Source organism: Ictidomys tridecemlineatus, chromosome 8, assembly GCF_052094955.1.
Source record: "Ictidomys tridecemlineatus isolate mIctTri1 chromosome 8, mIctTri1.hap1, whole genome shotgun sequence".
NCBI lineage: Eukaryota > Metazoa > Chordata > Mammalia > Rodentia > Sciuridae > Ictidomys > Ictidomys tridecemlineatus.
The window spans coordinates 17,684,889-17,756,977 of NC_135484.1; the positions used below are offsets into that span (position 1 = coordinate 17,684,889).

General features: G+C 39.2%; 1 pseudogene; it reads right to left on the reverse strand.

Moving 5' to 3' along the window:
- Positions 1-15,941: 15,941 nt before the first annotated feature.
- LOC110597765 (elongation factor 1-gamma pseudogene) lies at positions 15,942-31,641 on the reverse strand (annotated as a pseudogene).
- Between the last annotated feature and the right edge of the window lie 40,448 nt (positions 31,642-72,089).

The following is a 72,089-nucleotide window of genomic DNA, read 5'->3' on the forward strand; positions in this document are numbered from 1 at the left end:
GAGTCTACACCAGTGGCCTCACCTCAGCTCACCTTGCAGTCACCTGTGGAGCTTAACTGGGCCAGGATATGGGCTGAGCATTGGTAGCATTTCAACATCTCTAGGTGATTTTAATAGGCAGCCAACCACAGGACGACTCTTTACCCTTGTTTCTATTCATCCCCCGAATCCCTTTTCTGTTTTGTGATCACTTGGTGTCTCTAAGGCTTCTCGTGGTAAGTTAGTCTATAAGTCTAAAGAGTCTATAGGTCTAAAGAGACCTCTATTTCCTTTTTGAAACTTTCCTACCATAGACTTCTGGACACATGATTCCCCTTATCCCGACCTCCACTCTTTTTTTCTCAGAAGTTATGTTTCCTCACTTATTAAAATGGCACTATTGGGGTTCATGAAGACACCCTGCCCTAAAATATGGCCCCTTGGCATTTGAGCAACCAGCAAAGACAGGAGGCCCACTCTCACCTTCCTCCCCACTAAGTAGGATAAAACCTAGGAAGGTCACTCTCTGACCTCCTTCCTTCCTTCTGTCATGAAGACCCTGAAGTGACAGACATTCTGCCCTATGCCCAAGGACCACTGGAAGGTCACACATAGATGCCAAGAAAAATCTGAACAAAACAGGCCTTGCCAAGATGCTCCTGGTGTGTCACGATTAGATTACACCTGCTGTTCTCCAGTGGTATTGCAGCACAACTCCTCATAAATATGCAGATTTCTCCATTTCGCTGGGTCTTCACCTGGTGAAGGCACCCAGGTCAAGTGAAACTTCCATCTGATAGATCTCTTTCTGTTCTCCTCTTCTTAGCCTGCCTGTTGTTATGGGATCCCAGCCATGAACCTTACAATGGCTGAGAAGAAAACATTCCTCTCCCCTACAGCACCACCCTTGCCATAGTTGCCCAAGCCTGAAACCAGGGCATCATTGTCAACATTCTGTCCACAGGTTCCATACTCATCCTGGAACTGGGTCTAGCTGTGTCTGCCTTTTAAAGAGCTGAGTGTCTGTCGCCTCTGCTCCATTCCCACTGCCTGGCTCAAGGTTTGATCCTGAAGCTAAGATTAATGGAAGGCTTTCATCATGAGTCTTCTTGATTCCAGTCTTGACCTCTTTCCATTTACCTTGTATAGTGCTCCCCATGAAATGAAATAAAACTTAGCCGTGTCACTTGGCTGCTTTAGGCCCATCATCAACTTCATTCTCCAGGAGAATAAAAGTCAAGCTCCAACATGGAGACAAGTTCAGCACTGCTGGCTACTTTTCCAGGACCACGGCCCTTCACGTCCACCTGGTGTGCCTTATATCTGGCACTAGGCTCCTGGCAACCCAGCACACCATGCCTCTGGCATTTATCAGGCAGCTCTGTGATTGTTTACTATTTCACTCCTCGGACTGAAATGACAGAGGGGAGAAATTCTGCTCTGGTAGGTCCCATTGGTCTTCCATAGAACCTGGAGCCTAGTCACTGGTCACTGAATAACTGAGTTAATATTCAATTCTCTCTGACCGAGGGGCATGGCCTTAACTGACAGCTAATTTCCAAACAACTTTTCTAGAGTCATTAACAAAGCCAGGCAGGGATGAAAGAGAGACATGCAAAGCAGCGACTCTGATGTCCAGAGAGCTGGGGGGTGGGGGCAGGGCCCAGGAAGGGAGCATGCTGCCCACACAGGCAGGCTTTGCTCTAAGCAGCCTGGCTCTCTTTCAGATCTCATTTTACGCACATAAGAAATCATTTCTCGAGACAAGTTCAATGCCACATATGAATTCCCTTACAGGCAATAAAGCACCTTGGAGACAAAAATAATAGCATGAAGATATTTGTAGATATGGTCCAGCTCAGTATTTGAATAAGGACTGTATTTAATATAGAAGGAAAATAATCAAGCACCTATGCTATTTGAAATAGGAAGTCATTGATTTACCAGGAAAAGCTAAAAGAATGAAAGGTTTATAGGGAAATATTTCCCATGGAAAAGGAAATGATTTTGTTCAATGTTTTACTGTGTTTTCTATATTTCATGCCTAGTTCTTGGGAATTAATTTGAGTTCCAGTATGTGAGTGGTACCATCATACAGTCTTCTGATAGTCCATTCTGTGAGATACTGATTTATATTAATGTGGCAGGGAAACTTGTACTTGAACTTCAACATCTACTCATTTGGGAGCAGGTCAGCAAGGAGCCAACGGAACGGTCCACAGAAAACTGTGTTCTCATGGGTGCAAACTGTTCATTGTTAATCTGTTAATTAAACAAGTCTTACATTTTTTTTTTTGCCTCAAGAATCAAGGCCAATAAAAATGTATCCAATCACTTTTCCCTGACATTGCTGCCCCCATCTTAGACATTAGGAAGGAGAAAATTGAGATTACTGGTGACAACCACTTTAGGATTCCGTAATGATAAAGAACAATTAACAAAGGACTTTCTGGCTTTGACTAATCACTTTCTGGGCAAATGGTTTAATTAATGAAGAGGCTGCTTCCGTGGGTTTAACCATACAACATTTGCCTTGAGGCTGTTTATGAGCACAACTGCTCAACCACATTTAGGGGTTTTGCTATCATCTGTCCACAAGATGGCAGTAAATGTTTGATGAGTTTCTAGGATCATTTCAGTCTTTTGTGTGTGAATTGGGGGGCGGAGGGTGGATTTTGCTCTAGAAGAAATTTTTTTTTAAATTTATTTGCTATTTTATATTGCTTTACATTTTTATGTCAAATAAACCCAGTAGTATATAATTAATTTAAAATGCTTTCAAGTGGTTGACAGATACATTGTTTATCATAACAGTTAAGCCATGTTTCATAACAAAAATAATATAATTGATCTGCACCTCAACTGTATGTGACAAAAAGGATGAACAAAAAGTTGGACTCTTAGCTTAGAGAAATTATGTAGTTCTGAGTTTACTGGCTAATAACCTGAAAAAATACAGATGTACGATATACAAAGTCAAACACTCCAGAATCTTCTCCTCAAGCAGAAAATATCAATAATATTCATGCAATTGTTATTCAAGGTGATGGGTGATGCAGGGAGCTATGGATGAAGAGCTGTCAATCTACAGTGCAGATGACTTTTAACTAAAGGGATCCTGGGAAGTTTCTGGAAAGCAGGTATTTTGATGCTTACTCTGACAAATGAGTCAGATCCAGAATTGCAGACCATGCACATAGGTGTAGGGATAAAAGCACAGCCAGGACAGGGGAGGAATATGTGGAATGGACAGAGAGGTTTGCTTGTTTGCAAAGTACAGGCACCTGCAAAAATACGAGTGAGGAAAAAGTGAGCTTCACTATTTGGATTTTGTTCTGGAAGCAATGCAGGACCACTGAAGGTTTTGAACTAAGAAGTAACCTTGAAGCAGTGATTCAGGAAGAATAGCCTGGAATTTGTGCTTGATGGATTGAAATAGAGAAAGACAGGCTGTGCAACCATGTATAGGTCTGGAAGGAGGCAGTGGTATGGTCATATCCAAGGTCTGGTCTTAAAGCCAGAACCATTAGCTTCATTTCTTTAGGTCATTTTTCCCATTAAGAAACAAAGGGTTGGATCAGATGGTTCTTTTCAGCTCCCAAAACCCCAGGCCTGGCTAGGATTATGGCAGGGTGTAGAGACAGGGCAATGGATACAGCAGACATTAGCAAGGTAGGCAGGCAGCACCTGGTCTCTGACAAGTGAATGGAGGGACTTCAGATTGGGTATTGGCAGAGAGGGGAGAAGAGAAATGGAGGGAGAAGGAATTCTAGTTGCCAAGAAAGACAGTGGGGTCATAAGTAGAGAAGAGCAATTCCAGCACTGTGAAGCATGTATTTTTGGCTTTGAGTATATTGCACTAATACAATGGTGTTATTTGTAGTATTTAAACCATGAACAAGAGGACCGTTTAAATTCATCTGAAAGATTGAAGAAATTACTTGGATAGCCAAATGACTATTATGGATGTATGCACCCTTTCCCTCTCACTTAAAATAGTATTCAGCACATTTAAATTGTCAAAGAAGGCAGAAAGGTTCTTAAATTCAATATAAAAATGGAAGCAAAATAGGAGTTTGTGCACCAAGATGGCGCCATGGATGGATGGCATGGGGGGGCTGAGCCTAAGCTATTTCCTTCTGGTGATGAAGCAAGAGGTCCAAGCCACCTCAGTTCAACCACACAAAGGAAGTGTATCGGGACAACAGGCTTCATGAGTCAGCATTGAGGCCCCAGACCCTGTCCCAAAGTTACAACAGTGGGGACTATCCCATAGTGAGGATTTCTCTCCATCCAGTTATGACTAGATTTTTTTGAGCAGAAAGGACAAATGTGAAGTCAACAAACTGTTATCAGGGAGTGATTCAAAAGTGCAATTTTCAGAGCTGTCAGAGGGTAAGATCAGACAGTTTCAGGCTAATCTCCAGGACCACAGCACTGTGCAGTGATAACTGATGCCTAGGGTAGAGACTGGCAGGAGGAACGAACCCTGATGTGCTTCCAAATCAACAGAGATGAAAGTCTGCTTGGTGCCACTCAGAGTTGTGCACTGAATATGATGTGGTCATTTTCATCTAGTGTATGGAATACAGTAAATTCACCTCCTGAATGTTCAATTCACCAGTATATCATATCCTTGACCTTTCTTCATAAAAAAGAACTCGCCACATAATAAACACTTGTCAAGGCGGGAATTTTTGCTTTTTAGTAAATAAAACCAAAACACTCCCAACCAAGTTATAGATAAAACAGACTAGTCAACCTAGTTAGGAAAATACCTAGTTAGAAGAATTTTGGCTTTGTTACTAGCACTCTGACCATCTTCAGCTCCAGGCTTGTTTTTTGGAACTAGGTATGAATCTGCATCTGATTTCTAAACTTTCTAAAAATCTAGAGTGCTTTTCCCTGAGAGCCTGGAGTGGCTCAAACATCAAGAATTAGGGAAACTAAGGGTGAAGACAAATGCTAAAGATAGGACCACAGCTTAGGGAGACCCAGACAAAGCAGTGAGGATGAGACCTGCCCCAGAGGAGGAGCAAGGGTTCAGAGTGAACAGTAAGCTCTGGGCTGAGACCAGGGTGAGGAAGTGAGGGACCTGACACAGATGAAAACTGAAAAGAGACCCTCATCTCAGGACCATGTAGGTGCAGGATCATGCACTTGACCGCCAGCCGCAACAGCAAGTTGCTGGCGGGAACTGTTTCATGATGCAGTGTGGCTTCCATGGTAGGTAGGATATTGACCTGAAATGAACATGTAAGGAGGTTCCTAGTTCATTCACCATCCTGGTGACTGTGGAGAGTCCTCGCTACTGGTATCAATGCAGTAAGTGGTCACAGGAAGGCACCTCTTCCAAATATGATATATATACACAATGGAATACTATTTAGCCATAAAAATATGAAATCCCATCATCTGTGAAAAATGAATGGATGGATGGGGCTGGGGGGGATATTGTGTTCAGTGAAATAAGTCAAACACAGCAAGACAAACACTGTACAATCTCATTCATAAGTGGAGTCTAAAAATGTTGATCTCCTAGAAGTTGAGCAGAGAATAGAGGTTACCAGAGACGAGGGAGAACAGGGGGAGTGGATGGGGAGAAGCTGGTGCATGGGTGCCATGCTAGACTTCCGTAGGAGGAATGAGTTTTGGTGTTCTGTGGCTCAACAGGGTGAATATAATTAGTAATAGTGTGTTAGATATGTCAAAATAGTTAGAAGAGAGGATTTGAATATACTTACATAAAGAAATTTTAAAAAGTTTAATGTGGTAGATAGGCTGAGTTGATCACTATCCAATGTATGTAAGAATGGATAAATGTGTATAATTACTATGTGATAAAAATGTAAGGGCTGACATTTATGGTGTTCATGGATTTGTTATCTCAAAATATCAGAGGATGCTCTTAGCCTAGTGTCTTTACAGTGGCTGTATGTATTACAGAAACAGGTGAAAAACACAGATGCCAATGAAGATTTAGAAGAAGAAGTAAAAAGTTCTCTTTTTCCCATAATAGATGCTGCAAACCACCTGCAAAACATTCCTATGAGATTTTGGGGAGTTCCCTAGCAGGATTACATTCTTACAAATATTTGAAATCTAAATATACAGGGGTAGATTTTTTGATTTCCATCTGAATTCTTAAAATAGTAAAATTAAAATTCTTTTTCAAGAAGAAATGAATTCCTGCAAAGGATAGCAGGTGGTAATAAATAAAGGTTGTGATCCATGAACTATTATCATATCATTTCTATCCTCAAAGGCCTTCCTGTCTCCTAGGAGACAAGCATGTAAATAAGCGATGCTACACTACACTTAGGCTGCACTGCAGGATGAAATAAGCAGAGGTCCAGAGGCAGGGCTACCAGCTGACAGCCCTGGTGATAAGGAAAGACCGGTATATGTTATTGTTTTTGTGCTTCAAGTAAATTCATTTAAGAATGATCACCCCACCTCGGAGAAATCAGAAAGTGGCAGTTGAAAGTTCCAAATAAGGAGAGGTGACAGGCAGCGGTTGGCAATGTTGCTCCTGAGCTCATTGCCCTGGACTTGCATCCTTCTCCTTCACTGATCCTGGCCTCAGAAGGCCTCTGCTCTCCTAACACACATACACTTTCTCTCTTTTCTCTCTTTCTCCTCTCTCTCCCCGACCCCTCATTATCATGAAAGAAAATTCAACCACAAGTTTGGCAGAAACTTAGGGGTAGCATCTCTTCCATTCTCTGGCTCCAGGTAGAACTTTAATAACCAAGAAAAGTAAGTATTAGAACACTATATTTGAAGTCTCCAGGGAGGGACTGTGACCTGTGAGTTGCTTATCACACGCAGTTTTTTTGCTTCAACTAATCCTGTCCTTTGCAATTCCTTTCTGCTTGCTTATTTCAAACCAACTTACAGCTCTTGTTAAGAGAGAAATGACAGCCAGCCAGTTTCACAGGAGTTTAAAATGTTCCCTTCAAGGTATGCTAGGTGTTGGGGATAAGCTCAGATTCTAGGTGAGGACAGAGCCCAAAGTCCCTCTTTACAGGAAGAATCTCATGCCTTTTCATTACTGAGAACACATCCTGTTCCAGAAGAGAAGAGGGAGAGATTAAGTAGATCCCCAATCTGCCCTGTTAAGTATAGACCTCCTGAGGCAAGATGGTCTTGCTCACTGGGCCAGTGGATGAGAAACTTATTTGCAAGACAACATTAGAAATAGACACATTGTGCTTCAAATGATGTACTTCCTACTTGAGTAACCGGGATCAATTCCCTAAATTAGGAAAAAGAATTGGCTTTGAGTCCTGTGTGACTTTACATACACATGGTACCGTGGTTAGCAAGTATGTCAGTTTATCATGACTCAAAGGAGCAACTTAGAAAAGATATGCATAGGATCCCATCCAGTTCATAAATTGTCTACATTTCTTGGTTTTAAAGTGCGACATGTAAAAGCTATCCTCACTGTGTTTCATGTAGCAGTTAAGAAGGTGCTCAGATTTCCTTTGGTCTCTGTGCAGGACAAATGGACATGTGACATTTACTGGCTACAGCCCTGCTGCTCAAGGGTGTGCTGGCCACCAGATTGTGAATTCCTGGCTCGTCACACAAACCTGAGTCTGTCAACACGCGTTGCAGGCTGATTTGTCCTAATCCCATCAGGTTCATAGCCCTGTGGAGCGTCCTTTTGGCAAGCTCAGAGCTGATTAATGGGCAATTACAACAGAGAACACGGAGGCAGAGAGGGTCGGCAGCCGGGGACGGGTGGATATTACCTAGGGTCATTCACTAAATTCAAATCAGAAAATATTAACCTCTTTTCAAGAAAACACACGGCAATGCTGAACTTACAGAGTTCAAATATCAAAGGGACTGAGGGATGGAGCTGCCCAATGGCAGAGGGCACTTGTCATGAAGACCTCTCTGAGCAGTGCTCGGTGGGTACTGCCTTCTGGTCACATGAGTGGGCTGGCTGGTTCTTCCTCCACCAAATCATTATTTTAAACCACAAACTACGTGGCATCATTTTTGGCCTGCTGAGTGAAATTAAAAATGGAGCACGGTTATTTTCCTTGCAGGAAAAGGGTACGTAGGAATGCACTAGAGATGATCAGGAAAGAGTCTTTGCTCCCGGAGCCTTTTGCCTGATTTATATTTTCAGTTTTCAGGCCGTCTCCTTCCAAGACCACGTGCCATGACTAGGCTGATTAGGGTGGATTTCAAAAGCGTGGCCCATATTCCAGAGAGGTAAAGAATGGCTGTCTTGAAGTCAAGGAGAGCCTGATGTGCAGTCTTGGGTTCTTGACTTTATCTCTGAGTCACCTTTCCTCGAGCAGAGTCTGATTCATTTTTGATTTGTCTCTCGGAACAGAGGCTTTTGACTGAGGATTCATCTGTTTTAACTGTAACCAGGGCTCACTCAAACCTGTGTCTGACATTACTGCTATGGTTTACCCATTAGTTCATCATTTGCGGATACTCTGTGCCTAAGGAAGGAGAAAAAGAAAGAAAGAAATGTTTGGCACAACCTCAGTGATTCTTAGGGACTTCCCCAGGGTCAATAATATTTAGACTCTATAAATGGATATCCTAGACCAGATTTACTGAAGTGTTGAAGTGCAGGGCTATTGCCCATGGGGAATAATAAGGATAAATACAAATTTGAGCTGCCATCTACAGAATGTTTCTAATTGAGCATCTTACCAGGCAACGCACTGCTTACTTCAATATCATCTCACTTAACCCACAGATCAGTTCTCTGACGGAGGCATCATCATCCCCATCATCTCCATTTTTAAGGTAATCAAACAGAGTTTCTGAGGATTAAATGACTCATGTAAGGTCACATGGTTAAGAGGTCAAAGAAGTGGGAACAGAACCAGCTCTAGTGGATTTCAAAAGTTTTGCTCTTCCAATCTCCTTTCATGAGCCTCTAGAATAAAGAATATTTATTTGTCAATTCACCTTCTAGTGTTTTACTGATATTCTATTTCATATTTTGAATTGAATGTAGATATACAGGAACACACTTGATGGATTCCCCCTTTTTGTGAATTGAAAACCAGTCTGTGACTGTTTTTGAACATTTGTCATTAGTGCCTTTTCAACATACGTATAGGTTTATTATCAAAGCAGATGCTTTATGTATTGGGCCCTTGGTGCCAGTGTATTTAGATTATACATAGCTCCGAGCCTGCCTGTTTTATTATTACGGGGCTCCTTCTCCCATACGTATCCACCAACCAGCCATCAGTGTAATCTTCATCACTCATTTAAAGAACACATTTCCATCAGACCTCGTCTGGCTCGGCTTTCTATTACCACATATGGCAATCACGGTTTTAAGAACCACGAGGCTTTCAAAGGAATGATCTAAAAAATGTTTCACTTTGTTCTGTTAGAAACTTGTCACTTCTTCTCTTAAGGAGGGATGATAATTACCTTGCCATTCCCCTAATTCTCTTCTGGGATACTGGCTAAGTCGTAGTTTTCTAGGGCTGTCCTGTCAAAGTACTTCAACTGGGTGATTATGGTCTCACAGTCCTGCAGGCTGGAAGTTCACATGGGTGGTTTTGCAGGGCTGGTTCCTTCTGAGTGCTGTGAAGGGGAATCTGCTCCACGTCTCTCTCCTGGCTTCCGGTGGCTGCTAGCAATGTTTGATGTTCCTGGCTTGAAGAGGCATCAGCTCAAATCTCCACATTTGTGGTCACAGCATATCTTTCCTGTGTGCTTTCCTGTGTCCAAATTTCCACTTTTTATTCATAAGGACACATGTTAAGTTGTTTTAGAGGCCTGTCCCACCCTAGTAGGAACTCATCCTAATTAATTATATCAGAAACTTATACTACTTCTTAATAAGGTGACATGCTGAGGTCCTGGGAATTAGGACTTCCACCTAGGCCTTGAGGGGACACATTTCAATCCCATGAAGGCTTGGTGGACATAAGTGAGTCATTGTGTAGTGACACTATAACTGGGAACACTCCCTAAGGTCCTTATGAGGACCAGCCTGTTTGCAGAGAGGGCACTGATAGGCACGTGCCATCTGCCATGTTGGAGCTCACAGGCCGTGCAGGGTGAAAGATATGTGTGAACACATAAATCCTGTCATGCAAGGTATCAAGTGCTGTTCCAGAGAAGAGCACAGTCAGCTGCAGGAGCACTCAGGACTAAGCACTTGAATTTGCTTGGAGCTGCTAGGAAAGATTCACAAAACACTTAGTGCTCCTGACTGTCTGCTTATACAACTCAAAAAGGCACAAGTTTCCAGGTTTAAATAGGATTAGATGTTTGAAATCAGGGCTTCCTCGTACTTCTTAACAGTTAAACTGAGAGAAAAAGGATCGTTTTAGGGGAGAACATCAATCAAGAGTTTTACCAAGTAGATTTACTGCCCCCTGTGCATAACAATCTGTCCTTTTGGTGACTCTTATTTAGGGATAAGCATGAAGTAAAATGTGATGGATGTAAATGTGTTCAATCTGCAGATGCATCTTCATATTTGTTGGTTTCATCTCTCCGCAATATAAGTCAAGGCTCATTCCAATCAACATATTTCAATGTAAATAATAGCATAGTGAAAGGATTTATAATACTCAGCCAATGGGTTGCTCATGCCAAATAATACAGGTAGTTTTAAATTCCTGTACCAGAAGTCAACAGGCAGGCCCTTGGGGTTTGCTGCAGTGAGATTTGGCCTGGATTTGTAATCACCACCCACATGTTACAGCTTACCATTTGTTTTATTCATGGGGCAGCATTGATTAATTCCTAGCCTAAAGTGGGGGATGACAGGACATACATATTATATCTGAAGTTTGTATCTAAAGCAAAGGCAATAACTTTTAAATTAATTACTATAGGATGTCGGAGCACTTTTAAAATTTAATGCATAATAGCAATCATTAGCAAAGTACCACAGATATTTCATGAAATAAAGAAAACATGTGTTCAAGTACGCCATAAGTAGCTAGAAGTCAATCTCTTTCAATTATTTTACTTATTCTGGAAACATAATCATCACATCCTAACCCGGGGATAAGAGAGACAGGTAACTTTAATAATATAATTTATATTATACAAATTTAATTAAGCAAAATTTAACTAAGAGAAACCCTTTGACTTCCTGCACTCCTAGTGTTCCTTCTTGTCCCAATGCCATTCTCTCCAGGATGTGTTCTGCAAAGCATGCTGGTAGAATTTTGTAGGAGCCAAGGTGCTAGGTGCACATTTAAAAAATTTTATTTTTATTAATTCATTTTAATTATACTGGGTAACGGGTTTCATTGTGGCATATTTATACATGCAAATAACATTCTCTGATCACAGCACTCCCCATTACCTGTTTTTACCCCTCTCTCTGTCCCTGATCTACTGTCCCTTCTCTAATAGGTCTCCCTGTTACTTTCATGTAATATTTTTCTGTCCCTTCTCTAGTAGGTCTCCATGTTACTTTCATATAATCTTTTTACTCCTAAATTCCACATTTGTGGGAAAATATCCAATCCTTGATTTTCTGAGTCTAGTTTGATTAATACTATGATCTCCAGTCCATCCATTTTCCTGAAAATGACACAATTTTGTTCTTCTTTGTGGCTGAGTAGTATTCCATTGTGTGTATTAATATATATTTTAAAATCCATTCATCTGTTGATGTCACCTAGGCTGGTTCCATACTTGGCTATTATGAATTGTGTTGTAATGAACATGGGCATGCAGATAATTCTGTAGTATGCTGACTTTAATTGTGTCTTGGGTATCTACCCAGAAGTAGTACAGGCGGATCATATGGTAGGTCTATTTTTATGTTTTTGAGGAACCTCCATAGAAATTTCTATAGTGGCTATACTAGTTGACATTGTGACCAGTTGTGTCTGAGTTCCTATCCTCACCAGCATTTACTGTTTCTTGTACCCCTGCTGACAGCCATTCTAACTAGGGTAAGATGGAATCTCAATGTAGTTTTTTAGCTTTCCCTGGTGGCTGAAGATGTTGAATACTTTTTCATATAATTATGGGACTGTACTTCTTCTTTTGAGACGTGTCTGTTTGGTTCATTTGCCCATTTATTGATTCTTTTTTGGTGTTGGGTTTTTTGAGTTCTTTGTATACTCTGATAGAAATGCTTTGTCAAATGAAGAGAAGGCAAAGATGTCCGTCCGTTCTGTAGGCATGGCCCTACCTTCACTCCTGCCTGGGTTGAGGCCTCAGGAATTCTACCCTGGGCAACGCAACAGCCTCCTCCTTGGACTCCCCACCCACCATCTCCCTCCATGCCCCACTGAAGTCTGCGTCTACACTGCCACATTCGTGATGAAGGTGACATTAACTTTCTAATTGAAATCCCCCGAGTCCACCTGGGTCTGCAGGGTAGGGTGCCAGCCCAGGGGAGAAGACAAGGCTCTTCCCTGCGTGGCACTGGCCTCCTTTCTAAGGGGACCTGCTCCTTTGCTTGATCCTTTATTATGAAACACATTATGCACTTTCATAACAGCCCCCAGAGTCCCCTCCCTGTAAATCCCCCCCTTTCTCTCTCCTAGAATGCCAATCACGTCTTCAGACCAAACCGAAACTGCCGTTTATTGGCCAAATCTGTCAGGGTTTTCCTAACTTATCCCTTGGGCATAATTATTTTCTTCCTCTCAGTGCATGGAGCTTCTTATGCCTCCATTGTTCCTGCTCAGCATAGAATAAAAGTATAATTCTTCATCAGTCTCCTCCCCCAAGTTGATGCCTTTCCAGCAGGAATTGTGTCTTACTCAGTTTTCAGTTCTTAGGGCTCATCTGAAACATGTCAGGTGCTTAATGCATTTTTTATGAATGAATGAAGTTCAGCCTACTATTTCTTTCCTATTAGAAGGTGTTTTTTTTTTATTCCCCTTCTATTTTTGGATTGTTATTCTAGGTAGGGAATAAAGTGAGAAAACCCATCTTATCAAATATGAATCTTATAAGACTACAGATTGTCAACACAGAAAGGGACAACGGGAACACTGGGATAGAATAGAGCCCAGAAAGAGAGTCAGCTGCAAACCCACATTGGGACATTTCTGCCTCTGTAATCTGTGGGAAAATAACGGGCTTTTCTATAAATGGTACAGAGATTGTGGTCTATCTGTTCAGGGAACAAAATGAAATTGGACGTACATATCTCACCATAAACACTATTTAATTCCAGTCAAATTATGTATTTAAACATGAAAAGCACTAATTATTAGTATAAGATTTTTAAAGGAAAATATCTTAATGACCACAAGATCAAGAGGGATTTATTCAATAAGAAATAAAAGGCAAACAACCTAAAGGAAAAAAAAAACAATCACAAAAGGCTACCTTAAAATTCAGAAAGTTTTTTCATGAACTGTTAGCATAAAGAAAGTGAAAAGACAAAGGATGAACTTGAGAAAGAAATTTTCTAACACATGCAACTAGGATTCCAATATGCTACTTGAAACACTGTTTTCAAACATAAGCAGGCAACAAAAGATCTTCAGTCTTTGGTGAAAGCATTAATTGTGAAAGGCAAAGATCAATACAACAAAAAAAGAATGAAACTTAGAGTGAGCAGAGAATAGGCCAGAAAAAGAAAATTATGAAAATAATTACATCTTTAGATATGTGAAGAACTGCATCTATTAAATAAGAACAAAATGATATAAAAATATTCAATGAACAAAGAAGTTCTTAGGAAAAATAAAAGCTTTAGGGCAGAAATGAAAAGCTTGATCAAAATATAAGAAGACAGAGTTGAAGAAATTTCCCAGAAAACAGATTATAATGAAACAGTTGAAGGAAAATTCTTTATAACTGAACAACATGATTTTCCAGATTGAAAATCTCACTCAATACTCAGAGAAATATAAAAACAGCCCTTTTTTGGAAGGGCATATTGTCATGAAATTTCAGATCATTTGTAAAAGATTTTACAAGCTTGCCGAGAGAAAGTTTTAATACAAAGAATTAAGACACACACAGGCATTGGGCTTTTAAATACTAAGATTAGGCATTGGGCTTTTAAATACCAAGATTGGAAATAGAAGATATTTCCAAAACTCCCAGGGAAATTGATTTCCAAAATAGAACTCTATAATAAGCCAATAAACACACTGTTAGACGTTCATGCATCAAAATTTTTATCATTTATACCCTTTCTTACAAAGCTTCTTGTGCATGTGCTCCACAAAAACAAGGGTGTAAAGCAAGAGAAGGAAAGATCTGGGACTAAGGAATTGGGAGACTTGAGCAACAGAGACCCAAAGGGCTTCCCTAGAACAACATGAAGAGAGATTCCTAATGCACCTGTTGGAACAGGCTACAGAACTTCAAGGAGAGATGGAAATAATAGATAATCTGATACATTAGAACATTTTGAAAGGAGATTTATATGACTGGGGGAAATTTGGGACTGATATTTGGAACTGGAATAATAAAAAAGTTTACTATTAATTTTAGGAAAAATCCAACATTGCACAGGGGAAAAAAAAAAAGGAATCATAGTACACCACCTAGCTAGGCTGTGAATGGTGTTTGCATAGTCAAATTACGTAAGCTCCAACTAATGGTCTAACCACAATATGATCTGACTACTGGGGGGATTGGGGAGATAGAAAGCATGTGTATGTGGAGAGAAGGGGTGCATATCATAGAGTTAAATTTTCATATTTTAAAGTTGGAAGAAAATAGGTATTTTCCAAATCTGAAAAAGCCAATTAGTAACAAAATAAGCATGCTATGCAATGATATATAGGGGAGTTTTTAAAAATTTCATTAAGAGAGTTTAATTGTCTCCAGGGAACATAAAATTAGGCATGGGTGTTGGGGTGGGAATGGATATTTTTATATAAAGATTTAGAGTGTCATTTGCCTCTTTATATGTTTGTGTAACCTAGATAAAAATAACAACTAAATTTAACTAAACAAAAACATAAAATTATGGCATTTGCCAGTAAATAGTTGGAGTTGGAGAATATCATGCTAAGTGAAATAAGGCAATCCCACAAAACCAAAGGCCAAATGTTTTCTCTAATATGTGGATACTAATTCACAATAAGGCTGGGGGCACTAGGGAAGAATAGCTGACCTTAGATTAGGTAGAGGGAAGTGATGGAAGGGGAGGGGAGGGGATGTGGGGATAGGAAAGATAGTAGAATGAAACAGACATTATTATTGTATATTTATATGTGACTGCATGACCAAAATAATTCTGCAACATGTATACTTAGAAAAATGAGAAGTTATATCCCATCTATGTATGATATATATCAAAGTACATAAATGCATTCTACTGTCAGGTATAACTAATTAAAACAAATAAAAAATTTAAAAAACATATACAGGATACTGTAAAAAAAGTATTAAAAAGTATTAAAAAGTATTAAACCAAACAGTATATTGTTTAGGGATGAGTGTGTGTGTGTGTGTGTGTGTGTGTGTGTGTGTATGGGTGTCCATGAAAAACCATTAAGGAAATGATAAAATGATTGATAAAGTGGATGGAGTCTTTAAAAGCATGCATGCGGGCTTGTACACACAAACACACACTCACCAAAAGCAATCAGAATCACAATTAGCTGAGTGGAGTGAGAAGAAAGGAGAAGAGCTGGTGGGGTGGGGCCTGCCTATAATCCCAGATGCTTGGGAGAATGAGACTGAGGACTGTACATTCAAGGTCAGCCTAGGTGACCTTAGTGAGATACTGCCTCAAAATAAAATGTAAACAGCTGGAGGCTGGAAATGAGCTTCATGGTAGAGAACTTCATGTGCAAGGCCCTGGGCTCAATCCCCAGTGCTGGGGGGAGAGAGAGAGAGGGGGGGGGGAGGGAGGGAGGGAGGGGGAGGGAGAGAGAGAGAGAGAGAGAGAGAGAGAAGATACTTTCGGGTGACCTCAGTAGTACTAGTAGTGTTCTATCTATGTTTCCTTTCCTTTAAAGACTTCATCTCTGGAGGTTTGGTAGGTGCAGGCAGCTAGGCAATGGGGAGATGCTCACTTGAAGGTCTTGCCCTGGGTGAAGCTGTGCCCGTGTGCTGGAAGCAACCCCCACCCGGCCCCAACCAGAGGACTCTCAAACCTGCGCCCGAGCCTCCTGGCGGCCAGGGTCCAGTTTCCGCCTTGTATATGTCTCATGTTCACCTGTCAATCTGGACTCAGCAGAAAGGCAAGCTGATGGCCTCGGAAGATTTGCACTCCAGAAATGAAGCTGCTGTGGCTTGTTCCCTAGAGGCTGGTGGCAGAGGTGTTGTGCCTCAGTCTGTCCCGTCACTGAAACATCTCAGCCACGAGGTTGCCGCTCAGGAAGGTCTGGGTGAGCTCTCAGGAAGCAGCCAGCTGTCCTTAACACAGTGCTCCCCAAACTATGGCAGAGCCCTTGTCGGAGTACCTGAGCTTAGGTTCATCCAACACACAGGTGCCTTTGGGCAGGTAAGGGAAGGGCACCCTGGCCTTGGGCTCAGAACCAGTGGCCACTCAGATTTTACCATCTCCTCTTCAGGAACTGACCCATCTGCCTTATCCTGCTCTTTCTGCCTGGCCTGAGGCTTCTGCTTCTCTTCCCAGGAAGCCTTCCCCCGCTTCCATAGATGGTCCTTTTAAGGTCAACTGTCTGCAAACTCCTTCGTCATCTTCTCACACATTTCATCTCCCCTAAGACAGCCCTGAACTGGGGCTAGATGATGCAGGTGAGGAACAGATGGCTGGTATTGGGAAAGGCCTGGCAGAAAGAAGGCTTGAAGACCCATTTAGAGTGTCACAACAGGGTGCAAACAACTGCGATGTCAACCAGGGTCACCAGAGTCTCAAGTGAGCACCTGGAAGCCCCAGAATGTGCCTCCCCCTTTGCATTCTCGGTGCATTGCGTGTGGCAATGCCTGAAGCTCCAGGCAGGGAGCACTCAGCATGGCCTCACCCCCCACACCACCGGGCTGTTGCCCCTGAGCCCTGCTCTGCAGCTCCTCCTGGCTCTCTTGCTAGGCCTGGCATGGCTCTCCATCACCACCTCAAATGCCAGAAACTTGCCGGCAGGAAATTTGTGGAGAAATTCAAGGGTGCGATTGGATTAGCCAAAGTGGAAGTGGGTGGTGTGGAGAGCACATGGACTTGAGCCACATATTCTGATATGTGTCCAGGGTCCCAGCCACCATGGTGATTCCGCAGAGAACGAGGGTGGGGCTCTCAATGCTATGATGTTGTTTTTCTTAGGATGAATAACAAATTTCTGGGTTTCTTTTTGTGTTCATATATACATATATCTTTAATACACACAGACTAGTTAAATGTATTTCTGGGGTATACGGTGACATTTCAATACATGTATACAATGTGTAATGATCAGATTAGGGTATTTGATATATCCATCCCCTCAAACATTTATCATTTATTTTTGTAATCCCCTCTACTACCTACTTTGAGATATATGATTAATTCTGGTGCACAATAGTTAACCTACTACGGTATAAAACATTACAAGTTTTTCCTCCTCTAAAGCTGCATGCCCACACCCAAGAACCATCTTCCCTCTATCTCTCCTCTTCCACTGCTCTATTTTTTAAATTCTGAGATCAACTTTTTAGTTTCCACACATAATAAGGGAGAACATATTATATGTTTTCTTCTGTGTTGACTTAACTTACTTAATGGTTTCTGGTAATGTTGCTGTATATGGCAGAACTTCATTCTTTTAAATGGCTGAATAACATTCCATTGTCTATATATGCCATACTTTTTTTTTATCCATTCGTCTGTCAAATGATACCTGGGTTGATTCCATATCTTGACTATGTGAATAGTGGTACAATAAACATTTAAGTGCAGATATCTTTTCATCATACTGATTTATTTCCTTTGAATATACCCAGTAGTGGGATTGCTGGTTTATATAGTTCTTTTTTTTTTTTTTTTTTTTTTTAGGAACCTCCATACTGTCTTCTACAACAGCTATGTTGATTTACATTCTCCCCAACAGTTCATGACAGTCCCTTTCACATCTTTTTCAGAATTTATTTTTTGTCTTTTTGAGGATAGCCATTCTAACTGGGGTGAGGTGATATTTCCTCATGATTTTGATTTGCACCTCCCTGATGCTTAGTGATACTGAGTATTTTTTCATATATCTGTGGGCCATTTGTACATTTGCTTTTGAAATGAGTTCATTCAGGTCATTTGCCTATTTTAAAATCTAAGTATTTGGTTTTTGTGTTGTTGATTTGTCTGAGTACCTTACGTATTCTGGATATTAATCCTTTGTTGGGTGATTCATTTACCAAGATTCTCTTTCATTCTGTAGGCTGTCTATTCAACTTGTGATTATTTCCTTTGCTGTGCAAAAGTTATTCTGCTTTATAACTTGACCATACACATAAATTTCATATCTCAAGCATATGTATGTACATTTATATGTAACAAACATTGTATATAGACAAAAATGGTGCCTTTAATGAAAATGTATTGAATATTGGTTGCTTTTATCTATAGCTTGAGTTCAACCATTAGCAATAAATTTAGAAAGTTCATTGAGATAATCATCATATGAAAAGTGCATCACAAGGTAGACTTATTCTAAGTTGACTGACATCAAGCACTTTACTACATGGGGATTCCCCCTACTGTGGTTAAAAATATTGTAATTAATAAAACAAGATTCTCAATTTGTCTTCCTTTGAATAAACTGGAGAATGCCATTGTTGATGTTTATGGCTTCTGTCTTTTTGAGATTCTACTTGAGATTAATTGCAGCCAGTCCCACGCCTTCACCTAGCTGCTTTTATGTTAACTTGAGCAACTCTAGTACCATTAGCACCCAGTGCTATTAGCAGTTATAGAACCTCCACGACTACTCATGCTGAACTCCCGTGTAATAACAATGAGGTAGGCTATTAAGAGAAATTCATCTTCTGGAGCACCACCGAAAAACACTTCTAAGGTTTCCCCAAGTGACATAAAATGCTCCAAAAGTTATAACAAGGGAACATCCAATCTTCCCGAATGGCTCTAGTTGTCAGCTGCTTTATTTTCAACACCAGTCATTGGAAAGTAATGTACTTTTATTGAAGTTTGAAACTGTACTTACTGGTACTCATTTGCACAACCAGAGAGGTATTTATTTGGAATGACATTGAATTGAGTTTTTCGATATTTCTGATTTACATCTTCTCTTTGGAGAGCACATCTTTGACACAGCAAGAGTCAAAAACATGTATTTGAAATCTGCTGATGGCCATTTGGTTTCAGGGCTTTATTTGGCAAAGGTCCTGCCAGGATCTATGTTAGGATGCCATATCTAACTAGACTGCATCTTTGCACTTAACATTTGGGGATTTTTAAACATTAAAAAATAAAAACTTAATCTGTTGCAAGTCACATGCAATATATTTATAGTCCTAAAAATATTTGTTGATTTTATCTCTGACACGAATATCTCAAACAAGTTATTTTCCTACTCACGAACACAAAGGGGTGGGACAACCAAAGCAGCTGTCAGATTTAGAATGCTATTGTTGCCTTCAATTATATCCCCTTGCTAGACATTCTGGCCATGCACCTGTTTCCTTTCTTTTTCCTTTCCCTTTTTATTTTATTTTTTAGCAGAGAGCTACTCTTCCCCCTCCCCCTTCTGTTAGAGGAAAGGCAGGAGGGGGAAAGGAACTATAATTTAGCTGAAGGTCAACTGGCGCCCCCTGCTAATGGCTCGCTCTCCTCCCTTCACTGATTGCCTGAGAATAGGAAATCAGCCCCAATCTATTGTTGTGATCAAGGCGCAAAAGCTCTAATGCTGGTGAGTGAGCATGTGCTACTTACTGCCTTTCTCCATTGAAGGAAAATAATTACCATGTTTTACTGACACACTTCAGAGCAAATACCTTCTTCAGAACTCATCAGTCTGAGGGACGGTCAGTGGTAGGTAGCCCAGCGAAGCTGGACACCCTTGATGAGAATAGGCTGCTGCCAGAGCCTGTCCTAAGGCCTCTTTCCCCTCCTTCTCTCTCATCTCCCTGATTCAAGGTGATAATCAAAACTATGGGTGAAAGGCGAGGGTCTGAATGTATCTGCACCAAGATAACCTGCAGCTGACACTGCTCCTAAGAATGATGGGCGATGGTGACCTCGTTCTAAGAATGGCAGCATCAGTGATGGGCAGAGAAAAAAGCAACCCCTTGAGCCTGATGGTCCCCGAGCTTGGCACCCGATAGACCCACGTCTGTCCTTCCAGACAGGATGTGCACAAAGTTACCCAGGGCACAGGCAGGAAGCGAGCCAGGGGAAACTCCCTTGGTAGGGTGCATCCTGCTTGCACAGACGCCTGCCTTCCCGAGGCTCCAGAGGAAATGAGTCAAGAGAGTGATGATAATGAAAAGGAAAAAAAAAATGCCCTCCCACTTTCCAAAGTGCTTACCCACGGGTAACCTCATCTTTTAATTGACCCTTACCTCGGGGACACAGCAGATGAATAATGAAGAAACAGGTTTTCTGAGAGGGGAAGGTGATGTGTGAGGTCGCACGAAGGTCAGGGTTAGGAGCTGACTCAGCTCCCACCTCCGCTTGGAAGACGGGGACGTTCCCTGCTGAATGTTTTTGTGTTCCACACTTGAAACCATCAGCCCCAGATGAGATAGTGGTCTATGGGCATCCTTGAAAAGTTTTTCCCTGATTGAGAACCAATATGGTAAGTAATGCCTTCTTAGAGCTGCCAAGAAAAAATATTAATGACTACCACCCGCGACAAGCTGCTGTGAGTTTTTGTGCTTCTATAGTATCCTGGGAGTCACAGTCTTTTTATATTTTTAAATCTGTCATTTACTTTTAAAGAGATACTTGATTAGTATCCAGTGTTTTAGTCTTTCTTTTTCATTTATTAAATGACATTAGTCAAGTTTACCTTACTTGTAAATTGGGTAACAAGCTAGTAAAGCATATTTATAGCTTTAAAAAAAAAAGGAAGACCACAAAATCTCTTTCAATTAAAAATGCAGATACAATATAAATTAAGTTCTGTATTAGGACTACTTAGGAAACAATGTATTCAGTAAGACAAATACTGATAATTGCAGATGAGTGATTTGGAAGATCATTCAATTTTTTGTACATCATCAGTAACAGATTAGAGGAGAATGTGTTAAACCATGTAGCCTTAGTCTAAAGTTTGTACCTAGCACAGTGTTTGGCTCAAATAAACTATTCAATCAATTTGTGGCTCTGATAGCTTGATTTAACGTTTCACAACATATACCTATATCAAAAAATCAAATGAATGACCACAAATATATATATTTTTTGTCAATTATACCTTAAATATATATGTGGAATACCATTAACTAAATTTGTTGAATTTTTAAAGGACTACCATTAATAATCTCATGATAGCCTTAAAAAGAATCTTTAAAGTCTTTGTCAAAATAAATAATATTCATTCTCTGTGTGTGTATATATAAATATAAATATACACACACACACACTTATACATATATACATATTTATTTATTTATTTATTTTTGAATCTCTGGGCGTGAAGTAAAAAATACTGAGACTGCTTAATTGAGATAAAATTGTTATATCTTTAGGCAGGTTGGATTTAATTTTAGGAGAAATTTCTCTTTGTAGACTTTATTCCTATAGCACACTCCTCTGCTTTTGTTTTCTTTTTCTTCTGTTCCTACACTGATTTTGAAAACCAATAACCCTCTTTCCTACATAAAAACAGAACAAAACAAAGACTCCATTGCGCCCCCTTGTGGTATGTATTTGTTTCCCCACAATTCGGACCCAAATTCTACCTTCATTTTTCCTTGAAACGTGGAGTTGAATATTAGTATATTCAAAATAAAAAGAATATTCAGAGAAAACTTTAATTAATTAGCTCCTATTTTCCACCACTAATCCAATCTCAATCTACTCATAGAGCTCCAAAAGATTTTTTTTAAATGCATTGAGTAATTATTCAGACTGCTTTAATGGTGGTTTATAGCACAGGAAAATTAATCATTTTTCTAGACTTATAACTAAGTTACACTATTTCAGGCCCTAGGAAAGAATCAAACATAATCTCATTAGATCTATACAATACAATTTTATAAGACATTCTTTCTTGTAGACACCAGGCCAGCCCACAAATATCACAAACTGTAAAATATGTTCATTTTTATTCTGATGTGATATTCCATATTATAGACTATTTTGTTACTTTAGATTTGTTGCTCCCAGTAGTGGTATTATCCAGTTGATTTGATTTTCCTTTTGTTCTTATAGCCCCAAATGGACTATAAATACAATACAATCAGCCTATCATATGAATGAGAAATATTCCACAAGTTTATATACAATGTAGTCACTTGGAACTTAAAATACATTTTTCACACAGAAACAACTTAAGAAATGATAATTGATTTCCAAGAATAACCCCTAAAATCAATTTAACTCATATTGAACCTGAAATATTTTAGTAATAATACTATTTCTACTACAAATGGCCACCATTTATAAAATTATTTGCTTGAAAAATTACATTCTTAGTTTTAGGACAACTAGAAACATGCTTCCACTCCTTCAGAGTGGTACAAAGACCATCTAGCTCTGACGGGGGACTGCAGGGTGTCTGTCTGAGTGACCAAGCACATGGTCCTTGGGTACAGGCATATTCACAGGGGAGGGGGGACAAGGAGAAGTTATGACCTTTCCCTAAGTCACTACCCCTGTCTCTGTCCAATCACGTAGAAGAATTCTCAGTATAAAATTATTTTTCACTTGGGAACACATAAATACTCCTATGGAAATATGCGATTATGCTTTCTGGACTCTCAATAGGTAAGAGGTGCAAAAGGAATTATGGGCTGTCCTTCACTGACTCACTCACCAGTGGACCTTTTTTGATCCCTTCGATGTTAACTAGTCTGTCAGGTGCTGGGGACACGGAGGGTACAGAGATGAATAAGAAACAGTCCCTGCCCATGGGGCTTACATTCTATTCAGGAGTGACAGACATCTAAATAGAGATTTAATATAGAATACAGTAAACATGATAGAAAACACAGGTGGCATGGTACACAACTTCATGGAGGCTTAAAGTCTAGCTGGGGATACATAATAAGTGCCATCGGAAAAATTTTAAATCAGAATTAAAACCATACTATCTCAGATGCCACAAAAGAAAGTAGCAAGAGGCATATGGGTGGTATGCACCGTTTCTTGACTCTGGATCTCTCTTTTCCAGAGAATATTCTCTCACCTGTCTCAGAACACAACTCTGACATGGAAGGCAACCTGAGGATATTCTGGTGTAGAAAATAAGTAGTATAAACTCAAGAGAGGGAGGAACTTAGTGAAGTTGTGCTACGTTAACGTATGTGTTTATTCTTGCTCCATGTCTAAATCTCTCCAAAAAGGTAATAAAAATGCTGTAAGTACACAGGACTAAGAAAGATTGAGAATATACAGAAGAGATGCTGATTAAATTCTGGAACATAGAAGCTGAAGCTGAAGGCTTTCAGTGGAGGTCCAGTTGAAACTGATTTGCACCCCAGAACCCCAGAAACAGGTACTCACTAGAGGTAACTGGAGGTAAAATTAAATGTTTTTGTAGAAGCTGTAGTGGGGCCTCCAGCCCGTGAAGCCAGGCACCTCCCCTTCACCTCCCAGCAGAAGCCGGCTGAGGTAGTGGAGAGGATGAATCCCAGAGGCCCTGGTGGTTTCTCAGAACACTGTTACCTGGGCTATGTCTTCCAGGCAGACCCTTCTGGAAAATTCATCCCGAGATGTGAATTTTCTCTGGATACTGATCAGCAAAAGAGGAGGCTACGTGAGGGAACCTGATTAATATGTGGGGTCTTCTAAGCAATGCCCAGGTCTTTTGGCCAGATCCAAGATTTATTTGTCCAAAAAAAAGCTTCTGATCAGAATTCTCATACTTTATTCTGGCAAGGATTATGGGGTTTATGAGAAAAACCCAGAACGTAAGATGAAACTTCAAGGAAATAGATTAATTCAGGGAACAGAAAAAGATTCCAGAACATGTGCCGTGAATCAACATCCTCATGACGTTAGAAAAGCATCCATTAAAAAATAAATGAATAAAGAAGAGGAAAGAAAGAATAAAAGAGTAAATAGAAAAAAAAAGCTCTCAGAATCTAGTTTGTTTAAATTGATTTTGAATGATATTTTAATCACCATTGTTCATGAATTTATTGATTCCCAAAAATGAAAAGTTATCTGGAAAAAATATTCATGCTTGTTTAAGCCATTGTTAGCCGAGTATTAGCTAAGTGCAGTTGTAACCGACACACCTATACTGACTTGACCTGCAACAGGACTGCATTCCCAGACGGTAGTTCACCCCATGGCCAACTTTCCTACGTCAATAGAGGGCACCAAGATAAACAAAACCCAGTAAGGCTGGACTAGTTGTCAAAGACCTTGTCCTACTGCCGGGGCTGGGAGTGTGCTTTCCCTATCCAAGAGGATATTATATATGCCATGGGCTAAAAACCACTATTATTTCTTCTCTTTTTTTCAAATAAATGTTTCAATAACAAAGAAAGAAAAAGAAAGAAAGAAAGAAAGAAAGAGAAAGAGAAGCACTCTTAGGGATTAAAAAAGAAATTGAAGAACTATTAATAAATTTTAAAAACACTTTGATAGAAAAGTTGGAAGACAAGATGTAGTATATCTTCCAGAAAATAAAAAAAAAGATAAAAAGCTAAAGAGATGAAAAATAGGGAAGAAGAGATAAGAAAATTATGGTACTATACATCAAATTTGTATCTAACTAACAGAGCTTTCAAAAAGCCAGATAAAGGAGAGAGAAGGAATTTATCTCATAAATAATCATCTATGAAAAATTCCAAGAATTTATGAAGAATAGGAACCTTCAGATTAAAAGGGTCTACAAGTTATCCAACACAGTAAATTTAAAAAGAACCACACCAAAGCATATTATTGTAAAGTTTTAAGTCTTAGAGAGCACTTCCTGGAAACTTTAGAAGAGAAGAGGGAAGATATATCATATACAAGGAACTGAGGCTCAGAATGGCCTTGAAAAACAGTATCACTACAAAACTTGAAAAAATAGAGTAGGAACTTCAATGACTCTTAGAGAAAGTGATTTGTTATTGAGAATCTAATATTGGTTAAGTGTTATCATAAAAAAATCATACTTAGATGGAAAAAAGTAATTAAAAATTCACCACCTATGTAACCATTCTTAGAAAGCTACTGGAGAATATGCTCCATCAAAGTGAGAGGGTAAATCAAGGAAGAGAAAGATAGGGGATCTGGGAAACAGAACTTTGGCAAAGGAGAGACAAGGAAATTCCCAGAGTGATCACAATGATAACTTCCAGAATGAACATTGTAGATTCAAATTAAAGAGGAAGTAATTAAAGAAGAAATGCTTCCAGAGAAAAATGTGGAAGCTATGTGATTATCTGATGATCTGACCACATTAGGAAGAATTTTTGCAGTTCTTTTTGGAAAAGTTAGGATTGAATTAGTGATGAGTACAAAGAAAATTAAGCAAATAAACATGCAAAGTTAAGAGACCGACACAATTATTAACTCCAGGGAAAACAAAGCCATTTGAACAGAAATAAAATTATAGTAAATGACATGCTTCAACTGTAAATATTACTTACCTAATTATAGCATGTGACAATATAATATTATTATAAGTAAAAACTAATGAAATTTCATTGGAAATTTTACAAGAAGTAGTGTGTGAGGATGAGATTGGGTCCTAACTAAGTCAGTAAATAATGCCTGTAATTAATAAATATATATCCAGTTAAACATATTATGTTCTCATATGTGAGTAAACACCCAAAAGAGGTGAATGTGGTTCTCTGAAGAGTAGGAAATTAAGATGAGGAAAGACAAGGGTAGCAAATACTTGGTTTTCTTTATCAAGCTTACAGTACTATTGATCTGTGGAAACTACCTACAGATACTCCTCTGTTAAATACAAAAACTAAACGAAAAAACCAACATGTTAGCAAACTGGAAAATGCTCATGGCATAAAATGCAGACAACACCATCGTGTCCATTCTATGAATACTAACTAAAGAAATGGAACATTTAAGCATAAACATGATTTTTATCTATGGGGCCACTTAAAAGGGACAGTTTGGTGCCACTAGCAATGAGCTGTCCTTTGAAACTACTGCGAGTTAACAGGAACCTCTTTGAAAAACATTCTACCACATCACACTTTTATCAAATGCTGGCAAGAGAATCAGATCCTATTAGTATTGTATTTAATAATTCATAATATAAATGCTCAATGCTATAAATTTAACATTGGATCATATAATCTCTATCTTATTGCCAGCTTTGAGTAAAGTAAAAAAAAAAATTCTTAAAGGGCTCTACAAAATACAAATTGATTTTTATAAGAGAAGGACTAAAATAAGTTAAATGTAGACATTTCTACTGTTTTGATTTTCCAAATGGTTTCATGCTATTAGTCTTTTTAAAATGCATCTTGAGAATAGTGAGTCTCTCAGGTTAGCACTTGTCTGATCCACAACATCTACACTTTCTTTTTTTTTTCCATTTTAAAAATTAAAAAAAGGAGGCATGAGGAAGGGGAGGGTGGAAGGTCTCTGGTGAGGGGTTGTGGTGAACCACACCAGGGTTGGCGGGGTGGAGACAGAACGCTTCTGACAGTGAGCCCCAGGGGAAAAGCAGAGTTGGGTCTGTTCACATATGGATTGAATGAAGTTTCTGACTAACCCCAAAGGTTTGGCCAGAAATTTGACAAGCCCAATTGTATTTTATTTTACTTTTTTAGTTGTAGATGGCCACAATACCCTCATTTTATTTATTTATTTTTTATGTGGTGCTGAGGGTTGAACCTGGTGCCCTACACAGGCCAGGCAAGCACACTACCCCTGAGCCGCAAACCCAGGCCCAAGTCTAATTTTCTAAAAGTGAAATAAGTTTTTGCTTTTCATTCCAAAATGACACTTTTCATGTCAGCAGAGAAGCTGATTTTGGATTAGGAAGAAACTTAGAAAAAAATTAAAGCTTCATGAAATTTCTAGGAAGGTGAGAAACTCCTAAGGCTACGGTTTCCAAATAATTGTGGTGGTAACTACTGCTATAGTTAAAAGAAAACTTGTGGGACACTCAGGTGTTACACAGTGGGGACTCTGACCTGTTCTGTATGGAATACTTTGTTCTTTGTCCTCATACCAAATCTAAAGATTTATCTTGGTTATGTTTACATTTATTTCTCATAGAGAGAATCAGATGTGATTCCTGTATGTTTGGTCATGAAGAAAATATAGAAAAGAAAATGTAAGTCCCCATTCAGAGATAGTCACTGTTGATGTACTGACGTCCTTTGCTTGTTGATCCCACCTTAGTCTTTCCTCCAGCTATTGACAGAATTATTTATTTTAAGTTGGCGTCATAGAGGACATCCTTTTAACATTAACTCTCATTTACTATGTCACTAGATTTCTCCATATTACTCAATGATTTTCTAAAAATATGATTTTCATCTTCTCTAAAATTTTCAAAAACAGTTCTGAGTTTGTCAAGCATCGTGGATCACTATAAAAACCATCTCCACTCCACAAATGGCTTTCAGAAATATACTTAAAACATGAGAAATTATGCACAGATAGTTTTGCATGGGTAGTTCCAACCTTGAGAGAGAGAGAAGTTCATTTCTATCTGAACTATTTGTATGAATGTAAACCAGATATTATCAGGAAACACATAGTCCAATAACTATGATTTGTTTCACTTAAACAATCAATTAAAAAAAGATAGATAATGGAACTTTATTTTTGTGCAATGCCTGCCCTAGATATATCTTGCCATTATCAGATGCACCTCCCTTGGAAGGACCTTGACAGTATGTTTTCTACTCCTAAATTCATCATTTTTAACTATCCAGTGTCCTTCAACATCTACCTCCTCTCATCTCTCTGGCTACAAACCCCAGAGGCAGTTTAAATCAGGCTTTTTTTTTTTTTTTTTTTTTAATCCAAGAAAAAAGTGGTTCAAACAGACATTTTTTTTTTTTTTTTTCTTTCTAGGCCTGTGGCCTTCATCATCTCCTTTGGCCCCATGCAGAGTGTCACCACCTCTATTACTCTGGCAGCATCCTAGATGGGTTTTGGGTCTCATGTCTCTCCCTATTAATCCCTTTTTAGATCACTGAAAGATTATTAATGATCTTGAATCATGATTTTTATTTCATTTTAATGAAAACATCGGTCGGTCTTAATTTTCTTTTGGCTTTCAAGGTCCTTGAGGTCATGATCCCCAGCCAGGCCCTCCTTGTAGTCACACACTCCCCCTTGTTCTTAGGCCCTTGAGTCTCCCAGGGTAGCCACAGGGCCTTACCATGCTTCCCTTTCTGGAATATTCTTCATCTCCAGCCAGGCCTATTCACTTACCCTTTCCAACTCGGGTTAGGCCTTTCCCTTCTCATTAAATATCCTCCTCTTTCTGCCTTTATCATTCTCATGTTTTAATTCCTGACTCACTGATGATACACACAAGGGATAACACTGAATTTTTCAATCACACTTCTCCTGTGTGCCGCTTTGGGCTCCCCTGCGAGCCGATAAAACCTCTGAAGGCAGGAATTATTTCTGGCCCACAGGACGCTCTCAGAGCTCTGACTGACTGGTGATCACTGCCCCCTGTCCCCCTTGGAAACCTCAGGGAGCTTCCACAACCTTCTTTACTTATTACTTAAGCCAAGCACTGTCAGAGGAGCTTGTCCCTCAGGTGCTTGGTATGTAAACAGGTGCATTTTCGCCCTTTTTCTCTCAGGGTAGCAGAGTAGTTCAATGTAGATGATAAAAGTCACGTGGGTTCAAATTCCAGACTGACCACTGCTTAGTCGTGTGACTTGGTCATGTGACACATAACTTAATCTTTCCTAGCCTCAGTGCCATCATCTATGAGTTGGAAATAATTGTATCAATGTCATAGTTTTATGGTGAAGAGTCATTGGGAAAAATCTATTTAAAAATTTGTGACGATGCCTGGTATACAGTAAGAAGTCAATACATGTCACCAAGTAGAATTCTGTGAAGAAAGTCTAAGCCACTTATATCAAAGGTACTTATGGGGCTTAGGCTTGGTGGCCTGGGCCAGGCTGAGCAGTGAGGTTACAGCTCAGCTCGTGAGTGAGGAAGTCTCTATCCGTAACCTCACCCAGACACCACTGGAGACACCTTAGTGGGACCAGCTATGGCAGAACCTGCTCCCAGTCATTAGAAAGGCTGATCATACACATAAGTCCTGGGTGTGGGTGCCCCTCAGAAAAGTAAGTGAGCACTTGTGAGCTCAGTGTGATGGCAAGACACTGAATGACAAATAGACAAAATGGACAGTGGCCAGGTCACATATAAAGATAGAGCCCTGCACCATGATCTGCAGCAACGAGCCCAGGAAATCAATGTGTTATCTACAATAACCAGCTCTGGAAGGTGGTTTGCTATCTAGAAGTCAATCTTGTGGAAAGCAAGACCATTTTCTCTACCCAAAATCCAGAAATCCAAACAATAACCTCTCTAACAATCAACCCTTTGTGTCCACAATTCAAAGAGCTGACAATTTCCCTTATTTCCATCCTTACATTCTATTTAGGACAATTAGAGACAGCCTGATGCAGATTCCTAGCTAATCACATGGTGTATTAGACAGCTTTCCTTTACTGTAACAAAATACTTGAGATAAATCAACTTAAGAAAAGTCATGGCTCAAGATTCAGTCCATGGTGGTTGACTCTTTGCTTTGGGGCCTGTGCCAAAGCAGTACATCATGGTGGGAGCATGTGGCAGAGGAAGCTGCTTACCTCATGGTAGCTCAGAAGCAAAGAGAGACAAGAAGGGACCAGGTTCTCAATATTCCATTTGAGGCCACACCTGGAAATGACCTAACTTATTCCCTCTATGCTCCAGAGACCTCTTGAAGTTCTGATCAGCTCCTGATAGTGCGATAGTGACCCAGCCTTTAACACACAGGCCTATGAGGAACATTTATTCAAACTACAGTACTCAGGACGTTCCCAAAATTCTAGTTAGTGTCTCCAGCTTCCCCAGGCCAATACCCTCCAATCAGGACATACTTGAAATGTTTCCCATCCCACCTGCTTCTCAGTCTCTGCTAAACGTGAGTGGTATAGCTGATTCCCTGGTTATCATAAGCTCTGAGATATTTAAATAGCTTTGGCCTGTTCTCCTTTGGTCTTCTTTTATTTCCACATTTGAAACAATGTTGTGCTGCCACCAGGGTTTAATCTGAATCTATTTCCAGATTACAGACAAGCACAACCTGTACTGTGCTGCCTTTTCTGAGTGATCCATGCAGGTTCATTCATTTTTTTTTTCTAGAAGACACATCAGCAATTTTCACAAAGTAAGTCACACTATATGTTTCAGTTACATGACCTCCAAAGTGCTGGGTCAGAGGGATCCTTCCCCAGCTTTTTTACAACTCTGAATCAGAAAGTAGGAGCCTGATCGTTCACTTTTCCAGGTAATTCTAACTCAGGCGACGGTGACAATTTCTTGACAAAAGCAGTCTGATTTTGGAATTGATGAAAAATTGCTTCTGCTTTTTAGCATTTGCAAATGGTCATATTTACATCATAAATCCCAGTTAGTTCCTGCCTCTGTGCCTGTCTCAGGAGCAAGTCACTCCAGCCCTCTGTGACTTGCTTCTGTTATGTACCGGAAAACCTTCCAAGTAAACAAAACCCCAAACTCAATCGTTTATAATTGCCTGGGAAAATCAAAGGTACAGAGTGACTAATCACCAACCCCCAAAGACTGTGACACACTCAGTAATCACTTGCCAAGGAGACACAGTAAGAGGAAGAGCTGCTAAGTGAAGGCCACTGGGCCCACGGGTCTGCTCTCAGGTTATAACACAGTCACCTGCGTCCAACCTGTGCTTCAGAATCAAGCTCAGGGGATTTCTTCTTTCCTTCCCATGGGAGGAAATAAACCTCAACAGTAAAGAGCAGCTGTAGCTAGATTTCAGGAGGGGTACCCAGGTCCAGGTCCATCAGATTTTGTCAACAGTTGTCTTCCTCTGAAATCTACTTTAAAATTTTAAATTTTTTATTTCACTTAAAATTTATTTTCAATAGTTTATGTAAATTCTTAACTTATTTTAAATGTAGGTGTTTATGCTAAAATTTGAGGGTGTTGCTTAAGATACAGGAGATGCTGATCTTCCTATCATTCAGCTTTCCTTCACCAGGTGCAAGTGCATTCTCATAATCCCAGCCACTTGGGAGGCTGAGGCAGGAGGATCTCAAGTTTGGGATCAGCCTCGGCAACTTAGAGAGACCCTATCTCAAAAAGATAAAAGGACTAAAGATGTGGTTTGGTGCTAAAGCAGTTCCATCTTGGAACCAAAAATAAAATAAAATATAGCTTTTCTTCAATAAAGTTTTTTCACCATAGGAAAAATTTTCTAGATTTATATGAAACTGGACTATTTTATCTGTACCACACTGGAAAAGGTTTCAAAATATGCAAAGACTCTGAGGCCATGAGAGCTAGTCTGGTGGGAACTGGAAACTGGCAGTCAGTTCCACGTACCTGCGGATGGAGTGCAGGCACCAGGGAAGGCTGCTGGGAACCCTGGGTGGGGTCTGAGATGGAGGCTTTGGAAAAACTTGGATGAACTCTCCATTAAAAATAAATGGAGAGTGGGGCTCCATGGTGCACACCTGTAATCTCAGTGAGTGGGAAAGTTGAGGTAGGAGGATCACAAGTTCAAGACCAACCTCAGCAACTTAGTAAGGCTCTAAGCAACTTAGTGTCTCAAAAAATAAAAGACAGGGAGAGCCTAGGAAGTGGCTCAGGGGTTAAGTGCCCCTGGGTTAAATCCCTAGTACCAAAATTAAATAAATAAATAAACAAACAAATAAATAATAAATAGAAGCAAAGAAATGATAAGTCCATGAGGTGATGGATATGCTAATTAGCCAGATTCAGCTCTTCCAAGGTGCATCTGTGCGTTGGAACAGCACATCACACCCCACAAATATATACAATTGTTCTATGTCCACCGTAGGATAAATAAAAGTAGTGGGTGGCCTCACCCTGTGGAGATGGCCAGGAGAAACAGAAGTTTCCTGCAGGAAGACTTCTCTGAGCTCTCCCAGGGCCCTGCTGGTTCACTGGGAGGAGGGGCCTGGGGCGGGGAGGATGGGGGAGTCTGAGGACTGGGCTTTAGGAAGCCCTGGGTCCTCAAGATGAATCTGAAAAAATGGGGAGAATCAAGCCTCTCTTGGGATTTTTGGTTTGGGCTCTGGCAGGGGTGGGGCAAGGGCTCTTCCCCACTCCTGTGACAGCAGCAGCATTTTGGGACAGTTTTGTGAGGGCTTTGGTCACTGGGACCCCTGCTGGAGGAGAGTCCAGTGATTCTGCTGAACGTGGAGATTCCTGTGACAGTCACTGAAGTCTAGTCTGCCACCTGCTCCCCTGCCCCTCCCCCAAGCGTGGTATTCCACCCACATAGAGGATATTTCAAATATTCAAGTGATATAAGGGGTTCTGAAACCCTTTTTTTAAAAGGTAGAAAACCTTCTAAATTAAAGATCCTGTTCGTTAGGAAAAATAGTTTAAATGCCTTTATTTCCACTCCCATTTGATTCTGCAATCCTAACCTCCAATGGCATCTATTAACACAGTCTTGAAAGTTTAGTTTCACTATTCACAATAGCCAAATGAAACAATCTAAATGCCCACACAAAAAGTGGTAGGCAAGAAAAATAATAAATATAATGGAATATATAAAATATATAAATACAATGGAATATTACTCAGCCATAAAAAGAAGAAAAATATTGATACATGCTACATGTATCAATAAAAGTATAGATAAACTTTGAAAATATTATGCTAAGATGAGAAGCTAGACACAAAAATTTACATATTGTATGATCCCATTTATATAAAATATCCAGAAGAGACAAATCAATAAAGCAGAAAGAGGACTGGTGGTTGTAGCACTGGAGAGGAAGGGAGTGGAGAGACCCTCCTTAAGGTGTATGAGGCTGAATTTTGGAAGGATGACAATATTTTCAAACTAGCTAGAGGGGGTGACCGCACAACAGTATAAATGCCATTGAATTGTTCATCTTTAAATGTTTAATTTTATGGGATATGAATTTACCTCAATTTTTAAAAAGGGAAGGGGAAAACTATACAAAGGAACAGGATAGAGCCCCTTTTCAATAGCTCTTATCAATACACCCCTCCGATCTCTCATTCATTCAACATTTATCACGCTTAAACCCCGAAAATTATTATCATTGCTTCTCTAATCATCATCTCCGTAAATATGTGAATTAATCTTCCCAAGAGTCTCACCATCCTTCCCCTTTGTAAATGCTGTTCTCTCCTGCTAATCATCCAAATAGAGACATACAAATCCCTCTCTTTCCCTCTCTCCCTCTCTCTCTCTCTCTCTCTCTCTCTCTCTCTCTCTCTCTCACACACACACACACACACACACACACACACACACACACACACACCTCATATCTCCATTCTTCTGAAAACATACCTCGTGTTGAGATCTCTGAATGCAACACTATTTTGCCAAGCACCCCATGCCCCTGTCCTGTATCATCTAACATAACACCATGGAACCCAACTGGCCAGGACGGGGAGCTCTGGCTTGCACCCCAAAGCCCTGAACTCAAGAACTTCTGTCCTTCCTAAGAACATCTATCTCACTGGTTTCAGGCTAATTAGAACCACATGGTTCTTATTTTCTCAAACTTCATTAAAAGCAAACTTCTTTCCAAAGTGCTACAAGCCATTATATCAAAACTCACCTTTAAAGGTAATGGGACATTAATAGACACCAATTGTGAAAAAAAAAAAAGACAAAAAACCTTTCGAAGGAATAGACTAGATAAATGTAAGCCATTCTTTGCAGCCCAGAATGAAAATAAGTTTGAGTGAAAAGCTAGATTTTCTATTGCTGGATTCAGTAATGAAGTGACAGGAACATAAAAATCTTGTCTTTCCTTTATTTCTATTGTACTTACATGGAGATAAATGTCTGTGAGCTCTATTTTGTTTGTAATTCCCACTCTAAGACCTCATAAATTATTTATTTTTATTTGGGTTGTGTTGTCTTCTAGAATTTTATGTCAATGTGCTTGCCAGCGATCTGCTAATTTTTATTTTAAAGGGAAAAACGTGCAGAATCTCATTTACTCCTACAACATGAACCTGCTCCAAATCCTATCACTTCTCTGCTGAACTGGTTTTAAAATAGCAACTCTTGCTCTTATTTCAAACTTGCCTCTGTTTTTCCCATCTCAGCTTTATGTCTGTGCCATTTGTGAATTGTAAACAACAATCATTTTTTAATGTTCTTAGGGAAATGCTTTGGCTGCATTTCAAGCCTTTTATGTATTCTTCTCATGATGTTATCTGTAATTAAGCTTTAGATAATTAACATTTCTCTCAAAAATCAGTATCTCTATATCTTTCCCCCTTGTTTGTTACAGAACATTAAATTAAATTCAGTACTGCTTCCACTGTGTCCCCGTCCCTGATCCGGAAGGTCAAACAACTTTTAATTGTTGGTTTTTTTTTTTTTCCCACATGTAAATAAAAAGAGGAGCAAGGGCCGAAAAGTAGCAATGACCCTACGAATGCCAGGGTCTCAGGGAAGGAAAGAAATTGTCTTTATGCATCTCAACCAATCCCTTTGCACTCAGAGGCCTTCCCGGCCGTGCGATGGACCAAAGCAGCCCATGTGTGATGGCTGGAGCCAGGAGCTGGTGGAGCCCCACCTCCCAATGCCTCCAGCTACTGTCAGGAGCAACTTGGGTTCCTAAGTGACTCTAGGTCAGACAAGAGGCACGGTGTCTTTCAGGGGTGGTGATAATAAGCTGGGAAACTGTGCACACAAACCATTTCACCATGATTTTGTTATTATAGCTATTAGGAAAAGAGAAGCTAGGCTTTACATCTAGATGGCACATGTCTCTGCAGGAATTCCAACTCTTAAAAGAACCCACTTTTGCTTTTTTCTTGGTGGGGGGTGGGGGGGAGAAGAGCAGTGTGAGACTTGTCTAAGTGGGTGAGAGACAAAGGGAAATCCAAAGCCCTCGACCCTGAAGCTTGAGGACAAAGCTTCTGTCCATTTTCCTTGAACAGTGAAGAATCATGATACGAGTGACATAGAATGCCCCCGGAAAGAGGGCTATGGTTTAACCTCTGCTTCAAAATCAGCTGCAGACCTCATAGTCACCTTTCGCTGCGTGATCCTGGGGGCAAGGTTCCTTCCATTCTGCTACTGGACACAGTTGACCACCGGAAGCATTCACAGCTGGGATGCTGCCCATCAGAACAGATCCTTGTTTAACCACAGGGAGTACAACGTAAAAATCCAACAGACATTTTTGAAAGGGAAATGATTCTCTTCAAAGAGCATTGGATGTAATTATTAAAAAAGAAACGAGCTTAGTGCCACCGGAAACGAATTAGAGCTCTTCCAGTCCCACAAGGTAAATAATGATTCACATTTACCAAGGAAGAAGCTTAAACCTTGGTGTTTCCGACAGGGAAGCAGGGAACTAAGTGCTTCATTACAATTACAAGTGGTTGACATGCAAAGCCATTCTTCTAGAGAAGTCAAGGCCACGTCCGTCCCACCTCTCTGGACACAGGTAACCAAGCAGAAGGCTGTGAAGATCACTATTTGCAGAGAAATGGCAAACCTAGCAACCTATTATTACCAACACTCTTTGGTGTCTCAGATCTCCCATAGTTAATCACCTGGCAAATATTTAAACCTTTTAGTGACAGAATCATCTGCATAATATATGTAGTAGGGTACTATAGACTGGACCCTGGGTCCCTCTAAAATGAACATATTGAAACCTAATCCCCCAGGTGATGGTATTAGGAGTGGGGCTTTGGAGGGGCAGGAAGGTGCCCCAGGTGCTCCCTTGCTCCTTTTACCACATGAGGTCATAGTGAGCAAATTGCCATTTACATAGGAAGCAGGAAGTGGACCCTCACCAAACAGAATCTGCTGGACTTCCAGCTCCAGGATGAGAAATGAAGTTTTTTATAAGTCACTCAGTCTATGCTATTTCTTCGTAGTGGACTGAGCTCACTAAGACACAGGGTGGTTCAGACAGAGCCTAGGGGGAGGTTTTGCCACTGAAGCGGACTTTGGGACTCTGGCCCCTTCCCCTTCCTCTTTTGCTTCTTGCCATGAGTTGAATGGTTTTCTCCACCATGATCTTCCCATGGTTGCTACTTGGAGGTTACGGTCCCCAAGATTTCACAGTCCTGATCATAGAGTCCAACCTCTAAAGGCATGAACCAAAACAATCTTTTCTCTTTAAAGTTAATTATATGTTTCTTTTTTTTTTTTATGGGGTATTGAACCCCAGAGGGCCTTTGCCACTGTGTCATATCCTTTTTTTTTTTTTTTTTTAATTTTGAGACAGGGTCTTACAAAGTTGCTGTGGCTGCCTTGAACTTGTGATCCTCGTGCCTCAGCCTCCCAAGTAGGTGGGATTACAGGCCTGTGTCACTGTGCTGGGTTTCTGATATTCTTAGTAGTTCTTCTAGTGATGGAAAGCTGACTGACATGCACAAATGGACAAAACCCCAATTCTCCCTGTTATAGGCTGACTAGTTGTTGTTTAAAACCAATGTGACTTTGGGCCTGGGATGATTGGCTGCTTGTCAGTACTGGGCTGCACAGACCATGTCATCTAGGACACGTGTCAGGGAGGCCCACACTCTTGTGTGTGGGTGTAAATGACCTTGGATGGGCTAGAATAAGAACACTCATGCATAGCCTGCAGATTTGTGTGATACACTGTGCAGGTAAAGGGGACCCTGCTAAGACTAACAGGTCCCCAATTTAAATTTCAAACAAAGGGGAATACTGGATTTTCCAGTTCAAATTGGACACTAAGAAGCTATGGGCTTACCTCCCCAGGACTGATGCATGAATCCCAAAGAAATGGAGCTAAGATACAGGTAAATGGCTGCCTACCCCCAAATCTGGGCAAAACATGGGGAGTCTTGTGGAGTATAGTCCTGTCCTCTTCAAGGAGGGAATGTTTGGGAGACAGTGCTCTGAGACAATGTTGAAATTGGTCTGGGCACAGGACAGACACAGCATGTAGATGACCAGGCCAGAAGGCCAAGCATCTTGACCAGGTATAGATGGGCCTGCCTGCTAACAGCATAGCTATTCCCATGGCACAGTCTGACAGGCAGTGCCCATAGCTCAGTAGATGTTGTGGGAAAGGGTTTCCTAGCCCTGGGATCATCCCAGACACCTGAGGGCATGAGGAGGCTCAGCAGTAGATGGAGAGCAAGAAAGCAGAGGGGATAATTGGTAGCACAGATATCTATGGGTGAACAGTTGGGCTCCGGATGTTGCATGAGTGTGTAGATGCATATGTGTGCATGGGTCTAAACTAAGGAGACCTGTAGACCTGAGGTTGCTGTCATTGCTGGTGGAGCCAAAGCCAGAGGCACAGCCCTCGTTAATAAAACTGTGGCTTGGTTTTCAGTTCCCTTGAAATCAGAGGGCAGCTATTGTTGAGGCTGCTACCAGTTCTTGCTGATATATTACTCAATGATCAGAAATTTTTTCAATTAAACAGTTGAATAACATATGCTAAAAAAAACTCTCTAGAACACTGTAAATTTGTATAATATAACTATTTTAAAACTAAATATCTATATAACAGCTGGATATGTTTTATAAGTGTCTTTTTTCAAAATGTGCTATATGAGATGCATATATACAGAAGTACATGTGTATATATTTACATATTCACACATGCATGTGAATAACCGGCTTTAAATAAATGAAATCCTTAATTAAGAACAAAAGGACTGCTTCTTTCTTTAGCTTTTTGTTATTAATGATTTCTATAGGAAAAAAAAGTAATAGTAAACTTTCCTGATATGGAGATTTTTTGGGGGAGGGTCAGAGAGACATGTTAGAACTATTCTTAAAATCAGCATCATTGGGATAACAGTTTGAAATCTGCTTGTGAAAAAGATTACAAGAAAGAAGACTATTAAATACATTAAAGGAAGACTAAAAATATTTTACCTTTGCTAATAGTCTAAATATTCACAGGGCATTTATCACTATGAAATGCATGTCTGTAAGTCTCTAATTAAATTGCTATTTCCAGGCCTTGAGCAACAATGAAAATTCTATAAAGGAGGCTATAAACCAGTTACCAACCTATTTTAATCACAGTTTAAATTAACACAAGAAAATAGTGTTCAGGGAGAGGGCATACTTTTGATTCACACTAGACAGACATAAAATCCCACTGTATATGGCAAGTGCTACCCAGACAAGCACCGTTTCTCTTATTCCTTTGCATTCACTCAGGGTGCTGAATAGGGCTCTGACGAGGCAGTATTCCATAAATCTTACAGACTGACTTCTATGAGTCTCTTAAAAAAATAATAAAAGTGCCATTTAACTCAAGTTCCAGGTTAGAACATCCTATGGGGCCCCCTGGCCAGTAACAGTAAACTCATCAAATAATGATGCCAACAATTGGACATGCTCACCAACCCAGTGTAAAGGGATCAGTGCTGCTAAATTTGCACAGAGGAAATCTGTCCTGCTGTCTAAAATCAAACATGTGGGTGTTGTACGGGAGCATCAGGTCAAGCACAAGGAAGGAAAACAAAGTGGTGAGAAACATTAATTTGTGATTAGATGCAAAGAATATTATAGTCCACTGAGGACAATTACTGTGGCATGCAATAAACCCCTCTAACACCCAGTTTTATTTTCTGAGGTTTCAGTTACCCAGAGTCAACTGTGGTTTAAAAATGTTCCATGGAAAATTGCAGAAGTAAAAAAACTGAATTAATTTTAAATTTTGTGCTATTCTCACACTGTCTCCCTGGGAGGTAAATCATCCCATTGCCAGTGTATCCATGTAGTATACCTTACCTTCCCATTAATCACTTCATAGTCATTTTGGTTATCTGATAGATGGTCATGATATCAGAGTGGTTATGTTTAAGTGACTCTTATTTTACTTAATAATGGACAAGAGTAGTGATTCTGGTAATTCAGGTAGGCCAAAGAGAAGCTGTAAAATGCTTCCTTCAAGAGAAAAGATACACTAAGATGTTTTGAGAAAGAAAGACACCACACTCACATAACTTTCATCACACATATTATAATTTTTCTACTTTATTATTATTGTTAATATCTTACTATGCCTAATTTATGAATTTAATTTTATCATAGGTATGTAGACATAGAGAAAAAACAGAGTATATACAGGATTTGGTATTATCTACGGTTTCAGGCAACCACTGGAGTCTTGGAGCACTTCAGCTAGGGCCCAGGGGGCACCACTGTATTCTCAAGGGTGCCTGCATACCTGCCCTACCCAGATGGATTTTCCGAAGTCACACATAGAAATATTAATGAATTCACTGACTCAGGCCCCTCTCAAGAACAAGAACTTTGAAATGAGGACATTTGAAGCATTTATTAGACAATTATTTTTAAGTATCTAGCATGTGCAACTTATTGATTTAATTATTGAGGTTCAAGTATTGAGCAAAATGCTGCCTCTGATTTTCGGGAGATTAAAAAAGCCTGAGGAAAAAGAAGGATTGTATACTTTAAAGAGAATTACACATAAATTATGGAGCAGTTATCTTACTCATAAATATGCACTTTGCCCTAGAACTGACATACAGCCACAGCCACAGCCTTAGTCTCACTCTGCTTTAAGCTATCAGCTTCCCCATAGGCCTGGCAACTGGAAAATGTTAGTCTTTCAGGGCTTTACTCTTTTTTGTTCCTATATCTTTCCTTTTAGGTTTATTGCTGATTTTTTTTTCTGGCTTTAGGCACTAGAAATTTTACCTTTGATATGCAGATCTCATTTACCCAGAAATCACCAAGTGTATATACTACACACACACACACACACACACACACACACACACAGAATCACATACATGTGTGTTTAAAATTTGTGTTTAGAAAATTTTCAGATATACACAAAGTTGAAGAATCATTGTACAATGTACTATTTATTCATTAAACGATGAATTTCCATGAACTCATCCCCAAACTTGAGCAACCATCATGATGCCAGTTGTTATAGTTTGGATCTGGAGTATCCCCAAAAGCTCATGAGTTGAAAGCACTGTCCTTTGTACAACCAGGTTCACAGGTGGAGCTTTTAGACAATGATTGGACCATGCAGCCTCTAACCTCATCAGTGCATTAGTCCATTTGGCCAGTGGGTGAATCCATCAAGTGGATTAATCCTATGATTGCTGAATGGACTACCAGGAGGCAGAACCTATATGGAGGAAGTAGGTCACTGGGGGCATGTCCTGGCCATTTCCCCTCTTATCTCTGGCCATTTCCCCCCCCCCCTCTCTCTCTCTCTCCTTCCTGGTTTCCATGAGCTGAGCAGATGTCCTCCACTATGTCCTTCTGCCATATTTCTGCCTTGGAGCCAGTCACCATGGGCTGGATCCTCTGAAACCATAAAGAATTGATCTCAAAAATAATTACTAAATGAAAGACTGCCTTCAATAAAACATCCTCTGCTTTCACAGTGGGAGAAGATTTTAAGTTGCCTAGGTTAGGCAAAAAAAAAAAAAAAAGAAGACATTTTGGGAATTGAATGATAGAAGGTGAGACCAAGGACACACTTTTTTTTTTTTTATGACATTATCCAGGATTTCCTGTCTTGTTTCCCATCCACAATCGAGAAAGAGGAGTTATTCAAACAATAAAGAAGTGGGAAGAAGAGCACAATAGCAGAACTAAAGATAAGTTCATCTTCCTCAACTCTTTGGAAACAGTTAAATAAAACAAATTTTATTCTAAAATATGCAGACACTTTACAAGTTCATAAGGGGTGCCATTTGCTCATGCATGTTAGGATCATTGTATAGGTAACCTTGGACCTCACATACATACATTATACTCCACATGTATACATTTTCAAACTTACTAGTTCCCAAAGCAACACAAGTCTCTGGGGACACTGAACAAACAGACAGCGCCACAGTGAGCAGCAGCAAGAGCTGTAATCTGCTTCTTGAGTCTGGGTTCAGCCTCAATCTCCTTAGAGGTTGCCAAAAGGGAGGGAGCAAAGCTTCAATTGTGGACAGCCTAGAACTAATAGAAGTACTGAAAACCATATTAATTGAAAATAAGACAGTGTTATCCAGGGATAATGAATCAGGAGAACTAATCCTACCTTGGGCATTGATATCTTGTCAATATTATAGTGAAGTTATAATTTGAACCTTAACTTTGACCTGTCATGAAACATCCCATTTGTATGGATGGCATAAAAATTAATCAGATAAGCAAGAGTTAGAAGAAGATGGATCTGCGAATCAGAAAACCTAACTCTGTGACCTGGGTGGGTTACTTAACTTCTCTGGGTCTCGGTTTTCTGACTGTACAGTGGGAACACTACCCCCACATCAGAGGTCTTCAGTGCTTTAAAACAGCAAACTGGTTTCATGAGAAATCTTGCAAAGATCTTCAATTAGTGCCATAGTTGAGACTGAGAATACTCTGGATGAAATAAACCAAGGTAGGAGATCCAGACCTAGCAGCAGCTTCTTGTTATCCCCCAGGCCTTTGGCCCTTTATAGGGCCACAGGGTTTTAGAATTCCTTAGGATCCGCCAACCTTAGAATCTTATGATTGCATCATGGCTCAATAAATCTAAGGTCAGAGTGGTTTATAAAACTACTAGGAAATGTAAAGGCATTTTGTGTGTGTGTGTGTGTGTGTGTTTGAAACATTGTTAGTATCTCTACATGTTGTTTCAGTCTCTTAAAAAGAATCCATCCAAAAGAGAAATGCAATAATTCCAAAGCTAAGTCAATATGCCATTAGAATTCCTTCTCTTCTGCCTCATCTTAAGGCCACATTTGTTTTGAAGTCATATTTATGTTTTTTTCCCACTTACTAATTAACCATGTTCAGATGGTAATTATTTTACAGTTATTTTCCTATGGAAGAATACAAATGCTCTCTGAAGAAATAATTTTAACCTACTGTTTATCATAAAACTTTTCTTGTGGACTAGTGGTCATCACTTAATTTCAGGAAGAAAATTGATGAGTTTTTTCTTCTTCCAGTGGCACATTTCTTGCACAGTATAAATGACAGCACAGATGGGGGAAAATATAGACACCAGTGACAGTAAGTATACTTTCCTCCAATTGTGTACTCTGCTACAGGCTGTGCTATGGGCTGAATTTTGTCATCTTCCCCTTAAGTTTATATGTTTTAGCCTACCTAACCTCCTGGACCTCAGAATGTGACTGTGTTTGGAGATAAGGAGGTGAATAATTTAAAATGAGACCATGAGGGTGGGCCCTACTCCTGTCTGTCTTTATCAGAAGGGGAAATTTAGATACCAAAGGACATTCCAGAGATGTATACATTGGAGGAAAGACCATGTGAGGGCACAGCAAGAAGACAGCCATCTGCCAGCCAAGAAGGGAAATCACAGAAGAAATTAAACCTGAGGACACCTGAGTCTTGGACTTCCAGTTCCAAAACTGTGAGGAAATAAATTTCTGTGTTGAACGCACTCTGTGGTATTGGCATAATGCAGTCCTAGAAAACCAATATACTATCATTGTACATATATACCAACACTACAGGAAAGATCTGTCTGTCCGTTCATCTACACACACACACACACACACACACACACACACACACACACACACACACACCTCTCAGAAATTATTACCATCTTTACTTGCTAAACACTGAAAATGCCACCCCATCAAATTAGGGTGGAATTTAGCATATAGTTATTATAATATGAATAGATGTTTTCATCTCTTAATAAAATATGTAGATTGAGCCTGGAAAATATTCTATTTGCTTTTAACCTAGGTCAAGTCATACAGACCCCTTTATGTCTACTCAGTTGCTAAAGTTCAAATACTATTTTATAGTATGCAAGATTATATAGAGATGATGAGATCGGCTGGCAATTAATTTGGGGAGCTAAAATAAATTCTGTTATTAGTTACCTTTCCCTTTTTGGTTAGTTTTGCTGGATTTGTTCCTATGTTCAAGATAATCACTAATTTTTTTTTTTTTTTTTGCAAAAGATTTCGGAAGCACTGCTTTGTTATATGTGATGACAGTAATAAATAAATAATTCCTCTGGTATTAATGATATTAACATTTCATGTGACTCATTCATTAAGTTCTCAAGTAGATGCTCAAAGCTATTATAATTCAGTCTGAAGTCACTTGGTATGAAACATATGCCTCCTAAAGCACTATATCCATTTTAAAATTGATAGCACCATCAGGTCTACAAGGTCTCGAGAAGAATTTCATTTTCCCACTGGTCTAAAGTGATTGTGCTATGTTCCCTGACCTTCAAAAGCTTTTTGTCATTTTTTCTGTCATGTAGCTTAGAGGTTCTTTCCTCCATCCATTTCATTTAAATATGTGCTGTGTGGGTAAATCCAATAAACTAAGTAGCCATTTAGTTAAAACCCTCATGGGGTCAGAGCTCCAGGGAACATTTCAAGGCATGGATGTTCCTTCCTCAACTCTTATTTCCTAGATCATTGATCATCTTCTATCAGCTCTTTGAAATGGATCCCCTGACCACGTGCCCTGAATCCCCTGTGGTGAAAGTCACTCTGGGCCTGACACTTGGCAGCTGGCCCTCCACTGAGGATGGAAGAAAGGAGGGGAATGCATCATGGTTCATACTTGAAAACTGTCCCAGGGAGAGGTAAGCCCTGGGCATTGCCAGCCACAGATTGAGCCCCATTCCCCAGGGGATCACCAATATGGATGCTTTGCTCTAAACAAATCTCTCTGTTATTTTCCAATGATAAATCACATGGTCAAAGTTACTGCAGCGTCGTCCCACCATTTTTCTTACTATTAGTGCTCCCTGACAGGCGAGTACATACAGGTTGAGGTTGTGGGAGAAGGTCAAGTGAAACCTAGGGCCTTGTAAACAGTAAATGCATAATACAGTGGAATGTAAATGAAAACATGAGGAGGGAGACGTCATTTTTAAAATGCATCAAGTCAGAATATAGTACCTCATTCTATGTGTGCTTTCCATTGTCGATTTTAGACCAATGAGCTCTTCAACATGCTAAAGAACAGGGTTTAACCTGAGAACAGGATTCTGGGATGAAATAAACCTGGAAAGCACTGGTTTAAACTAAGCAAGAAGGGCAGGCTGTAGAGATGACCACAGGATTCACTGATTCTCAAACATATTTATCCCAGAACTTGTTTCTGCTGTCAGATACTTGAGAAAGATTGTGCTAACTAGCCTTTAATTCATAGAAGGTAACTGTCTATCATCTCAAACTGACCATAACAGAATTTATAGATCTTCCACGTTTGTGGGATTGGGCCAGCAACAGTGTGCCTCAGGAAAGAAAGCCCAGCCACTAGGTGGTACCAGGGTCTTCACTTTAATTTTGCACAAGAGCAGTGTATACATGTGTATACATCAAGTTTACCCTCTGATTTTTTTTTTTTACATTAGAGACCTATCTTTTGGATCATAAGTATTTAGGACACTGTATCACTGTAGAGAAAGATCCTATAAGGGAAGAGCTGAGACTGTAGGGCACTGCAATGAAGTTTCAAAAAGGAGAAGAAAAAGTAAAATTTGAAGATGTGAAGAGACAAGAAGGCTTTTTTTTTTTTTTTTTTTTTAACTCTTCAGTTTATAATGAAGCCTGTAGAAGAAAATGCATTTCAAATCAATCCAACAAGAATAACAGGTTTCGGGGGAAGAAAAGCAGGGTGTCTGCTAAACCACCTGTTGAGGATCTGCACTTGTGGATACAGTTTCTACCCCTGCATACCCATTCATGTGCTATTTGGTCAATACAACGCTTTTCCAAGAGTGACCAATTTGCATTGGTAAGTATAGACTTTAGGAGGTTGGATCATGTCTATCTGTAAGTTCAACAAAGAAGAAATGATTAATTTAAGTCATTAATTAATGATTAATGCCACTAAATAGATGGTCACTAATACTATATTGCAACACAGGAAAATTTAAGTTCTAGTTTTCAGTAAAAAATATGTAGGTAAGACTGTATATACTTTATACCTATCAAAAACTCTAAAAAGAAACATAATAGATGGTGATTAGAGGGAAGTAATTGTAGGTATTTTTTTCTTCCTTTCAAAATGTTTTAACTTGGATCTACAACTTGCATTTTTTTAAAAAAACATATGTTTAGTGAACTAGCTTCATTGTTAAGTGTGATTTTTTTGTTATTGAGGAGCCTTTTTTTATTTTTTTAAACTTGAGTTCCTCAGTTCAAGTTTTATAATGATGATAAACTGGAAAAAACTAGAGATTGATGCATACGCTGTTTTTTTAAATGAGGTCAAATTTCCAGGAAATCTCTGTCCTGTTGTTTACTAGATAATGGGAAAGACAATAAAGTAGTCTTTATTTTGAGTTACAGAAGATGGCTTTCATTAAGGTATCAAACAAGGTATCTGTTTTAAATTAACAATTTTCCTCCATCTTTCAAAGTGCCAGCAATACTACTTTCACTCTCAGAAGTGAGTTGTATGTTCTACATAAGATTTGCTACTGTTTTTGTATTTTTTTCCTTTCAATGAAGGCAGGCAAACAAATTTTCACCAATTCCAGAAAAAAAAATCTGTAAGAATATTTTTCTTATAACTTTATTCAATTACAGATATAACAAAATAAACCTTCTCTCAGATAAGTGATGTTTTTCCTTTTATAGTCAATATTCAAAATTGTGTGTAATACTGGACTCAAAATTAATATACCACAAAAGTTTATAGTATCTCCTAAAATGTGAACCTAGGACTAAATTTGTTATGATTATGCTCAAGTCTATGAGCTGGCTGAAAAGAGATGACACAGGTAACCAGCATGGCCTCTGCCAAAAGGAAGTTACCAGGTTTTACCCTGAAGAACTACCCTAGGATATCAATGATCTACTTTCTTTCTTTCTTTCTTTCTTTTTTTTTTTAAGATCTCAGATTTGGCACTCTGGTTTTTCATATTATACCTTTCCATAGAAATTCCTCTGATAAACAATTAAAAGGTAAACATGAATTGTTATACTTTGAGGAAATGATGACAGAGAATCACAAGGTAGTTGATCTTATAGTTTAATATGATGACCAGGCATTTCTTTTTTTTAATTAATTAATTTATTTTTTGCATTTCTTTTTTTTAATTAATTAATTTATATTTTGCATTACAATTCTTAATACACCAGACCAGGCACTTCTGATTGACTCTGTCATCCCTGGTCTGACCAGCTCACCTGTGCACCCATCTCACATGGGTGTGACTTGAGCAGCTGTATGAGTTGTTTATGTAACTTGGGATTTCAATCCATAAAAAGATAGCATATTTTTTCCTTAGAAAAACTGCAGGTAAGAGACATGTGGCGAAAAATTTAGAACTGAAACCACTGGCTTCCTTGTTCATGCTGCTGTGTGAAAGAGAAATCTGTAGCGATATTAGGCGAATCAGAAAATCCTAATTCCACCACTCACTTTCTTTGGTTTATGCTGTCACTGGAATCTGAATTTCACCTTTCGGTGTTAATGTCTGTTTTCAAAGCCTATGGACATACTGTTGTTGAAGTATTGAAAGACCCTTTGTTTAAACCTCTGTAAACATGGAATATTTTAAAAATTCATTTCTAATCACAAATTTCATGTCATTTCTCTAATATTTTTCTTTTAATAGTATACTCATCCTTTTAATTTTTTTTTTATTCTAGTGATCCTTGTGCAAAGAAATATATGATCTTAGAGCCAGGTGCTCTGTGCTCTTGAGCAAAGCTGAGTGCATTTACATTTATAAATTTCTGCTCTTGGATTACTATTGCTCCCCTTTTTTTAAACAACAGTGTTTGCAGAGTTATCAACCATTCCAGAGTAATCTGTCTTGCTTGACTGTTCTCCACTGTGAAAATGCATCTTGAGGGGCTAGGATGTGGCTCAAGCGGTAGCGCGCTTGCCTGGCATGCGTGCGGCCTGGGTTCGATCCTCAGTACCACATACCAACAAAGTTGTTGTGTCCGCCGATAACTAAAAAAAATAAAATATTAAATTCTCTCTCTCTCTCTCCCTCTCTCACTCTCTCTTAAAAAAAAAAGAAAGAAGAAAATGCATCTTGATCTCTTCTTTATTCCCCAAAGCCATGACTCTGGCCTAAAATCAGATCTTTATTACTAATTGATCTGGTATTTTTCTGTCTCCAAAGCACATGATACCCAGACCATGGTTTCCAAGAAAGAAAAGTAGTGATTGAAGATTTCAGTTAAATGAAAAATTGCACTTTTCACTTTCCTTCCAACTAAGGTGGGGCTATGGTTTCTGAAAGGCCAGCACATGGAGAAGTCATTATTCTAACAACTCAGAGCAGATGAAGCATGGTGCTTTCATTCCTTTGTTCTAACCAAAGGCAGCACTCAAATACATATTTTCCACTTCCATTTTCATGTTTTCCAAATATTATTCTTCATGAGATACTGCTGCTGCCCAGGATTTAAAGTACTTTTCCCCTAAAGTTCATGACTTATAATTAATTTAATATTAACTTCTGTGGTGAGCTTATGAGATGAACTTTTTTTTGGTTTTGTTTTTGTTTTTCATCAAGAGAGAACAGTTTACTTTGGCTCTGGGTTTTAGAGGTTCTACTCCATGACTGTTGGTGGCCTGTGGTTCTGGGCTTGTGGTGAGGCAGCACCTTATAGCAGGAGGATGTCCTGGAGCAAACGGATCACCTTGTTGCCAGGAAGCAAAAGAGAATAATTTTTTTTTCATGCTCTAAACTTTGTGTACTGTGTATAATTGCTAAGAAGTTTAAGATCACTCTTTCTTGCCCTATTAAATGTTAGCAAACAAACAAATCTAACCGAATAATTTTCCCTGAGCTATTTATACTAAGTTAATAATCTATTTATAATATCTAATGGGAGTTAACACTAAAACAGAAAAACACACATTATTTTGACAAATTACCCTCAGGGTCTGATAAGGCTTACCTAATTATTTATGTACAGTGAAGAGTAATCTGGTAAACAAGCACACCAATGCTTTCTAAACCAGCTGAAATTTGGTTCTGAATCATCGAATACCTTCCAGGAATGACCAATAAAGCTACACAGGGACTTACAGAAACATCCACCATGTGTTGATTTCACTAAGGTTTGAAGGAGGTACCTCATATTGGATTAAACCATGAGTAGAATTTTAAAAAGGTAAAAATAAAGGATCCAACATTAAAATGTCATAGATCTGCTGCATTATTTCCTTTAATTTAGGATCATTTACTTTGAGACCAAAGCCAGTCTGAGATACTGCAACTGTTATAAAAAGACTAAGGCATTGATTTAGGTAATTTTAAATAATCTCATCTGAACTTTTCAGTTTACCAACTAGAAAGCCGAGGCTCTGACATTTTGGTTGCCTTGTGCAAGGTCATAGAATCAATTGCTTTAACCTTAGGCTCATAGACCGGGGCTCTTTCTATCCAAGTATGCTGCCAGTGGCTCCTGATTCATAGAATTCATAGGCCTTCTGATGGGGAAGCAATGACCTAAATACATTCCAGATTACTTCTGATGGCTCAAGGAAAAAAAAAAAAATCAGCAGACTTTTTTTTTTTTTCTGATTTCTAATGTCCTGGTGCACTTCAAGTTGGATTTGGGGACTTATAAGCACTTGATCTATATCTAAATCTATGTCTCTCTCTCTCTCTCTCTCTCTCTCTCTCTCTCTCTCTCTCTCTCTCTCTCTTTTAAAAATTTACACATGTGTCCCTTATCCAGACAAAATACCCAATGCCAAATACTCTATAAAGAACACTTCTTTGGGCCCAGGGACAGTGTGGCCAGCATCTGTTTGGCTCTGGTGAGGGCCTTCTGAGACATCACAATATGGTGGATAGCATCAGGTGGAAGTGTGTGGGAGAGGGAGAGATCACATGGAAAAATAGGAAGTAAGAAAGAATGGGTCAAGTCAGCTGAACTCACTTTATAACAAACCATTCTTCAGTAATTAATCCACTCTGAGGGAACAGCATTAATCCTTCCAAGGGCAATACCCCCATGACCTAGTTACCTGCCATTAGGCGTCACCTCTCAGAGGTTCTTCTACCATCCCTCAACGTCAGCAAACTGAAGACCAAAATTTCAGTACATAAACCTTTGAGGCATAGACTCAAATCATATCCAAACCTTCGCACTCCCCTGGGTGACTGAGGAGGGCTCACAGGCAAGGATTCCATGGTTCTTTCATGGGTGGCAACAATACAGGTGTTTGTTAAAATTATTCTTCAAACTTGGAAATCTATGTTTTATATGTTCTTCTCTGTGAATATTTTATAATTTCAACAAAGAACACTAGCTAACTCCATGCTTAATTATATCCCTCCCTATCCACCAAAAGGTGATAGTGAGATCATCAGTCATGTTGGACCCTCCCAAAGTCATCTCAGTAACCTAGGTCTTCTCTGCAGAGGCTGGAGCAAAAGGGGAAGAATTGGGAAGCTAGGAACTTTTTCTCGTTTCTAAATTAGTTCTTCATACTATGATATCACAATTTTAATTGAATGGTTGTGAATTTCAATCATACTCTGACTCAAATCTATGCATCAAAATATAATTCTAAAGCCACCCTGGAAGAATTTAGAAATCTATTCCATTAGGCAAACTTCTGTTCCCTTCTCTGCAAATGGCTGACTAATATAGAGTAGAAATTACTATATCCATAAAATAACAGGGGGGGGGGGTGCCAGAGTTTATTTATTTCCTCTAATATTCTATATTTTAGTTCTTATTTATTAGTGATCATATAGTATTAGTCATTCTTTTTGGTCAGGCAAGCCTTTATCATATTGTTCAGGTACCCCAACATACACTTTTGTTAAAACCTGATTTACCCCATTTCTAAGAAATAAAAGACAGTACCGCTTTTAGTTTTCGTATTTGAGCCTTCCTGAATGGAGTCCTCAATGTTCTTATCAAAGACGTAGTTAAGGCAATAATCCTCTTAAACATTTTAACAAACTGAAGGTAGAAAAAAAAATGTCTGAATATTGCCAAGTTCTTCTCTCAGCCCACAGGCTCAGGAATATGAATTAGGTGTAGTGATATAAATGTTGAATCTTTAATATTTCACACCAAAAGAAATGCCTCCAGGTAGCTTTTAGCATACTGCTGTAATCATGGGTAATGAATTAATCATACTCATCCTTAGCATAGAATGTGAAGGTGGAATTCATCCCAAAGAGTATGGATCAGATAAGAAAGCACTTTTGCTCCTGAAAACTGTTTCAGCCACTACATTAGAGTTCATAGAACTGACTAATCTCCACAGACTAGGATCTAAAATTAATATAGGCCCCAAAGCCCTAGTCTCAGAACAGGGCCAGATAAAAATCCCCAATCAGACTGCCAGAAGTGCTTCCAAGGAGAAGGGCATTGGGGACCCAGTAATATTAATTCAGTAAATAGGAATTTATCCCACTTACCTTTGTCCCGAGGCCTTTCTGATTAGCAACCCATTTATAGCTACAGTTGGGAGCAATTACTTTGTGGAGGGCTGGCTCTCTTAACTGAAGAGGGGGTGTTTGTATGTACACTAATATTCCCTGGACCACTTCTGCCCACCCGGGTGACACATAATTAATATCAAGGTTGCTTAGAAATGCAAATGCTTATAGTGGTCATAACAAAGCACAGCCTGACTCGTTGGACAGATTGACTCCCTGTTCTGCCACACAGTGGGGGAGATTTTGGTTCATATGTGACTTTGACTATCAGGAATTACTGGATTTATTGCGTAGGAAAGCTGTTTCTCAGTTTTGCTACTCACATCTGCTATGAGCTCTGGCACCCCCTGTTATTTTATGGATATAGTAATTTCTTACAAGCAATATTTTGGAGCCTGGGTGGGACAAGAAGCACTGAGGTCTGGTTACATGCATGTGATCGGACCTAAAAAGAAGGGGTCCTAGACTGACAGGCTGTCTGCTATCACGCTGGGCAGCCACAGGGCAGGGCAGAGGTGAGCAGGTCACCTCACTGAAGAGCTGGTTGGGAGGAATCTTCTGAAAAGGGAGACCACTTAACAACGTGTATTTTATGGCCTCCATCAAGAAGTTACATGTTATTTACAGGTGATCATTGCTTTCATTCATCCATCTATTCTTTTAGCAGTATGAATCTATAATGTTTAAGGTATTTGAAAGTGCAGATTAGACAAATTTCATGGTGTGGATTCTGTATGTATGAGCAGAAAAAGATGACCAGGAGAGGGAACAATGGAGAAGACGCATGGCATTTCCAAAGGGTTGATCATGAACTTCATCCAGACAACTAAGAGTTTTTTTTTTTTTTTTAATTTTAGTTCGGTATTATCAATTTATCCAACCTACCTACTTTTCAATTTCAGCTTTGTTTACAAAGCGTCGCCCTTTTGAATCATTATTGAACGGTGTGGAAACTTTACAAACAGGATGCGCGAAATAGAGAATGAGAAACTGTCAAATATAAATATCTGTCATACCAGGTCAAGTGAATAAGTCTCCTTGAAGAAGTATAAAGCACAATGAGAATTAAATAAAGAGAGGAGGCTCAAACATTTTAGGTGCCATAGAGGAGTTGCCCTTAAAATCGTCCCCAAAGATCCTACAGAATTTCAAGGGAAAATGGAATCCAAGAGCACTGACATCATGGAAGGGCCTTGGCAACAGTTGAAGGATGGAGAAGTATGGAGGATGAGCAGTGAGGGGAGGGGAGAGGAAGTTTTGGGCTCAGCAGCGTTACCCGTAGGATGCATTCATTGGCTGTAGATCTGGCTCTTTCATGTGAAGTTAGAAGGCTGGGGCAAAAGTCTAGCAAAGACGTCCAGGTTAAAACACAGCCTCCAGCCCCCGTCCCTACACATTGGAGACATGGCTGCAGAAAGTGTGTACGTGATGTTACAAGAACGTGGGTGGTGAAGAAAAGGGAAAACATGGAACATACGGAATGTTCGCATTTAGGAGCAGAAAGGAAGAAGAAAAAAACTACTAGAAAATTGTAGCATGTGTGAGCCAAGGAAGAGAATATTTAAAAGCTGTGAGAACACTATTTATTTTAAAATAAAATGGCTTGAACTTTTAATTCACAACATTTGCTCAAATACATCCCATATGGACTTGAGACTTTTAAAAAAGGAACAGAATTCTTCAAAAAATAAAAGAAGCTACAGATGAACATTTGCCTGAGAGGTAAATGGTAAATAACTTTCCACAAGTAAAAGCAATGTGTTTTAGTCAGGGTTCTTCAGAGAAATACATCATTATGAAGGAGACTTGTATTTTAAGAGGCACTTGAAGTAATAATATGTAACATATATAACCATTTGGAGATGATATATATATATATTTTTTTCAGAGAATTATTATAAAGAAATTGTTCATGTGATCATTGGAGGCCTGCAAGTCCCAAGATCTGTAGGGTGGGCTGGTAATCAGGAACCCCAGAAGAACTGATAGTGTAGTTCCCATCTGAAAGTCAGTAGACCTGAGACATAAGAGGCTATTTCTCCCTTTAAATCCAAAGCCACGAAGCAGAAGAGGTCCTCTCCTACTATACAAAGGATCACTCTTCAGTTCCTTTCAACTCTTCTACTAATTGGATGAAGCCCACCCACAGTAAGGAGGGCTATCTGCTTTAGTCAATCTATTGACTTAAATGTTAATCTCATCCAAAACCACCCTAACAGAAACATCCAGAATGTTTGAACAAATAACCGGGTACTTGGTGGGTCAGTTAAGTTCACATATAACCATTATACAACATAAGATATGGCTACATATAAATTGAAAATCTATATAATCCGGACATATTTTGCCAAGATTAAACAGATGAATCCTAATTTTCCCACGATTCATGTATCATTTTTAGTCTCATCTTTAGAGGGTGGGCCACATGGGTGACTTCCCCAGGGCAGAGAAGATGGTCAGTTGCTCAGCTGAGCTAGCCTGGAAAATCAGGACGGAGGAGCTCAGTCAACGCTGAAGTCTGTTTAGCAACCATGGAGCATAATCAAGAGGCGGGAAGAGTGCATTGTACTGCGGGATTCTCCCTCAGTGGAGAGAAGATGTGCTTCTTCTCCCAGGAGGCTGAGGCTAAGACTGCTACTCCTAATTGCTAAGAAGATGCTTTGACAACTGGGCAAGTGTCACAGTTTGGATGTGAGGTGTCCCCCCAAAGCTCCTGTTAGTGCACCTATTCAGAGGTGAAATGATGGAATTGTGAGAATTGTCCCCTGATCAGTCCTGATTGAAGGCCTGACTGAGTGGTAACTGTAGGCAGGTGGAGGTAAGGCTGGAGGAGGTGCATTACTGCATCTTCCCTGCAGCCCCTTCCTCTCTCTCTGCCTCCTGGCCACCATGAACAATGAATCAGAACTCCTTCACAGCCTCCCGTCCTGATGTCCGGCCTCACCTTGGCCCAGAAGCAATGGAGTCAGCAGTCTGGGGACTGAGACCTTGGAAATCATGAGCCTCAAATAAATTTCCTCCTCTAAGTTGTTCTTGTTAGGTGTTAGTGACACAAAAGCTGATTAAAACAGGAAGTTAATAAACAAAAATCCCCAGAGGGATTCTGGGAGGAAGAAGGAAGAAATAAGATAGGAGAAAAGTCCAGAAGGGTGTGTCCTGGCATAGGCCCTGATCTGGGGGACCAGGGGGAGGAATCTGTCTGTATCCCAGCACCTGTGTTAGACACACAGAGCTTCCGCACGCTCCTCCCCCACCCGGGAGCAACCCCATCAAGGTAAACCCGGTGGCCTGGAAAGGGTGGCTTCTGGGGGACCTGCTGCCTCCAGGTTCTTGGAACTGAATTAAGAGCCTGCTAGCCTGGCATGAGGCACACCATGGTGAGGGTGAGGGGCTGGGGCTGGGGCTGAGCCTTCCTCCCCAGGAGATCCAGGCAGAGAGGAGAGAGCGCCATAGCAACCATTCAAAGAGAGCCCAGCTGGAGGGGGATTGATTAGATGGAGAGGCTGTGAGTGCCTCCAATAATCAGGAGGATCCTAGTCGCTCTTCACCACACCACCAAGAGGCACCAGAGCCCCCTCTGCCGGGGGCATGCAATTCCATCTTGGAACAGAGCCAGAGAAGGAGGTGGAACAACTGAGACTGAGCTGTTATACCCAAAAAATAAAAATAAAATAAAAACCCAAACAAACAAAAAAAACCCCCAAACTTTCAGAAGGATTATTTAAATGATCCACTCAGACTTGATTTACAATTTTTAAAATGCCTAAATGTTCGTTTTGCCTTCTTACTAAGTGAATGAGAGCTTTTAAGGAAGACCAGAAAAATTACAGAAAAAAATAAACACACCATATTGTATCTACACATTGAAACCCTGTACTGAGTGGGTTTATAACCCTGGTACATTTCCATAGGTCAAAACAACACTAATAAAGTGAAAATTCAAACCGTAATTAAGGAAATAAGTTCTAGAAAATGAAACAAAGGATTAATAGTTTTCACTTCAAGAGAACTCTTTCAAATAAAGAAAAATGCTAAGGCTCAGGAGAAGAACGGACATAAAAACTAACCAATTTATAAACTGAGAAACTGGAATGGCTAATTCTACAGAAATATTTGACAAATACATGAAGAAATAAATAAAATAACAATTAGTGCCCTTTCAGAAGAGGAAATATTGACAAGTGTTTTCTGAAAATCAATTTAGCAACATACATCAAGGATGTTCAAAAGGCTTATATCTTTTGATCAATTAATTACACTTCTAGGAAATTATCCTAAAGCAATCAGAAGAAATGAGGACACATTTAACAACGAATCTCAACCTTATTCAAAATATGTGGAAAGATTTGAGAAAGGTAAATTGCACTACCTTCCCCAAGGTCACCAGTAGATACACATTTACCTATTCTCTCTCAGAAGAGAGCCTAATTCTGTAATTTTTCTTGCTATTCTCTTTCAGTCTTTTATCAGCTCTGTAGTATAGCTCTCTTTCCTTAGATTCCAGTGAAATATGTTCTGCTTAAATTTAAACCCATGTTTGGTTTCCTGTGGACCCCATGACGAACTCTGTGGCATTCTTTCATTAGCTTAAAAACTTTAATCTTTTCTTGACCCAAATTTTTCTTTCTCCTTTCAGTGCACACTCACTTTGCAGGCTGACGCTGTTTCCAACTGTGTGGGGTCCACACCTGATTTCCTACCTGGCCCTTGGCATCCTGGCTGGCCCAGGTCCCTGGCACCTGTTTTCTCCCTCATCCCAAGGACAGAAGATGAGCCACAGAGAGACACAACACACCAACACCGCATGTGTGACAAGAGTTCAGACTGACAGCTATGCGGGGTCTATGGAGCACAGGAAAAGGGCCTCAATCAGCCGGGAGAATAGCAGAGAAGGAAACTGTCTTAGTCTGTTTTGTGCTACTATCACAGAACACCACAGGCCGGGCAATTGTAAAGAACAGGAACCTGCCGCAGTTCTGGAGGCTGGAAGTCCCACATCAAGGCACTGGCGTTTGGTATCTGGTGAGAGTGGCATCCCTCAGAGAGGATCACACTGCCCTCTTGTGGTAGAAGGCAGAAAAGCAAGAGAGGGAGAGCATCCCCTTTCAAAATCCTCTGTAAGGCCCATGGTTAGGTTCAGGAAGGAGGAAGGAACCCTCATGGTTAGCCACCTACCTCTTGAGTCCTCACCTCTTAATACTGTCACATTCAAAACACCTGCTTTAGGAGGGGACACATTAAACCACAGCAGAAACTTTGGAGTAGATTCTGAGGGCTGAATAGGATTTCCCCACGTGGTAAAGGGCAGGGGTGAGGTGGGAGGAGGAGTGTGGTTATTCTGGGCAGCGTGCAGCCTGGGCGAAGGTGCCCAGGTTCACTGGTGAGAGAGAGGGTGTCTCCAGAAAATGAAAAGCTGCTCAGTGTGGTTTGAGGAGAGTGTCCGGTGGGATCACAGGAGGATGGGAGCCTGGAGACCTATCACAAAGGGTTAGCCTCGCAAGGCACATCCAGGGGCTTGGATTTCGACATACAACGTGGAGTTAGTGAATCAGTAGATAAAATTGCCATTTTAGGGTTAACCAAAACCACCCGGATAATGTGGACGGTAGGTTGGAGGGGTCAAAGCAGAAACCAGGTACCAGATACAATGAACTATGGGCCACAGAAGCAGAAGGGATGGAATGGAGGAGCAGTCCAGGAGGGAGGGTTCAGAATCATCATGACTTAGAGACCCACGGGGTGGGGGTTGGGGTTGAGGCACAATGCAGAGACTTGCTGACTTATCATGAAAACTTCAGGTCTACTGGTATTTCTTATACATGAGAATCACTGGACAGATTTCTAAATGCAGATTCCTAACCTGGCACCTAGATTGATAAATCACCACGTGATTCTCTACTTTGAAAAATACAGTAGGGTTTTTCTTTTTTTTCTTTCTTTCTTTTTTTTTGGTGGTGGTATGGGGGGTACTGGGGATTGAACTTAGGGGCATTCAACCAAGGAACCACATCCCCAGCCCTATTTTTAATTTTTACTTAGAGACTGGGTCTCATTGAGTTGCTTACTGCCTCGCTTTTTCTGAGACTGGCTTTGAACTCACAATCCTCCTGCCTCAGCCTCCTGAGCCACTGGGATTACAGGCATGTGCCACTGTGCCAGGCAGATAGTAGGGTTTTTCTTTCAATTTTTCCTTTTAAACAACTTATAAATATCCACCCTCAATCAATGTTGGGTAGAAATGATGCACATGATGAAGAGAACACACACACACAAAATTTGACAGGGCAAAGCTCTGAGTGTAGGAATGGTGTATGAACATCAGCAAACAGGAAGCGTGGATGGTGATGGGGAGATGTTGAGGTCTCAGTGCTATCTGAATCTGCCCTTTCAGAGTGTAACATTCTCTTCATGCATTGAACTACTTAAAAACTGAAAATGCATTGTTGGTGAATGATACAAAGAAATAGAATCCAAATTCCCTAATACCATAAGATCTTCCTAGGTTTAACAGTGAAATCTAATGCATACAAAGACATAGAAAGATATATAACGATGCTACTGCTAAGCATATTTAAAAATTATTATTACTCTTAGTTTCAACCATTGTTTTGGTCAGCTTTGTGTCACTGTGACCAAAAGACCTGACAAGAATAATTAGAGGAGGAAAAGTTTATTTAGCCTACAATTTCAGAGATCTCAGTTCATAGATGGCTGACTCCATTGCCCTGGGACCAAATGGGGCAGAACATCATGGCAGAAGGGTGTGGAGGAGGAAAGCATCTCAGGACATGGCAGCAGGAAGTAGAGAGAGCTCTGCTCACAGGAAAAACATAAAACTCAAAGCCATGCCTCCAGTGACCTGCCTTCTTTAGCCGCACCCTTCCTGCCTCCAGTTACTGCCAAATTAATCCATATCAGTGGATTAGGTTAAGGCTCCCATAATCCAATCATTTCAATTCTGAAAATTCTTGCACTAACACAAGAACTTCAGGGGGACACCTCATATCTGAATCATAACAATCATCAATGTATTGAGAAGGCTTCCAGAAATGCTTTTGCTGAGAAATATATACTTTTTATATATTTATAAATGAACATTTTAAAATATAAAGCTGTCAAAACCTTCCTCCAAGCTGCATTGATGAATCTGTCATAGTTACCCAAGTCTTAGAGGAGGGAGGCAACTCAGTTTGGAGACAGCTCACAAACTCTGATTAGCAAAAGTCTGAAGAGAGCTCATGTGTCAGGCTGCACACACCACATGGAGTGTGTATTCACACTTGCTGATATCAAATGCTAATCAAGGCGACAACCCAGTGAAAGGATTGAAGTGGGTTGAAGAAATCATTGAAAGGTAAAAGCTTCTTTAAAGTTCTCTGGAAATTTTAGTTATCATCTATCTTACTCAAAGCAACACTGGAGTTAAAAATAATTTTACCCCATTGCACCCGGCATCCCTATGGGAGACCCATTAAAGCTCTTCTCGGTGAACTCCCAAACGAATGTGAGTGGATCCAGAAAAGGACGTCTCTTGGCAGGTGACAAGGAGGTGAGGAACAGCTGGCTTTGAACTTCAGCAACTCCTCGTCAAAGAGCAGTCTACATTGGAACCGGCCAAGGTCTTTGTTTCCTTCTATGCTGCCTTCACTCCCACTGTGGCTGGACATCGGGTTTGAAAATAACTTAAATATCTCAAATACCAGTCTGCAGTTTAAAATCCCATGGGGGAAAGGTGAGTCCATAGTTCCAAACCTGGTGTGGTTAGAATTTCACCTGCCCGCTCCCTGTCTCCACGCCTGGAATCTTGCTCTTTCCCTACCCACTTCTCCTCTTCACATCGTTCTCTCCCTCTTTCTCCTCTTCTTGCTTCTAGGTATATCCCACCTTAACATCATAATCTGACCTTGATTCTGTTCTCCAGCTACGGCTCAAACTCCTGGACTCTAGGTTATATTTCTGAGTCTGATGTACCTGATACTACTGAGGGATAGGAGTTTGGGTGGAGTATCATAGGTATTTGCAACTACTTATCATAACTATATGTATTCATAATACATGCTTCATATAGGAATAAAAGTCAACAAAACATTTTATACGTTATATACCATATTCTTATATATTGCAGTTAAATATCATATGATCCTGTGAAACATTTGGTCTATCAATGACTCACAGTCATTTGTTTAAAATATCACATAGTCACTTGTTTTATATATATATATATATATATATATATATATATATATATATATATATATATATTTATTTATTCATTCATTCCTGGGTCCTGCCTCCATAACTGTGCAGTGGGGGGAGAGAACAAAAAGAGTTTTTTGTTGTTGTTGTTGTTGTTTGTTTGTTTTTGCTAGCTGGGGATCAAACCCAGGGCCTCAAAGAAGCTAAGCAAGCACTCTAAGGTGAGGATGTCCCTCACCCACAAACATTTCTGTCCATGAGCATGCACGGTGATCTTAGGCAAGTTCACATTACCAAACAAAGAAAGCAAAAAGTTTTAATTTTTAAAAAAATAATATATAAGCTATTATCCCTAATTAATCATGCATAAGTGAAGAGAACAAAAAATTTATACAGTGTAGATGGGTTAGATATTTTCCCTTCAAGCCCTTGTAAATGATCTCTTTTGGTTCCTACCTCAGCATAAGCAATGGACAAAGCATTTTTAGAGCATCTGAGGAAAATCAGGAGTCTTTCAGCAGACATCCTCACAGCAAGGAAAAGAGAAGATGCAGAGTTTTTTTTCTATCCTGGTATCTATGCTTGACCAAGTTATTGGCTAAAATAAGCAGGAGTTTAGTCCTTTCCTTCCTTCTTTCTTTCTTCTTCTTCTTCTTCTTTTTTTTCTTAAAGCACAATATAGCTTTCTGGTTACCTAAAGCTTGCCCTTTTAGAGACAGAGAGGTAGGGGGGCAAGACCTTATCTGTAGTGAAGAATATATTCCAACTACAAACAGCAAAATGAAATTCAAAGTTGTCTCCTAGCTACTGATCTTACCTGGCATCTGAGAAATTTGGTAAATGACACTGACCCCCACGAGCTGACCCTGATGTCCTCCCTTGCAGGACATCAAAGGAATGTGCACACACAGACTAAAGGGGAAAAGAACCCCAAAACCTAAGGAGTTGAGTTCTATTTTTGAAAATCAATTTTGATACAAAGTATATGAGGCTATGTAAAACTAGGTTCATAGAAAAATTGGGAAAAGCTACCTCAGGTTGCTCTAACTTCAAAGAATGACTTTATTCATCCTAAACATACAGTCTATAGGGGTTCTGGCTTCTGTCATCTTCCAAATAAAGAAACAGATTTTCTTGCTTTTTTTTTTTTTTTTTTTTTTTTTGTTCAGGACTTCTAAAGCTCTGCTTGTTAAGTAGATTTCTGAGCACATGAGAAAGATAAAAGCCTTTTTCATGTGGGGTACAGGGAAAAGTGATAGGGAAGGACAGGGAAAAAGTCATCACTAATAACCTGCCCAAATTAGGTAAGCACCCGGGGGTGAACCAAAAGGTCTGATCATTATTATTATTATTTTTTTTAAGTAAGAATTTAATGGTTGAGAAGGGAAAGGCCCATAAATTGAATGGGCAGCTAGGATCTCTCCCAACTCCAATCGTTTAAGAAATGTTTCATAATGATGGCGGTTGCCAACGTGAGTGCCCGCCCAGGGGTAGAATAAAAGTGCATGGAATCCCTTAGAAGACCTTTGATCAGGCACTACCCCCGACAGAAGTCAGCTTGTGCCAAGAGTGAAGCACTCTCTCCTGTCCTAGGTGGGGAGGTCGCTGCCACCACTCAATTAGACAAAAGGTGACACCCCGTGGTTTATAATTCTTGAGGAGCTCCAATTAATTTATGCACCTGCTAGTGCAAGCCAAGCTGAGTTAGAATTTCTTTTAACATTTTTATATACTCTCTCTCAAAAGTATTCATATTTATTAATGTTGGCTTGGTAATGTTATTCTCCTGCAGAGAAAAGGAAATGTGTTCATCTTAGCATTTTTGCCTACTTCCTCTACTTTCCTCCTTGTTTTAATTAACAATTGCTCAGTGCCCTGAGGGCTGTCATTAATTAAAAGATTAAAAAAAAATCCTTCAGGAATAAGTAGAGCTGATATTTTCTTCTTTTTAAACCTGCATGTGGTTTTAAGCTTTATTTTGTAGCAGGGTTCTTTTTTTTATTTTGAAATGGTCCTTTCTCTGTGATTAAATTTATTTCCAAAATATTCAGCCATTTTTATGCAAATGGAAGAGTTTTCAATATAGGAAATAGAATCTCTTGATGCTTTATTAATTCATGCTTTCTGTAGAGTTGGGTAGAAGATCTTTCACGCCATAGGAATGATGCTTTAATAGAAAAGAATGCAAACATTAGTAACTCTTGTAATTGGGAAAATGCACAGTTGGGTGATTTCTTTTCCCATTGTTGGAGAAGAAGGTGAAGATGTGTTTGGGAGTTAAAAGAATTCACTGATGAAGGCAGATGGAGGCGATAACTAGGAAGGACGCATGCCTTCCAGCCATTAGGCTGTGACTTATACCATCTAATTACTATTTTGACCACTGATAGAATTTTTTCTCCCTTTAGTCTATGAAAAAACAGATTAAATAAGAGACTATAAAGGGACCAAAAGGATTCCAAAGGTGGCTTAATGAAAAAAGAATAAAATGTTCTGCAGTTTTATGGAAGGTTATAAACCTTATGAAGTGAGCCGTTTTCTGATGATAAATGCTGCTGGAAGGGCAATTGGGAACCTTCTCCCACACAGGAAAGCAGAGTTTCTTTCAGTTCCAAGGTCACCAGGAGGGGCTTGCAAATATTTTATCAGGGCCCAAATCCCTTTCATGGCAGTTTCTAAACTCCATCTCTCATGTGAGAGCATCAATGCGAACCATAAGAATTAACAGCAGAAGACAAGTTGTGCTTGAATTGAAATACAGCAGCCTGTTTGTCTTTACTGAAGATCCCTCTGTAGGAAATCCCTAGTAAATAGGTAAGTTCTTTATTCAGTCCCCTTTCTCCTCAGCCCTTTTCAGGGTCTGATTATCTTAAACTCCACCCCCTTTTAGCACCAACAGCCTACAGATACCAACCAACCACATACATTTCAGTGTTGTCCTTTCTAGTTAATTCTCCATCAACTTCCCCCTCAACATGGTTCTCTCCTCCTCCAGATGTGGAACCTTCCATGGCTCCCTTTTGGCCCACTTCAATCCCCTTTCTCTCCATTCTTCTACTCAAAGACTTTGGCCAACACGGTTACCACTCTGTGGCAAGTAACCCTAAATACAAAACCACCTGTCCCGAGTTTGCACAAAATACTTCTTGATCTGAAATACTTTTATAATCATGAAAACAACATGAACACATCAATCCGTTGAAAAACATCACTCTTTTGAAGCTTCTGAATTATTTGGGTGTATTTTATATCCACAATTGAACATGTTAAAAGCAGTTAATAGCTGGATTGTATTCGAATTTTTCATTTAGTTGCAAACCAGAGAGGTGTACATGTTGCCATCCCGTCATTATGTCAAACTGAAATATTAATAGAACAGCATTCATCAAGTGGACAGACAAGTATTTAGTTAGTCATTTCTGGGGAGGAGGCTATTTTGATAGTTTCTTATATTGCAATTCTGAATGATGCTATCTTGAGCTAAATTTGTGTTTAATATGATTCCTTCAGGGTAGTCTTAGAGTGGAATTATTTGTGAATGTCTACATGCATATCTCCCATATCTTAAGATATATTGGTAATGTCAACTTTTTGTCTCAGAAAGTAATGTTTTTTTTTTCTTTCTGCTGTTTTGAATAATTTTGAATTTACAAAAAATCTATGCGGGCTGGGGATGTGGTTCAAGCGGTAGCATGCTCACCTGGCATGGGGCGCTAAGTTTGATTCTCAGCACCACATAAAAATAAAAATAAATAAATAAATAAAGATGTTGTGTCCATCAAAAAACTGAGAAATAAATATTAAAAAATTCTCTCTCTTTCTCTCTTTTCTCTCTCTTTAAAAAAACAAAAACAAAAACAAAAAAATAACAACTATGGGCCGGGGATATAGCTCAAATGCTTGCCTCGAATGCACAAGGTCCTGGGTTCAATCCCCTGGTCCACATATACACACACAATTACTACAAAAATAGTACAACGAACTCCTGCATGCACTTTGCCCAAAGACCCAATAGAGTTTTGCAGATTGTCTCTAAAGTTCTTTAGAGCAAAAGCAGCCCTCCAGCCCCTGGGTCGCATTGATTGCCATGTCTCTCTCGTCTCCACCAGAAGCAGTTCCTCACTTTTCATTTGAATACTGAAGATAAACTAACCAATGTCAAATTTTCAGTCTCCTTGGGATAGAAATTTAGGGATACAGAGAGAATACTGGATTGGTAAAGGAAAAATATTCCTATTAAAATACAGAACAAACAACGTGGGAGCCAGATGAAAGAACCAAAATGTAAGGATGTACTAAATAACTTACAGATTAATTGCTAACTTTCCAGGCCCCCCTGTAAGATTTATGCAATGTAACAAAATAGGAATAAGACTTTGATAGAGAGAGACTATTAACCTTGTGAGGCTAGGCTAACCTTGGGACCATGACCCCCTGACTGGATTCCCTGATAAATAATTTGACTCCCAGAGAAGATGATGTGAGCTGAGACCTCCATGCCAGACCAGATCCCCCAATGGGGAAACATGACCTTGCACAATATTTCCCAATCTCAAGGGAAGCCCAGACCCTTTGGATCATGCACATTTCACCTAATTATGCACCTTAGTAAACCCCAACCTTAATCCTTGGCGGGACTTCTCAGTCCTGAGATTGCCTGCATCTTCCTCTGAGGGCACATACCTTTATCTTTTGCTTTCTAATGAAGCCCTTTCTCTCTGCTAAAACCTGACTTGTCCTTAAACTCTTTTCTGCAACTGAGTCAAGAGTCCAGAGGGAATGAGTAGAGGTCTCCAGACCTTATCAGACCCCCTGAGAGTGACATCATCATCTTCTAAGACTGATCCCACCATCTTTCTGTCAAAACCAGCTCTTCCATTGAATTCCTGCTTCCTGCCATCTTTCTTTTAACTACTGAGGCATAAACTTTCCTTCTCCCTTAGTCCACATGGGGTTACCAAATCCTTAAATTAATTATTCACCTCATTCAGTACCTTCATTTACATTTCTCAGACCACCTCAAACTTGACATATCCTTCATTTCAACTTATCAGAACCTCAGCCTCAGCCTCCCATGTGCTTGAATAACCTCTGAGTGACCAACACCAGCCAAGTGAGCCAAGCCAACAGGAGGAAAGATGGACGTCAGGAAAGGAGATGGCCCACAAACGAGAGGAGTAGGGAGGAATGGAAAATCTCTCTACATGACTCTCTTCCAATCATTGTTCTGTTTTTCCTTAGTCATCTTTATCTTAGATGAAATTTACATAAACCATCTCAATTTCTTTTCTCCTGCTCCTCCTCCTTTTTTATACTTTTGTTCTGAAAGGAGATCTCTGAGATGCTCAAATCTGTCCTTGTTTAGCTGAGAATTCAGGAGCAGAGGGCCTAAACATTTAAGTGCCAGGCCTAGCACTGTGATTGGTGGTGGTTAGTCCTTGGCAGATTTTTGTTGTTAAAACCTTAAAAGCCATGATGTCACCTTTTCATCAAGAACTAAATTTATTTTGGCTGCCATTTTTTTTTTCAGTTTGTATCCCAAGTGAGCTTTTCATGACAATCTTCATCTGATTTTCACTATGGGCTGTTTCTAAAGAGAACATTATGGCTTTTATTGTTTACTCTGGTCCAAAGATTTAATTTATTCTTACAGTAAGTACTTCCACTCTTTAACGTTTTGTGGATTTCAAAACATCCTTTTATAGCAGTTGACATGAACTTATATAGAAAAAATTCTAAAGAATCCACTTAAAACCTATTAGAACTAATAAGTGAGCTGAGTAAGGTTTCAGGGCACAAGATCAACACACAAAAACTAATTATACTTCTATAAACTAGTAATAAACAATCAGGAAATGAAATAAGGAAACAATTTCATCTGCAATATCATCAAAAGAATAAAATATTAGGAATAAATTTAACAAGGAAAGTGCAAGACAAATGCTGAAAACTACAAAATATTGTTGAAAGAAATTAAAGATCTAAATAAATAAGAAGACATCTAATGCTCAAGGATTGAAAGACAGTACACATATATTTAAAATTTTTCTTTTATGCATTTACTTATCAACACATGACAGTTTTTAATATCTCAGACTCATGCAAAGCCTTTCTCCTTGCATATTTGTCATAAGATTGAATGCTCAATGATAGAAATAAGACATGAAATTTTAACATATGGGCTGAGAAATTGTCTTATTGAAAGATATTGAAAAGGATTCTCTTTCCATTTGTGATGGTTTTGCTTATGACAAGTAAGCTAGGCTAAAATGTATTTCCCTGTGTTTTCTTCCCTGTCAGATTCCAGGTTAGGGTTGGCCAGCAAATAGCTTATGTAAGATTTGAAAGTCAGAGTGTGAAGCAGTAGCTAATGGGTTGGAAAGTCAGGGCACAAAAAAGACCAGGGCTTGCAGCTTGCACATGCTGTTGCTGATCTGCAGATGCACTGAGCTGATGTCAGGCAGCTGCTGGATCTTCGGCTACTTCAGCTTCTCTGGGTTTTGTGCCAAGCATATATGCCACTTGAGATCAAGCCTACCAGTGTTATCTGCAGGTCACATGTGTGATCAGGTTTACACAGAGTGAGAGAACTGTGGGAAGTTTCCAGTGTGCTTTTGGATTTCTGTTTATCTTAATATTCCAATTTACCTTTGCTTTCACCCATTCCATGTCCAGCTTCTTATCTGCAATTATACCCTGCTTACAACCATGAATTCAGCCCCCAAGCCCAGACACCAAGACAAGAGCTTTCCATATGTATCATCATCAACCCCCACCACAGAGTAAGTTCTGTGGTGAATCCTTATTTCTTACTGGTCATAATAGTTCTGCCTGATCAAATCCACCAATATGCCATAGATTAAGTGCTTATGTTTCTCCAAAATAATCACTTTTTTCTTTGTATTTGCGTAGCTGACATTTTCTATATGGAGGTGATCTTGTTCAATTTTTCCATGATCAATATTGTGTGAGCTAAAAGGCAATATGAGCATTCAGTTTCCATTCATGACTGTTCTTTTTTTTCCTCCCTTTAGATAATTTACAATTTATTGAGTATATTATGTGCTAGGGACTATGTTAAGTAGTTTGCATTATCTCATTTAATCATGCTGGAAATTACATGAGACAGATTTCTTTTATTATTCTCTCTAGAAATGAGACAAGAAAATTTCAGAGATAGCCAAGTTATAGTATTTTCTCTGTTATGAAGCCATAGTAGGTGGACCACTTGAAAAATCACAAATAGAACAGTTTACAGAAAATCTAAATATTTCAAAACTAAGTGGGCATACCAGATTGCACAAAGAACAAATGTCAGCAGTCAGGGATATATAGTGAAGTTTTGTCTGTCAAAAGTCACACAAAGAGGTAGAAAATGATAAAGCCAAGAGCCTAAGTCTAGAATCTGAGTTCTTGAACAATTTCCTAGACTCCATCCATATTTCAGCATCTTAGCACTTGCATCAACTAGTCATTTTCTACATAAATCTGCTGGAATTTTCACTGGGTTTGCATTGAATATGTTGATCCATTTGGGAAAAATTGACATATCCAAAGTATTGAGTATTTCAGTCTATAAATCTGGTATCTTTCTCAATACTGGAGAGACTGCATTTTCTTCTAACCATTTTTTTTTGTAGCTTCAAGTATAAAAGTTTGAAATGTCTTACCATTCAAATCACTTTTCTGAAATCCAGTGAATTAGCTAACATCCATAAAATAACGAGATCCTTGGTGACAGAGTTGGACTAAAAGAATTATTTATTAGTGGCAAAATTTCCCATGAGCTATGAGTCGCCCATAATGGTTACAGAAAGGTTTTTGGTCAAAATACAAATAAATGTAGGTCATTGTACCCTGAATAGGTGGGTCGTTAGATGGCATTCCATTCACGTTAGATTGAACTACCTTGAGTTACTTGAGTTACTTAAGAAGTCACTGAATTTTGGTGCTAAATTCTGAAGAAAGAAATGATCAACTACTAAGAGGATGATGATAAAATTGGTTTCACAGGCCATTCAACTAATGACAACCCAGTGAATGCCCTAAATGGGATTCTCTAACAGTCTATCAGAAGTTTCAAGATCAACAGGAACACATAATGCTTCATCCTCTCAAAATATCAGCACATTTATGAGGAGTGACCTGGGACTTTAATATAAATTTCTATCTTGGTGATTACTGAAAAGAAAAAAAAATGTTTTAAGGGCCTAGGGGCAATTCCAATATTATGACAATGAAAACACAGAACGTGGTAAAATCTCATCATGAGCCTTAATATTCTGTTCATTCACATTACAATTGCCAGCATGAAAATGGGTAGCTGGTGGAAGGTATCTTTTTTTTTTTAATTTATTTTTGTCGTTCTAGATGGACAGAATGCCTTTATTTGATTTGTTTATTTTTCTGTGGTGCTGAGGATTGAAGATAGCACCTCACACATGCTAGGCAATCGCGCTGCCACTGAGCTACAGCCCCACTCCCAGCCCTTGGAAGGTATTTCTAAAAGTAAACTGAAAAAAAGATATACTCATTCACCAGTTGCAAACTAGAAACTGTAGAATAAGTATGCATAGATGCCTTAGCTGAGTACAATTCTAGTATTAAGGACTTAGCAACAAATAAGCAAGTGCTTTTTCTGCTGGCTCCATTTACAAAATTTCCCACCTTGCTTTATTGGTGATTAATAAATAAAAATGGTATATATTTGAGATGCATGATGTGATGATTTGAAATACATCCACATTGTGAAATGAAGACCAAAACCAACCTATTTAAACCCACCCACCACCTCACATAGTAACCCACCTCTTTTTTGGTGGGAATGCTTATGCTCTGCTGTGAGCAAATTTCAAGTATATAGAACATTGTTATTAACTCCCTTCATGGTGCTATGCATGAGGTTTCTTGAAATTTTCATCTCAAGCTCAAGATCTGTATTTTCTGAGAGACATATTCTCATCCTTTGCCTCTCCACTATCCTTTGGTGATCACCATCCTATCCTTATTTGCCATGAGTTTGAGCCTTTTAGATCTACATGCAATATTTGTCTGTGTCTGGCTTCATTCACTTGAGCATAGTATCCTCTAGGTTCACCCATGCTGTGAGTAAGAGGGTTGTCTTCATTTTAAAGGCTACTTATTTAACAAGCAATTTATTTAACATTTAAAGACTATTTATTTAATATTCTAGAGTGCATGTGTGTGTGTCTGTAATTTTCTTTGTTCATTTGTCAACGGACACTTGTTTCCATATCTTAGCTATTGTGAATAATGCTGCAATGAACATGGGGTATAGATATCTCTTATTGATAGTGATTTCAATTCCTTTGGTTATATAGACAACAGTAGGACTGCTGGATCATGTAGTTCTACTGGGTATTTTCTGATGAAATTCCATATTGTTTTCCATAATGACTGTAACAATCTGCATCCCTACAATGAGTGGACAAAGGATCTTTTTAAAATTTGTTTTAATTAGTTACACATGACAGTACAATGATCTTGACATATCATACATTTGAATCAGATGGGGTATAATTTCTCATTTTTCTGAATGTACAGGTTGCAAAATCACATTGGTCATACAGTCACGTATATACACACAGCAATAATTAAGTCTATTTTATTCTGCTGTTCTTCCTTTTAAAAATATTTTTATTAGTTGTTGATGAAATTTTTTATTTTATTCATTTATATGTGGTTCTAAGAATCAAACCCAGTGCCTCACACATGCCAGGCAAGCACTCCATCAATGAGCCACAACCCCAGCCTTGAAAGATTCCTTTTACTCTACATTTTTACCAACATTTCTTGTTATTTGATTTTTTGTTATTGAGGTTATTGTTGTTGTTATTGAGTTTTATAAGTTACTTATATATTTTAGTTATTAACTCCTTGTTAGAAATATGGTTTGCAGATATTTGCACTTGTTTCCATTTCGTGTTGGTGATTATTTCCATTGTTGTGCAGAAAAGTTAATTTAATACAGTCTTACTTGTTTATTTTGTTTTTGCTACCTACAGTTTTGGAGTCATGCACAAAGTTATGCCAAGACCAATGCCAAGGAGCTTTTCTTCTATGTTTTCTTCTAGGAGTTTTACAGGTTCAGGTTTATATTGACATCTGTAATTAAATTCAAGTTAATTTTTGTGTATGGTGTAAGATAAGGGCCCAATTTCACCCTCTGCATATAGATATCCAGTTTTCTCAATACCACTTATTAAAGAGACCATCATTCTCCATTGTGTATTCTTGATGTACAATCTTTGGAGAACATTAGTTGACTATAGTGTTAGGTTATTTCTAGCCCTATTCTTTTCAGTGGTCAATTTGTCTATTTTTATGCCAGTACCATTTTCTTTATTATAGTTCCAAAATACAATTTGAAATCAGGATGTAAGTTGCCACCAGAATTGTTATTCTTTCTTAGGACTGATTTAGATAATTTGTGTCTTTTGTGATTCCACATGAATTTTAGGATTTTTTTTCTATTTATGTGAAAAATCACTAGAATTTTGATAGGGATTGCAGTTACTTTATAGGTAACCTTGGGTAGTGTGGACATTTTGACAATATTAATTCTTCCAGCTCATAAATACAGGATATTTTTTCATTTATTTGTATCTTCTTCTCCTTCCTTCCTTCCTTCCTTCCTTCCTTCCTTCCACCGGGAATTGAACTCAGGGGTGCTGAACCACTGAGAAACATCCCCAGCCTTTTTTTTCTTTTAAATTTGATTTTTGAGACAGAGTCTCACCAAGTTGCTCAGGGCCTCTTTATGTTGCTGAGGCTGGTTTTGCCATCCTACTGCCTCAGCCTCCGGAGCTGCTGGGATTACAGGCATGCCTACCATGCTTGGCATCTTCTTCAGTTTCTTTCTTTCTTTTAAAAATACTTTTAGTTGTAGATGGACACTATATCTTTATTTTTCACATGGTGCTGAGAATTGAGCCCGGTGCTTCACACGTGTTAGGCAAGCGCTCTACCACTAAGCCATAATCCTAGCCCTTCTTCAGTTTCTTGAATCAATATTTTATAGTTTTCAGTGCATCAAACTTTCATATCCTTGGTTACGTTTATTCCTATGTATTTTATTCTTTCTGATACTACTCTAAATAGTATTTTTTTCTTAATATCTTTTTTTGGGTTGGTTGTTGTTAGTGTAAATAAATGCAATTGATTTATTTTATTTTGTTTTGTTTTTATTTATATATGACAACAGAATGCATTACAATTCTTATTACATATAAAGAGTACCGTTTTTCATGTCTCTGGTTGTATACATAGTATACTCACACCAATTCGTGTCTTCATACATGTACATTGGATAATAATGGTCATCACATTCCACCATCATTAATTACCCCATGCCCCCCTCCCTTCCCCTCCCAGGCCTCTGCTCTATCTAGAGTTCATCTGTTCCTCCCATGCTCTCTCTTCCTACCCCACTACGTGCAACTGATTTTTGTGAGGTGATTTTCTATCCCGCAATTTTACTCAATTCACTTATTATTTCCAATGGCTTTTTTTTAGTAGAATCTTTAAGAGTTTTAAGTACATATTAGATCATGTCTTTTGCAAGCTGACACATTATTAATTTATCCTTTCCATGTTGGATGCTTTTTATTTCTTAATTTTAATGCCTAAAATTACACTGACATAGGATACATATATAAATAAATGGAATAAACCCATAAATTTATGATAAATTGCTTTCAAAAAGAGGATATAAAGCCAAAAGAATGAAACAATCCAAATAGTTATCAACTGATAAATGATAAACACAAATGTGACAATGGAATATTATTTGGCAATAAAAATAAATGAGATACTAATACATACTACAAAGTGGATTAACTTCAAAAACATTGTGCTAAGTGAAAGAAGCTGGCAACAAAGGACTACATACTGTTGATCCCACTTATGTGACATGTCCAAAATAGGTAAACCTATAGAGAAAAGTAAATTAGTGGTTAGGTAGGATTTGGAGTGACTGAGGAAGAAATAGGGAGAAATTTCTTTTCAGCATGTTCAAATTGTCCTAAAATTAGATTATAGTGATGATTGTGTAGCTCTCAAATATACTAAAAAGCACTGAATTGTAGGCTTTAAACTGGGGAACTTTACGGCAGGTAGAATATACCTCAACAAAGCTCTTAGAAAATAGGAAAAAATTAATTTCCTTACTGTCTATTTGCTCTACCTCACAGGTACAAAAGGGTACTTCACCACCATCTTGGATTAAGTATGGAGAAGGCAGATATTAGACTGTTCCTTGTTCATACATACAAGTCCATAACTACAAAAAAGGTGTGACTGCCCACTAATGGAAACTCTATGGTACTAGATTCCTTACTTACCCCACCGAAGGAATTTAAGCTGCCCTTTTTCTGCATTACCTTCATGTTCTTTGACAGAATATTGTTTTCTTCCAAACAAATAATTCTTATACCATCCTAAATTATCTTCTTTTCCCTTTCTTTCATTCTCTCTCTGGCTCTCTCCTCCCTTTCAAGGTAACATTCATTTCCCAAGTGTTAAAATCTCACCTTTCAAAAAGTTACGCTTACTCATTACTATGATGATATCGTCCCTACTTTCCTTGACTTATTAAAAACAAACTGAACATTAATTATATGCCAGACTCAGGGATTACCACTGAGGATCCAAAGATGAATGACTCAATTTCTGCCTTGAAGAAGCTTTCAATCTAAATGAAGTGACAGATATGTGTTCATATATTCAACTAGCTCCATGACCACTTAACAATGCAACAGGTGCAGGAGGCGGGCATAATTAATTCCAATCAGAAGAGATGGGGAGGTCTCCAAATTCAAACAGATCTTTATTAATCTGCTGTATTGTCAGTTGACTCCAAAGTCTTTCAAGTTATCATGAATCAAATTCCAAAGTCAAAGGGAAAAAGATGAGACTCTACAGTCAGTTGGTTCTTTTTCACAAAGGTGGCTACTAACCAATTTTATATTCATGTGAAATCTATAGAGGTTAATACAATTAGATTATAAATTGGAATTCTAATAAAAGAATAAACATGTGAAAATCACTAAAATAATGAGTCCAACTTTTAAAACAGAATATTTCTGAATCACAAAATTTAATTTTCATATAAAAACAAAACTACCCTCCCCCCAAACAAAATAAAACAAACAAACAAACAAAACTCTCTACCTCCAAGTATAGAAATAAATTGTACTTCTTAAGGGTTGGTCTTTTCACCCAGTCCATAGTACTTTTGTACAACTCCTGTTTGCTTTGAAAGAACTACTAAGATTCTCAGAATTCAGAAGCAAGCTGGCTCTATGGCATGATGCTCAGAAGAACTCTGTCTCGTT